The sequence below is a fragment of the Corvus cornix genome, chromosome 4A, assembly GCF_000738735.6.
Source record: "Corvus cornix cornix isolate S_Up_H32 chromosome 4A, ASM73873v5, whole genome shotgun sequence".
In the NCBI taxonomy this organism is placed as follows: Eukaryota; Metazoa; Chordata; class Aves; order Passeriformes; family Corvidae; genus Corvus; species Corvus cornix.
The window spans coordinates 1644608-1713504 of NC_047058.1; the positions used below are offsets into that span (position 1 = coordinate 1644608).

Sequence of the window (68897 nt, forward strand, 5' to 3'; positions counted from 1 at the left end):
TTTTCAGTGAAATTGGGAGATTTTGCCAGTCTGTGAGGATTAGTCAGCTGCAAAGTTTGTTTGGCTTTTGTGTGTGTGCTAAATCAGTCGGTGTTTGTGAATTCCCTCACTGGTGTTTGCAAACTGGGGCATCCTGTGTGGGGAAATGCACAAAACCGTCTGTGCCAGGAACCCTTCTGGGGACAGGGAGTGCAGGGGGCTTACCGCAGCCCTGGCTGAGGCCATGAGCCCTTGGGTTGTCTCTGGGAGTCCAGTGCACATCTGGGCTAAGCAAAAGTGTCACTGGTGTTGGAGGGTGAAGCTTCAGCAAGACACAAGGGCCACCAGTGCTGGGAGAGGGGACGTGCTGAAGGGTATGCCATGGGACTGGCCTGTGGGATGGGGGATTGATGCCTTTGGCCCCAGAAGGCTCTCTGGGGTACTGCTCTGCTCACCCGAGCACTTCCTTCTGCCACAGGAGCTGCTCATGGGGATTAAGTAATTGCCTAATTGTCCATCCCAGAGAGAAGCTTTGCTTCAGTGCTGGGGCTCCGGTGCAGCCTGTGGCTTGCGTGGCATCCTGACAGCCCCATGTGTCCTCCACCCTTGCAGGCAGCCTCCATGCCCAGCACATCCCACCTGTGAGCCATTGGAGACTGGAGCACATCGGGATTATTTTAAATGAGGAGCTTTTTAATGGAGAAGCAGTGGTGGCAAGTGGGCAGGGGGCTCACTGGTGGCATGGGGCAGCTGTGGGGCTGCGGGGAGCTGGGGAATGTCTTCTGCTGCCCTTGGACATTCACATCTCTCAGCTGGTTTCTTGTGGTCTGGCCGTGGTGGTGCTTCTTTGGTGGCAGCAGAGACATTCGGCCTCTTGGGCTGGAGCTGAGCCCCTAGGTCTGAGCAGGGGTGGCCCCGCAGTGGAGCCCCAGTCCTGGGGAGCTGTGGGGTTCCATGGGTTCTGTGTGCTGGCCCTTCCTGGGCACATCCTCGCAGCCCCTCGCTCGGGGGCACACGGGGGGGTTCAGCCCTGTCCTTGCCGTCTCTACCTCCCCACTGCTGCTCCCGGGGACTGCAGGTTCCGCGTGTTCTGCCCCCCCGTCCCTCTCTCACCGCCCTCGCGGTGTCACAGCCCCAGCACCGCCAGCACCCGCCCCGTGTCCGGCGTCGGGAGAAGAAAAGGGTCCCTGTTCCCGCTATGCTAATGGGGAAACGCCAGCTCGGCAGGAGCTGCGCCCTTCCCAGCCTCGGGAAATGCCTGTGCAAAGCAGCAAGTGGAAAATCCCCGTGTGCCGCCGGCTCGGGGCTCTGCTGGCCGAGGGGAGCCCCCCGCTCACACCCCTGCGCGCACCCCGCGGCTCCGGGCCAGGAGCGCGGCCAGAGGGGGCTGCTGCGGCTGCGGGGACACAGCCTGGCCGCCACCAGCCTGAGCTGGCACTGATCCTGTGCAACAGCCGCCACAGCAATAGCTCATCAGTGCACAGAAATAGCTCCGGCCGTGGGGACATGGGATCCTCCAAGGAATGATCTGTAGTGGGAAGAGGCTGTACCTGTCCCCCAAAATACCGGCCCTGTCTCATGAGTTTCGGAGAACATGGGATGTGTGTGGCAGTGCTGGGGCTGGTTGGTGACATCCTGGTGTCCATGTCAGCTCCAGGCACTGTGGGCAGCAGTGGGAAGCTCTTAGTGAATGTATACAGGGTGAAGTTTTCCTTAGAATCAGCCTCTTAAAATTAACTCAAGTTTAAAATGGGTTTTCACATGGGTCTGAGGAGAATAGTGATACACACACACACACGTATTTATATATAGAATGAATGGACATTGCTTTTGCTTTTCCTGTAGCTTGTTTGTGGAATGGGTACATTAGGATTTTTGGGAAGAGCCAAATGCAGCAGTGGGGTCTGTGTCCCTGAGCCACTCAGCAGAAATACCCATTTGGTGTGCACGGCTCCTGCCGCTTCCCCACGGATCCAGTCCCCAGGAGCTATTCCTGCCGAGGATAGTGTCCTGGCACGCTGAGGAAGGATCCAAGATGCAGCATTACTGGAATGCTTTTGGGATGACCGGCTAGGAAGAAGCTACACAAGTATGCAGAAACCGCTGTGGTTTGTCTCCCAGGCCTGGGAAGGAGACATCCTGCTTCTATTTGTGCTAGCTTGGCTCTTTTGGCTTTTGGAGAAAGTGGGAGAAGGACCTGATGCCACTGGAGCAAGCAGGGGCAATTCTCTGGGTCCTGGCAGGGTTATGGCCTATCTGCAAGGGCTTGCCTGGTTTGGGGCAGGACAGAGCCACCTCCCCCAGCCTGTCCTGAGGGCCTGGTGTATGGATGGCCAGACGGACGGATGGACAGACGGACTCACAGATGGACGGTTGGTCGGTCGGATGTCTTTCTGCCCTCCAGTGTGCTGCCTGTGCCAGCTGAAGCAGGCAGGTGCCTGTCCTGCTTCAGAACAACACATGGTGCTGAAGAGTGAGCCCCTGATGGGAAGAGGAGTCCAGTGCCACCAAACCTGGCAGTGCCACCCCCTCTGAAGGGACAGTCCCTCCCGTGAGAGCTGCCTTCAGCCCCAGCCCAGGCCCAGATGCCCCAGAGCCTGTAGAAGCATTGAAGAGTCTCCTTGCACTGCCCAGAATGACAATGGCAGAGCCTTTTGCAGGACCCTGCGCTGGCAGTGCCCTTCTGTGTCCTGGCCACGGTGTTGGTCCCCTGGCAGCCTCAGCCCTATGACGGCAGTGGCCAGTGAGCTGAATGGGGGATGTCTGGCAGTGGGCAGTACCCCAGATGCCATTAACCCTGCAGGGGACTATTTGCAAGTCCTTGGGGTAAAAAGTGTAGCCCTTGAGGCAACAGTGGGTGAGTTACAGAGGGTGGGTGGCTGTCGGGCAGCAGCATTGGGCTTTAAATCCTTCAGGGAAAATCCTTGCTCGGAGAGGTGACCCTGGTGTGCCCATAGAGGTGAGACTGTCTTCCCAGCCCCGGGTTTTTAAAGGAGGAGAAAAGGGATGTACAAAGCTTGTGCTGTGCCTTGGTGTCCCCAGCCCTGCTGCACTGGCAGGGGACAGGGTGAGGAGCTGCAGCTGGTGCCAAGGCTGGGAGCGGTGCCAAAGCCCGCTGAGGAATGAGCGAGGGGGAGATGGAAGGAGGCAGCTGGAGCCGGCGCCGGGACTGATGCTGCCTGTGAGCTGCTGCTGGGGCCACGGCGGGGCTGTGCTGGGCCATGGCGGGGCTGTGCTGGTGCCACCAGGGCAGTGCTGCCAGTCCAGGGCTCTGGGTGCTGGTCAGGTCTGCTGGATGCTGCAGTGTTGGCAGTGCCTCATGCCATCCTCTCCAGGCAGGTGCATCTGCTCCAGCTCCACTGTGCCATGGCCTTCCGTGGTTTTGTCCTTGCCTTATCCCCCTTATCCTTATGCTTTGGGGCCCCAGCATCCCGTCCAGGCCCACCCTGCCTGACATGTGGCACTGGACACAGCTGCCACAGGCACCAGCTGCTGGGGGTTGGGTACAGACGTGTCACATCCCAAACAGAACCATTGTGCTCTGGCTCATGTTCCCGCAAGCAGGTCCTGTCAGAGTGGAGCTGACACCAGCCCGAGATGGGCGGTGCACAGGAGTGATGCCACTGGAGAGTCTGATGCCAGTCCAGGGTGGGTGACAGCCACTGAAGATCCTGTGGGAGCAGGGCTGAGCCCAGGCATCGCTGTGGATCTGCTTGCCCTTGCTCCTTCCGAACTGCTGACACAAATCACCAGTTTGTGGGGTGTCCTTATGTGCCTGCAAGAAGAATCCTGGCCCAGGGGGCTGTGAGTGGGGGGCTGGCACAAATGTTCGTGAAGTGACCTTTTATTGTGGCGCTTGTGAACGAATGACGTTTGCAGAAGGCAGATAAGGAGCTGTGAACAGCTGGAGTGAATGGCTCAGCCGTGTTTGATGGCTGGGGGGATTCCCCTGTGTTGTTCTCCCCGATGGGGTCCCACCAGCAGGCTGGCCCTGGTTGCCCCTGCTCTGTGATGAGGGTGCTTGTGGTGAGCCTGGGTGCCCATGGTAAGCCTGGGTGCCCCTGTGTCCGTGGTGAGGCCAGCAGCACCTGAGCACCCAGGGATGGCATCGTGGCTGGGTACACCTTGTGCCTCTCAGAGGAGAGCACCGGGAGCTGCCAGTCAGCTTGTGCAGAACCGGAGTGAGAATCTGAACCGTCCAGGGTTTGGGTTTCTAACGCCCTATGTGTGCCTTTGACAGCCAAACTCCCCCTTCTCCCGCTCTGGAGTGTCGGCCGCCCCTCGCCCCTTCCCACTGCCTGGGAATGGGAGCAGCTCGGTGCGTTCCAGGCAGGAAGGAAAGCCTGGAGCTGTTTAAAACTCGCAATCTTCAGGGAATTTCAATCGCGTCCAAGCCCGTTCCCAACCAACTGAATAGCGGTGCAGGGTTTGAATGCTGGCCCGCCTCCGCGGCTGCCTGCTGCTCCTCCCTCCGCCCTCCGCTCTCCGCTCTGCCGGCACCGGGGCTCTGCCGGCACCGGGCTCTGCCGGCACCGAGGCTCTGCCGGCACTGGGCTCTGCCGGCACCGGGGCTCTGCCGGCACTGGGCTCTGCCGGCACCCGGCTCTGCCCGGCTCCGCTGCCGCAGCGCTGCCATGGGGGTGCCGGGGGGGGCTCTCCCCACGGCCGGAGGCAGCGCCGCGCTCTAGGGGGGTCTGCCGGGCCCCGCCGCACATCATGCCATTGCTGGATTTCTTCTGGGCTTGCTTCAAGAGAGCCAAGGTAAGGGAGCGCTGTGCCACGGTGTCCGTCCCTGACACCCTCCGGTTTCAGGAGAAGCCTCTGGAAGGGGCGCTGGGGAAGCGTCCCCGGCGGGGCTCGGCTTGCTCACGGTGTCGACGTCTGCTCTGGGGGTGTCGTGCCCGTGCCCGATGGGCATGTGAGAGCTTTTAATTTTGGCTGGGCCATGTGTGGGTGCGCTGGTCCCTGTACCCTAATCTCGCCCGCTGCCCTTTGCTGGGTCACCGTGTCCCGGCACGGGCAGCCCTGGGCGGGCAGGCTGCTGTGCCCGGCGAGCGCGGCGCTGGGCTCTGTGTGTGTGTGCACCCTCAGCCCACCGAGGTGGTCAGCACATGCCAAAAGGGTCCTGCCGTGCCTGCTTGCGTGGTGTGGCCAGGCTGGGACAGCCTTCCAAAACCAGAGGCTCAGGTCACCCCTGAGGTGGCTGTGGGACCACAGCCGACCTGGAGGGTCAGGGCAGCTGTGAGCAGGATGACAAAGGAGCAGCAAGGCCAAGGGCCCCCAGTTTTTCATTTCCTGCAGTAGCAGTTCTCATGGCATGGCATCTGAGATTTTTCATTAGGGTTTAATTCTTCATCTGTCACCTTAATAAGCAGTGACTCTCCCTGCCTGCTCCTGATCAGTGTTGGTTTATTGTGTCCCAGCCTATGCAGTGTGGTGGGAGGTGAGCTGGGGAGATTGTGAGGGTATGGTTAGTGTGGATTTTGGGAGTTTCAGATTGGGAAAAGTGGTAAAATCCCTTTACAGGCAGTGCTGTACACCGGGCTGTGCTGGGTGAGTGGATCTGCTGCAGTGAAATAGATGTGGAATGCACGCTGTCCCCCGGGCTTTCAGTGCAATGCTTAAAATAGTTGAGTCTAAAAATGACATTTGTGAAATTCATTGGTAATATTAGTGGCTGTCTTGTCCCTGCTGTCTCGTCCCCGCTGTCTCTGGAGAGCTTAGCTGTCCTCATTAACCCTGCTCGTCCCTGCGTGCTGCATGTTGGCATCGCCATCGTACTGGTGGTGGCACGGAGATGGACACTGGGTCCTGCATTGCCATTGCATTGCAGAGCTGCAGCTTGGGATGGCTCCAGCCTGGCCAGCATGGGGCTCTGGTGCCCCCGGGTTTCAGCCTCCTTGGAAGCACCTGGCAGACCACTGGTTTCAGCTCATCTCTTTGGCCCAAAATGGGGTCCGGTGGCCCAGCTGGCCAGGGCACCACCCTCCTGGTTGCCTTCAGTGGACACCAGTGGCCTCCTGTGCAGCTGATTCTTCTGCTTCAGCCTGGCCTCGCTCTCCTCCCCATGCCAGTGTTGCTCAGCTGCTCACCACGAACAGGCGAGGAATTCTCACCTTCCTCGCTGAGGAATTTCTTGAAGAGGGAGAAACATGCTGGGCTCTGTCTATGGGATTAAAGCTTTCCAGATTAAATGAGGTGCATCTGTGGCTGGTGGAAGATTTTGTGGGAAAAGGAAGGTGTGGGAACAGATTGGGCAATGCCAGAGGATCCAGAGGAGCCGGGTGACCTCCCCTGTGGACATGGGCATGCTCTGAGGTGGCAGTGATGACTGCAGCCCTGGTGATGGCACCCCTCGAGCAGGCGGTGCTGCAGGAAGCACAGCAGCAGGGACATGGTTAAGCCTGTCTTCCCTGGGTCAGCCTCAGCCCTGCTGCCCCGGCAGGAAGAGGGGTCCCGGGGGTCCGTGGGAAAGTCCGGCTCAGCAGCGCGGCGCATTCCTGCAGTGATCCTGCCGGCACCCCTGGCCCCTTTGTGGGGCCGCGGCACTGGAGGGGCTCATCAGCACCCAGAGAGAGACTGGGGAGCATCCTGGGCTCTGTGCTCGCCTCAGGACCAGCAATGGGGACCTTCTGCTGCTCCTCCACCTCTGCAAATTGCTGCTGTGTCCCAAGTGCTGCCGAGGCTCTGCTGCTGTGAATCCCATTTCTCGTGGCTTCCCTTGGCAGCCGGGGTGGAGGGTGCGTGCTGAGCACACTATGTTTGCCCAGTGCTCAGGGCCCTTGGGACTGGTGATGGTGTTTTCAAACCAGTGGGGCTGATGCCCCTGGGAGAAGCCTTTGCCAGGGCCCTGCTTGTCCTGTGGCTGGAGCAGCATTGCTGGTCTCAGGTCACCTCTGGACAGAGAGGAGGCTGCAGCGGGGACCAAGCCCAGATGTGAGGGATAGCATTCCACAAATGTGAGAATCAAAATGATTTAAAAAATTATTTCTTTTCTTTTTTCTTTGTTTCTTTTCACAGAAATTCACGTTGCTAGAAGATAAAAAAGATGCAGGTAAGCTGCAGCAATAATTTTTTGGGCCAAAGTGCCCTTGCTGTGGGGTGGGCAGGGGTAATGGGAAGAGGAATGTCCCCTTGCTGGTTTCTTCTGCCAGCAGTGTGATCTTCCCCCAGAACTGTTATTTTCAAGGGGATATATTTGCAAAGGGGCCTTGGTTCATTTGCAGTTTGTATTGTCTTTGTGGTGAACAGCTTTGTGCTCAGCAGATAATCTCATGGGGAGCTCGAGAGCCTTGGCACTGCAGTGCCATGGGCAGGAAGGTCACCCCTGGCTCGGAGCCCCTCGGCTTTGTGTGACTGGAGTGTCTCACCTGTGACTGTGGGAGGGAGGGACTCACAGTGCAGCTCCAGGCTGATCCATGGGGATTGTGCACTGCTGCTGCTGCCCTGATCAAACCTCTGCCAAGGTGGGGGCAGAGGCTGGGGGTTGGGGCTGCTCTGCTGTGAGGGCTTCATGGGTGCTGGGGAGGCTGGTGGTGGTCTGTGGGAGCAGGAGGAGGAGGGGGAGGGTGTGTGTGCCAGCAGGGCCAGGAACCAGGGATGGGGACAGGGCTGTTGCAGGGGGGTAGAGGTCCCACCTTCATCATCCTACTGGTCAGTGCCCTGGGGGTCTTTGTGCACGACACCCCCAGAGTCAAACCTGTCCTGTCCTACACAGGATGGCCCATGGCCATTGGCTCTGGTGGCCCTGGAAGTAGAGGGACCTGGGGCCGGGGTGGCTCCACTGCTTTGGGCACAGGGCTTAGGACAGGCCCCATGGGTGGTGGCTCCAGTGTCGGAGGTGGGGGGAGTGGGGCTGTTCGCACTGCTGGCTGGAGCCCTGGCGCCATGAAAAGGGAAACCCTCTGTGCAGGGAGCCCATGGGATGTGCCTGGGCATCTCCAGGCAGTTCCCTGCCCGAAGGGTGATGCACTGAGGGCCTCTTGTTTTCCTGCACATAAGGGTGAGGTGAGCTCTGAGTCTGGCCGGCGAGAGCCCAGAGCACAGGAGAGCTCTGAGTAACAAAAGGTGCTTTGTGAGAGAGCCCCAGAGGTATCTTGGGTGGTCTCTGGCCCTTGAACAGGACAGATTAAGAACATAAATGTCAAGAGCTTGTTAAAAAGAGTTAAAGAGCCCTGTGGAAGGGAAGGGGCATGGAAGACTCCTATGGATCACACTGTGACTGGGATTTTGGGGCAAAGAATGTTTATAGGTGCTCTCCCCTTGGTCATAACTGCCTATAGAATCCAGGTCTCTCCTGATGAGAGCTCAATGACACTCACATGACCCCAGCTGACACATGTCCCTGGCCCAGCTCTGGCCGCTGGAGGGATGCTGGGTGTCCAGGGGCTCTGGGGGCAGGAGGAGCAGGAGCCTCATGTCCTGAGAAGCTGCACAGTTTCTCACTGTGGGATTTGTCACCTGTGACTCGATGTGATGATGGGGCCGTAGTGGCTCCTGGTGTCACTGTGACCTGCAGCAGCGTGGTGCCTGGGGTACGGTGGAGTTCTGCCTTTCCTGTGGATTACACTGGACAGGGAGCAAGCCTGCAGGGGGGTTGTGCCTTCCACTGGGAAGGGGCCAGGGCAGGTGCCTGCTGTCCTCTTCACTCATTGTCCCCAGACGGTGCTCAGACAGTGGGAGCATTCAGGCCATGGGCTTGGGGGACACCATTCCCTTCCCTTATGATGATTTTCAGTCTCTTTGGATGGGTGGCATGAGGACCTTGGCTCCTGACACAGTGGCATGAGGCAGGGTGGAGTTGGTTCTGGTTTATCCCAGTAGCTCTTGGCAAAGTGTCTCTTCCACCAATTCCCAGAGCTTGCCTCTGATTTTCCCCCTCCAGCACTGCTGCTCTCCCAGCACACCTGGCAAACTCCCTGAGCTGCTTTCCAGGCATGGGCAGACCCATTCCCAGCCCCCTGTTTGGAACCATGGTTGTGCTGCCACATTCCCTTCCCCGAACACAGGCTGGATGAGGTCACTGTGGCTTCCCGCTGGCATTAAAGTACCTGGGTATGCCATGGCAGCTCCTGCAGCAGTGATGGTGGAAAACAACTTGGATTTCATCTGCCTTCTTGGAGGTGATGTTTCAGCTGTGGGAGCACCTGTTTCCCCACTCTCATTCCCGCTGCCCTGCAGCAAGACCTGCCCTGGCCCACCCTGAAGTACCCTCGGGCAGCACCTTTGTCTGGGTGAGACACAGAGCCCCTGCACAGCCCCAAACCTAACCACTGGGACAGTCCCAGCTGGGTCAGGTTTGCATGGATTTCCTAACCCTCTGCTTCCTCTCCAGCATTCACTTCCCGTGTATTGTTCTGGACTGAGCAGAAAGGAAAAGCTTGAAGAAAGGAAAGGCTCACAGCCTGGCCATGCACCTGAAAACTGCATCCTCAGAATAAATTCCTACCAACAGCAGCACCAGGCCCCTCCAGAAGGGATTGGGAGGTGCTCTGCTCATGTCATGGAGCAATGGGTCCTCTTGCTGCTAAAGGACAGGGACAGACTTGGTGGCTCCTGCCAGCACAGCCACACAGTGGTGACATTGCAGCGTTTCAGGGTGGGCTGCTGCGGCTGGATGTGGTGAACTAAAAGGGCAAAGCAGCACAAGGGACTCGGCTGAACTTTTGCCCCTGCATGAAATAATAAGGTTGTATTTACCCAGCATCTGGATTACTGAAAATAACCTGCTAAATTTAGCTGTTGTTGATGTGTTGTCACAGCTGAGCTGTTCTTCTCTCCTCGCACAAAAATCTCCTGCATTGACTTGGTGGATTTGTGGCCTGAGCATGAGGACCCCGTTCCTCACCTGACCTGAGCCCATGCGTGTGGCTCCCTGGGTTTTGGGGAGAAACAGAGGCTGGGATCTGGTTTTGTCATTGTCTGAATACGTTGGAAGGGAGAGGGGCCAGGGGCTGGTAGGGGCTGTACTGGGATCTGTGGGTGTGCAGGGACCAGTGCTGCTGCCCTCGGCACCAGGGCCCTGCTCTGGCATCAGAGCCAGGGAGATCAGAGGGGACCCATGGAGTTAGTGGGATGCCAGATGTGGCAGCAGGGACCCATTCTGGGCACTTCTGGAACTTGTTGAGGAACTGCTGCTCTTACATGGTGGAAAAGGCAGTCATGGGGTTGGGTGTGGGTCGGAGAGGTGGGAAGCAGAAAAGCTGAACCGAATGTGATTATTTGTGCTTTTGGTGGGACATGTGATGAGGGGATTCTGTGCTGCTCCTTCCTCTTCCTCTTCCCTGCCCTCGCGGGTTCAAGCTTGGCTGGTGAATCACCAGTTTTCGTCCTTGTGCCCCTCTGCCTGTAAAATTTGTGTAGCTCTGACCCCCTGATGACTGCTGCAATGACAGAGCCCCCTCCCCCAGCTCAGCTCCTTCCTTCTGGGCTTTAATTCCAGGGCTGGAAGTCTTCCCATTTCCTGTAGCTAACAAAATACAGATTCCCCCCTCTGGACAGCAGGATCTGCTCCCAGGTTGGGGGATTTTCTTTGAAGGCCAGAAAGGAAGAGCCTGGGTTAGAGAGAAGGTTTTCCTGTGTTGGTGAGCTGCAGAGCACGTGGGAAGTGCAGGGAATGAGCTGGGAAAAGGCCCCTTTAGCCACCTCGTCCCCTGAGTGTCGCCAAGTTTTTCCCATGGCAGCAAGGAGCAATTGAGACTGACTGGAAAGTAACTGCAGGCAGGAAAGTACATTTCTATCTGCATCCTCGGGTGGTTTGCATGAGACTGAAAGGATCAAGAGAGAAGTTCCGAGTGTGGTCATTTCCCTGAAATAATGATGAGAAAATACACTTAAAACTGGCAGAAAGGTTTGGCTGGGCAATGTTTTCCTTTGGTCAGAACTCTGACATGCAAATTGCCTTAACATGCACAGGAAGGTAATGTTTTCTGTGCCTGAAATAGCCCTTCTGTTCTTCTGGGCAGAAACTGGTGCAAAGGGAGCAGGCATGGGGCTGTGGGAGCCTCCTGGGGCTGTGTGATGCTCACAGGAGTTTGTTTTCAAAGCCTGAGAGGTCAGATGGGGAAAAAGCAGTGTGAGGTGTTGGCAGGCCAGTCTGATCACGTTAATTCCTTCTCCTCTTAATGAAGAGCCCCTGCGTCGTGCCCGGCGCGTCCGCAGGGCTTTGAACACCCGCCCGCCCCCGGGAGCGGAGGCGGGTGCGAGCGCGCCCAGGCGCGGGGTAGCACCGGAGCGGGGGTGACTCAGTTTTGGGAGGATGCAGGTGGAACACGTGGCTCAGCATCACCTTCACCTGGGCCCCCGGTGATGCCCGACCCCGGGGGAAGGGGCTGAGCGGGGGTCCCAGGCAGCGCGTCCCGGGGATGCTGCGGGACCCGGCGGGGGGAGCGGAGCCGTCGGGAAGGAGCGTGCCCCAGGGCGAGCGGCTTCCTCGGTCGGAGGCGCGGCCGGGGAGGATCCGCGGGGGGTGCGGGCAACGGGCGGAAGGGGAGCGGGAGCGGCCCCGGTCCCGTGCCGGCATCCCGGCGTGGGAGGAGCCGCCGCTCTCGCCCGTCCCGCCGGAGCGCAGCGATGGGTCGCCGGGCCGGGGTCGCGGCTCCGCGCCGGGGCCCCGGGCGCTCCCTGGGGCTGAGGCTCCGCCGCGCCGCGGCCGCGGCTCCGTGCGGGGCGGGACGGCGCGGGCGGGCAGGTGAGTGCGGGGCCCGGGGCTGCGGGGGCGAGCCCGGTGCGGGGGCTGCGAGCAGCCCGGTGCGGGGCAGCGCCGAGAGCGGGGACGTCGCGTTTGCTGCACAGCGAGGCGAGGGACAGAGGGCTGGCGCAGGGTGGGCTCCGTGCGTGTCAGTGCGGTGGATGCAAAGGGCAGAGCGCGGGCAAGGGAACGCGGCTGAGGGGCTCAGGCTCTGCATTCCTTCCAAATCGGAGCGATTTTGGTGGTGTTCTTGGCCGTGCCCGGCTGTCTGTCCTGTCTGAGTGATCCCGATCCCAAAGCCAAAGGGGGGACTGTCCTGAGCCGACTGGTAAAGCAGATCACCCGCCCGAGGGACCATCAGGTGAAAAGAACTTCCACTTTTCATCCAAAAAAGAGCATTATTTTGTATTTGATAGTGTTTTAATGATGCTTGTATCAGTCATCTTGTCAAGGCTGTGAAAATGCTTAAGGAGCTTTTGTTCGTTTGGAGCTCCAGTGCTAAACCTGGTTTGATGTGGCTTGTAAAGATGCCTGTGATAACAGGGTGTGGGTAATGATCTTGAAAGCCATTTATTTTGGGTTGTGTGAAGGAGGAACTGCTGCTGCCTGGTTTCTCCGTCGGCTGTGATGCTTAGCGAACAATTCTGCCTCATACCTGCCCCAAGACCCATGTTGGAGACTCATTCCTTCTGCTGATAAATGATCCCTTCAGGAATGGCCCAAAACATGCTGGGTGGACAGGGGTTATTCCTCAGGGATGAGAAGATAAGCTTAGTTTGTTGTAGGTGAGAGGGAAGTGGAGTTCTCTGAAGATCTCCTGCTGCCGGACCCCATGCCAGTGACGTTGCCCGGCTCAGTGCTGGCACATGGAGCAAGTTGTAGCCAGGGGCTGTTGGCCCCACGGATCAGGGGACAGAGTCCCTGCAGGAGACAGGAGGTTGTTTTGGGATCATCCACACGAGAGCAGGGAGCACACAGATCCTCTCTGGGGACTCCTGGAGGGTCTGTGGTTGCTCCCAGGAGCCAGCCCTGTCAGGAAGATTTTCAAGAGATTGCTCAGCATCCTGTGTCTTTTCACACGTGCTGGTAACCCCATGCTTCCAAGGATGGACCAGAATGGAAACCCACGTTCTTAGAGTTGCAAAGTGCTGCCCTTATCTTTGGGACCACAGACTGCTTGGTTTGCCATGTGCCCCATGAGCAGCCCTGCAGCACCGAGTCCCTCGTGGCCCCAGTCACAGGCCTGAAGCCACTGCCTCTGCCTGCTGCAGCCAGGTCCACGTCTGGGCTGGGGACTGGGGTCCTCACCCTCCCCTTGGTGGGACTGGCTGGAGGCAGGACCAGCAGTAATAATTCCCCCACCCCCAATGGGCGAGAGGAGGCTCTGACTCGAGTGGGTGAGGCAGGAACAGTTGGATAATGGAGCTGGTTGCTCATCACTTGCCAGCGTTTTGCCTTCCAGGAGCTGGGGGCTTTCTGCTCTGCTGTAGCAGTGGCCACATAATCAGGATTCCTCGGGTAAATTCCTGCTGTTTCTCCTAGATCTGTGGCTGCTGTTTTAATTGCCTGGAGCTCTGAGCCAGACACAGGACCCTTGTTGCACAAACCCAGCTCTCATGAATGATGCTGTTGTGTGTGTGTCTCTGAGCTTCTCTTTTCCTCCCTCTCGCCCTCCTCCTTTGGAAGCCAGGGAATTCGGTGCTGGTGAGATCCCGCCTGCTGTATTCGTGCAGCTGGCAACACGGCTCCAGCTGCCATTTTGGGTGTGCCAGGCGACCTCTTCCCCCGATTCTCCTCTCATGAAGGATATTGAAGCCATCCTCGTCCTCTTGGCTGGAGCTGGTTTGCTCACTTCTCTCTGGTGTGAGGCTCAGTGCTGAGGCCAGCACTGAAACATCCGTGTGATCCTGGAAGCTCCAGGTGGATGGGGCAGAGGTGGTTTCTGGGCTCTCTGTGCTGCAGATTCACCATTTTCAGGGGTGTTGGGGATGACCTGTGGGCCTGGGGCTCCTTGTGGGATTTGCTGTGTACCCAGTGATTGGAAGGGCTGCAGTGGGGCAGTGGCAGCACCTGGGTGCTGCTTTTAGGGCTGGGGATTGGGAAAAGCCAACAAGTGTTCTGCACTAGGGTGGCTGGACAGGGAGATAAATGGGGCATCCCAAGGTGGGCAAGGGTGCTAGTACAGGCTGGGCCAGCTCTGCCGGGGGGTGACACCCTTCGTGTGAAAATAACACAAGTTTCTCCTGTTCTCCATCCCCAGCAGTGGATGAATAGGAGCCAGGGATAATGCATTAGCGGAGCAGGAGGCCCTTGGCAGCTGGGTGTGACACACGTGCCCCAGACCCCATCGCCCATGGGTGCCTTTCTGGGCTCTGTTTGTATTTATACACCTGAAAGAAAGCGGTAACCTTTTTCTCCCCGGTTTATTTTGGTTGTTGGAAAAGAGCAGCGGTGGAATGGCCATGGCGCGGTGGTGCAGGATGTGTCCGCCGGGGCTGCGTGGGTCCCCTTCTGCGGAGCGTTCTCAGCTGGAGCAAAGGTGCTTTTCCCGTGGACTCAGAGTAGTTTTTTGTCCCCCTTTTACGCCGTTTCCTGGCTGTGACTCTTCCGGGAGGGTTCATCTGTCGGGGTGCTGCTGCCGGGGGCAGCAGAGGGCGCCGTGTCCCCCGGGGCCGGGGGGGTCACGCGTGGGGAGCCCCGGCCCGCGTGGGAGCGGCCGCGCCGCGCTGCCCCCGCCGCCGCCTCCTTCCAGCTCAGCGTCTCCGCTACATTTCCTGCTCTCTGCCTCCACACCCTCCCTGTTCCTGCTTCACGCAAGGAACGAGCGGAAAAATGCCTGAAATCTCTGAGCCCGGCGCTTTTCCAGTGGCCGTCACCGTGCTGGGAGCACCCGGGTGAAACAACCATCCCGGCTGTGCCCTGGGCTGCTGGCCGGGGGCTCGGACAGCACGCCAAGGCTCTGCACCCATCGTGTTTCCAGAGGCTTTACTCGCCCTCTGTCCCTTTTTTGTCCCCTCCCCACGAGCCGGGGAGCTGCACTCTGGGGGCGTTGGGACTTGTCGGGGTCAAGGCTCGGCTGGGTCCTGACACCCGGCTCCCCCTGACCCCTCCTCTGCCCGCGGGTGCTCGCAGCCCTTCACTCCTCGCTTAAATGACCTTGCAGTGATCCCCCCAGATCAACAGCTGCTCCCTTCGCTGGGGCTGACCCCGGGGGGCCGCCGGCTGCCTGCTGTCACCCCCTGCCACCCCCTGCCCACCCCTGGGCTCCAGCTGGTGAGGGGCTCTCACGCACAGAGCTGCGGGAGGACTTTGTAGCCAACAAGGGCTGCATTGAGCAGCCTATGCTGGAGTCCCTTCCCTCCGTGGTGAGGGCCAGGGCAGGGGGGACTGCGGAGGGGCAGAGGCAGGAGGGAAGTTGGTGGGAAGAGAGTCAGGAGCTTGGGAAGGAAGGAAGGAGATGTGCCTCTCAGACTATGAAAACAATGGGGAAAAAATCCTGTTTTTTAACTTGGTTCTCCCATGTTGGGAGCTTGGGCATCCCTCCAAGCAGTGATTTCCAGAGGAAAGCTGGTTTCTGGCATCCCTGCAATGTACCTGGTCTCTCTCCTGCTTTTCTGGTCTTCCCACCCCAGATTGCTGCCTGCCTCCATCTCACCCTCTGCCTCCTCTGCCTCTCCCTCCATGCTTGGGCTGGTGCTTCCTGACCTCCAGCCCTTTCACCTATCATTGCTCACAAAAAAAATCCTCCTTCAAGTCCATTTTAAACACTGTTTTTCCCTCTTAGCCCTCTATTCTGAACACCGTCCCCCCTCTTCTCCCTCATCTTCTTGCAAATCACCTCTGGCTGTGCCCCTCTGGTGTGACAGGAGTCTGTGGTCCAGAGCCAGGTTGTGAGGTGTGTATGCCATGAAGAAGGTCCTCCTCACGCTGTGCTGTTGGAATACTAAGTACAGAGCAGTGCAAGGGGATTTCTGGGGACATGAGTCCCTGAGAGCAGGCCTACTGCTCCTCTCAATGCCTTGCTGTGGCTTCCACCCCAGCTGTCCATCTGCTGGGTCTGACAGACAGGGAGAGCTGGAGACAGCCAGGTGTCTGTCCAGAAATTGTCCTGGGGTGCCTCTTTGTGGGGGGAACACCCTGTGGGTGCTCAGCCCTGCAGGGAGGTGGCAGTTGTTGGTGTCCCCATCCTGCAGTCGCTGCCCCAGCCCACGGGCCAGGCCAGGCCCTGCAGTTGCTGCTGCCGGTCTGGGAGTGGAGGGAGGGGGGTGACTGAGCTGGAGGGGCACCGGGGCCTGGGGCAGTGCAGGATGTGAATGGAGTTTGGGGTTCTGCTGGGTTTGACATGTGGCACAGAATCACAGAATGGTTTGGATGGGAAGGGACTTTAAAGTTCATCTCACTCCAACCTCTGCCATGAAGGGACACCTTCCCCTATCCCAGGTTGCTCCAAGCCCCATCCAACCTGGCCTTGGACGCTTCCAGGGAGGGGGTAGCCACAGCTTCACCGGGCACCCTGTGCCAGAGCATCACCACCCTCACAGGGAAGAATTTCACCCCAGTATCCCACCTAACCCTTCTCTTTTCAAGTGAGAAGCAATTCCCCCTTGTCCTGTCCCTCCATCCCTTGTCCCAAGTCCCTCTCCAGCTCTCCTGGAGCCCCTTTAGGCACTGGAAGGGGCTCTGAGGTCTCCCTGGAGCCTTCTCCTCTCCAGGTGAACACCCCCAGCTCTCCCAGCCCGTCTCCATGGCAGAGGTGTTCCAGCCCTCGGAGCATCTCCATATCCCTCCTCTGTCGCGGCAGCCGCTTCCCCGGCAGCGGCCGATGCGGTACCGGGGAGCCCCCGCACCTCCAGCGCAGGCCCGGGGACTGCGGCGCGGGGCGGTCCCGGGGCGGAGGGCGGATCGCGGATCCCGGGGCGGGCGGTGCCGGGGATAGGGAGGAGGATCCTGGGGCTGGGGCGGATCCCGGGCGGCCCCTGCCGCACAGCCCCGCACCTGCCGCGGCCGCGCTCACACCGACAACAGCCGGAGCGTCGGCTGGCACTGCCCGAGCCCGCCCGCTGCCCGCGGCGGCCCGGGCACCCGGGGTCCCCCTCTGCACCCTCCGTCCTCCTCCAGACCCCTCTCCTCCCCCTCCCTCGACAGGTCCCCCGAGAGCGCGGCTGGACGGGGCATAGCCTGAAGGTAAATCGGGAGCCTGCGGTTAGGTGCGGGGAGTGAGGGGACAGGAGGAGGTGGGTTCCGGGAGAGAGCATCCAGCTATCTGCTAAACCTCGTGGCTTTGCTCCTTGGCTCAGGCTGGGCTGCGCCGTGCTCTGAATGCTGCACATGCATGGCAGAACCCCTTCCTGAAATCACTTACAGCTCTGTGTGTAATGGAGTAAATAGACAGGAGGTGATGGAGAGATACAGTGGCCTCAAGTTTTGTCGGGGGGGGGGGGGAGGGGGGCGTTAATTGGATATTAGGAACAATTTCTTTCCTGAAAGGACTGTCCTGCCCTGGCACAGGGTGCCCAAGGTAGTGCTGGAGTCACTGTCCCTGGAGGGATTTAACAGCTGTGTAGATGTGGCACTTGGGGATGTGGGTTAGTGGTGGCCTTGGCAATGCTGGGGGAACAGTTGGGCTCGGTGGTCTCAGGGGGCTTTTCTAACCTCAATGATTCTGTGATTCACCTGTGGCTCCAGAGAACGCTGCTCAGCCCCGCTGGCTCCAGCAGCACCAGAATGCCACCAGGTGGGATGTGTGTGCTCTGGTACCGGTGTCCGTGTCAGGACGGACACGGTGCCTGTGTGAGGTGGCTGTTGCTGCAGCCGGGGAGGAGGAGAAGCTTGGAGCTGGTACACAGCTCCTGACAGCCTCGTGCAGTAACTGGATCCCCCTCTGTCATTCCCAGGCTGAGTCATGGCAGTGTGTGGGGCGAGAATCCGCTGCTGCCATTGGAGTGGCCGGGTTCAGGTTTGGCACGTTCAGCTCCTGGCTTGGCCCCACTGACCTGCGTGCTGCCAGCAGGATTCAGGAGGGCTGTGATGGGATGTGGGCTTTGGGCCACCTGGGCTTTCCCAGGGCACCTCCTCACCTCCTCTTACCTGGGATTAGTGACAGCTAACCTGGTGGCGGGGAAAACACAGATTTGCCATCTGATTCAGAGTCAGTGAGTTCTTGGAGAAACCGCACTGTTGTCAGGAGACTCCAGATCAGGCCCTCTCACTGCAGTGGGGGAGGCTGGGCTCTGTGTCCTGCCTTTCAGTGCCATAGACGCGTTTCCAGTGGATTGGCTCCTTTGGAGCCCTTTGTTGTTGGTAGGGACGGATGGGTTTGCTGTGCATGTGTCATTTGTCACATTGTGAACCAGCACTGCTCTGGAGAAGGGTGCTGGCAAGGTGAGAGGCTCCTTCCTCAGGGGCTGTTTGATCGTGCCGAGCTCAAACACCAGCTCTTTGTGCGTTTAAATTGCGGTTTGTGTTCTGAAACGCTCCGTGTGCTGAGGGCAGCAGAGCCTCTTCTACTTAAAGACCTTTGTACAGTCCCTGGGTGTTGGAGTACATATCGTGAGTTTTTGGCAGAAATCCACACTCTTTTCCACTTGCATACGTGAGCTCTTATCAATGGCTGTGCCTTTTTCTGTTTGTATTCTCACCAGAGCCCAGCTTGGGAGGTGGCTGAGCAGCCGCCCCTTGCCACTCTCGGCACGTGTGTGCCACCAGGAGCAGGGGGCACGGATCAGCTCGGATCCCATCAGACCCCTCGATTCTTGCATGGGAAAAATCAGCTCCCACCCTTAATCCTGAAAGCTTGTCAGTATTTTCCGTGTGTGGCAAAATATGAAGTCCCAGCACAGAGCAGGTATCAAAGCTGCTTCTGAGGAGCAGGTCACGCTCATGCCATGTGCTCGCACTTCCTCCAAGAAATCCTTTTCTGATAAAAGACTGACTGCATAAATCCAGCCGTGCTTCCGTTGAGCATTCCTTGTCTGCATCGCCTCCAATGCCCAAACCCCAGTGTGTGTTCACAGGACAGGCTGCCAGAGCTTCAGTTTCGTAAGAGAACAAAATGTGGTTGTGCCCAAGGGCACGTCAGTACTTCCCTTCAGTTTTGTACTAATTTCAAAAAGATTTGAAGGTTCTCAAAGTCAATTGAAGTGAGTGGAGGAACGAAAGGTCGCCCTTTCCCTGAGGGCATGCTGACGTTGCTGTGTGACTTTGGGCAGAAGGACCAAGCTGGGAAGTTGGCTGGCACTGAGGGGAGCGGGTGGTGCCGAGGGTAAATCACTGCCAGTGGAGAGAAGAACCAAGTCTCCTTCCTTCAAGTGATCACCCCATGAAAAGCCTGAGACAGTTTGCCTGTTGCAGGGGTTTGGGATTCGCCTTTGCCCTCGGTGTGGCTTTGGAAGGGCTTTTGCATTTGGTGTCCATGGGAGTTTAATCCCCAAATTCAGCCAGCACGCTGGCAGCAGGGCTGCGGGGAAGGGAATGCTTTGGAGAGGTCGCTTTGGCCCTGATGTATGGGGAGCTGGCGGGTCCTGTGTGGGGTGGGACTCCTGCCCTGTGCCAGGGCTCGTCTCCCTGGCCCAGCAGAGCATCCCCTAACATGGGGGTCTCCTTCCCTCCCCCCAGCCCCATAGCAGAGGTGTTGCTCCATCCCTCCGCCCATTGGGTTTGGTGACAAGGATTGCCAGAGCCCAGGGATGAAAGCTGAGCTGGTTTTGTGCATGTAAAAAGCTTTAGAAGTGGTGTGAGGGCTGTAAAAGCTGGGATGCTGTTGCTCCTGCCAGTCTTCCCATCCCACGCCGTGCCCATGCTGGTCCTGCTGCAGCAGCAAGGGTACTCCAAGGCAAGAGGAGCCACGGGGAGTAACAGCTCCCCAAACTATGTCCCGGGTGAACTGAGCATGGGAATGTCTCCTTGGAAGTTGGGGTTTCTTGTTTCTCAACTCCCCTTCTTGCACATGCTGTTCCAGGCCTGCTGGGATGTGTGACAGAGGTGTTTGGTGGGATTTAGCACTGGAGGAAAGCTGTGCTGGCAAGTGGCCGGAGCCTCCAGGGGCTGGTGGCCAGGGCAGAGGAGCGCCTGTGAACCTTTGAGCAGAGCTCCGGAGGGGACCGGCAGCGGCGGCACATTCCAGCGAGGCCGGGGGTCTCCGCACGGTTAATGATTGAGCTGCAGCGGCCCTTTGGTTCCTGCTGTTTGGAGAGGCACCTCGGGAACACGTGAACCTTTCCAGGCTGCGGGGCTGGGCGTGGGGATTTAAAGAGACCGGGTCTGTCCCTACATTTCCAGTAAGAGGATAGTTTCCTGGTGCCAGAAGGTGATGGCTTCTGGATCTTCATTGTCTGTTTGCTTTCTGATTCATTGGGCGCCTTACCTGCATGTTCTGCATGGGGATCGTTGTCAGTGTGGAGCTGTGCTGGCCTCACTCTGCCCCATTCCATGCTCATCACCCTCTGCCCGATGCTCCCCCCGAGGTGCTGACCCTGATCCCATGGGATGTGGCTCCTAGTGGGTCCCCATGTGTCCCCCGTTTCTGGATGCTGTGACACCCATGGGTGGCCGCGTCCCCAGGCTGCTGCTGTTCCCTGCGGCTGCTGGGTTAATCATTGCCAGGTCCCCGTGCCCACGCGTGGGCGCTGGCCCGGCTGTTTGCAGAGCCCTTATCAGCACAGGGCACTTGTCACCGCGTGCCAGTTACAGGCAGAGTAAACGGTGCTGGGAACAACTTTAACAGTTATGGGGACCTTCCCCAGGGGCTCAGCCAGTCCTCATCCCATTGCACCAGAGGCACATGGAATTTCAGCAGAGGTGCAGTGTCACAGGCCGGGGGACTACAGGGCAGGCAAGGCTGGTGGGGTGGTCAGGATAAGTCCTGGGACACCTGGCTTCTGGTGTGGTCCTGTGAGAACATCTGGATTTTCATGGGTGCTGCAGCCAAGGCTTGGTCCCATTGCTTAAGTGGGAACAGGAGTTGGTGGATTCTCCCAGGGCATCCTAGTGCTGAACCCGAGGGGTCCTGTGTCCCCCAGCCTGGGTGAGCTGGGGGATTTCCTGCCCTGCAGGTGGAGAGGACAAGAAAGCTGGCATTTAAAGGAAAAAGGAAGAAAAAAGGAAAAGGAGTGAAGAGGACGAGGCTTTGCTGCCAGTGCTGAAGGCTGGGCTGGGGCAGGGGGCCAGGCTGGGGGCGGGGGTGGTTCTGAGGCTGCAGGTGGGGGTTTGCTCTGTGGGGTTTCAGAGGGTTGGCTGGCAGACGGTTCTCTCTGCTGCTCCTGCTGAAACTGGAACTGACCCTGGGCAGGGGCGGGCAGAGGTGTCACAAGGCTGTGGGACGGTGCCCACAGCGGTGACGCAGAGTCCACTTGACCTCGTTTCATCAGTGTCTTTAGGCAAGAGCAGGACATCTGGGCAGCCAGGGCTGGTGTTGCAGCTCTATTTTTCCAGGAGGAGGGTTGCCCCATGGCCTCTGGACACCTTCCTGAGCAAATCCCAGGATGGCTGTTGCATGGCAAGAGCCACTGGCATGAACCCCCTGGGCACAGACATGCTGGGGGTCCTGCACGGACTGTGGCTGTGTGATTTCTCCAGCTGTGGTGCTGCTTTCTTGGGAGCAGCAAGGACGTAGGAAGCAGTGGTTCTCCTCCAGCTAAAAGTAATGGGCATACACAAAGTGAAAAATGAGGGACAAGGCAGAAATTGCCTCTCTTCTCCCGGCAGGTGATCTCCTGCTGAACCCTGAGCCCTGGCTGCTGCTCTGGATGGACATTTGCTTCCCAGCCAAGTGGCAGCTGACCCCACGCTTCCCTTTCCCATGCCTGGCCTCACACCTCCACACAGTTCTTCCAGCGCTGCTGCTGCGCCGAGAAATTCCAAACCACGGCAGGCACCGGAGGCGTTTTGCAGCAGCAGCTGAATTGGATCAAACCACGGCGTGCCTCTGAGGCTGAAGGCCCCAAGTACCCCGTTATTAAGGGGACGTTTAGGGAGGTGCTGGGGGCTGGTGACACAGGGAGTGCTTTGGCTGTGCCCTTGGCCTTGCTCCTGCCTCAGTGTCCTCCTCTGTAGAGGGAGAATGGAATCACCCTCTCTGTGGCTGTGACCTGTGAGTGCATGGGAACACTGCCAGATCTTGGCACTGAGCTTATTTATTTATTGTCCTGTCCCATGGCAGAGGGACCGGGGAGAGTGAGTTCTCTCCTCTCCACACTGGACTGTTGGCTTTGGCCTGTCCTTGACTGACTGTTTGAGGCTGCTGCTTCTCCACGTCCTGGATTTCCTGTATTTCTTCTCTTTTTGCTTTCTTGTGCCTGGTATCAGGACGTTGGTGTGAAGGCAGCGTTTGTGCTTCCTAAGCCTCCGTGTGTGTCCCTGCTGGGCTGGGGCAGCTGCAGTGCTGGGCTGGCACAGGAGCTGCTGGGGCTGGGGGGGAGTGCAGGGGGCTGCATCGCCGGGGTGCCCCATCCCTGCCCTCCGCAGGAAGCTGGGGAGCTGCAGTTCCATCTGCCAGAGATCCCAGCACACCCTGAGGGACTCTCGGAGAGGGGGCAACTGGCACACCCCACTCAGGGCCCTTGAAGGAAGGGTCTGGGTGGGGAGGGGGGCACAGGTGCAGCCCCCTGGGCCCCCTGGCTGCAATGCAGGACCTCCAGCAATGCCAACAGCTGTGCAAGTTCCTGCTCTGCCCAATGGCTCTGGGAATGGAGCCAGCGCCTTTGTGAAATCAAGAGTGGGTCCCCAGCTATGAGCCCCTTTAGAGGGTCCTGTGCTTTCCTTGTCAGACAGAAATTTTATGTTTGGATTCTGGATTTTTGGCATTTTTTTCAGGATCTGGCGATGCCACAGGTGGCCTCTGGCAAGAGGCTCCTCTCGCGTCACCAATCCAGAGTCCAGACATGTTGAGATTCCCTGAGGCCAGAGGCACATGGGGGCTGCATTTGCAGCAGGGACTGAAGGGGTTAAAGCTACTTTGCAATGTGATTTAAAGAAAAAAAAGCCATTTCCTTCATGTCCAGAGACAGTTTATTTTCTGGGCATTCTTCGGGACGCAGGGAGGTGCCTTTTCTTTAAGGCATTTCCTGTAAGCAAGGTTATATTTGGCCTGAGGAGGGTGGGGAGAGGAGGTGGGTGCTGGGGAGGGTCCACTGCCGAGCCGGGTGACCTCAGCTTTTGTCTCTCTGTCCCGAATTGTGGTGGTGGCAGGGCCGGGAGGCGCGGGCCGGGCCGGCTGTCACAGCAGGGCGAGGAGCAGGGTCCTGCGGCATCCCACGTGTGCCCCAGCAGCGCTGCTGCCGCTTGTGGTGAGGCTGAGCTGGCATCCATGGGGTGTTCGGGGTGCTTTCAGGCCACCCCTTCCTTTCTCTTTAGGATGATGAAGATAAGAGCTGCTGGACCCCATATCCTGTGCTTGGTGTAGCTGTCTTCCCTCCCCCAGGATGGCTTTGATTTCCGTTGAAAAGACAAACAAGCCAGCGTGGTAATGCACCAGATCATCAACATTCACTGTGCCCCTGGGGTCGCTAGTGCAGATTTAACTCTTTCCCTGAGGATATTTGATCAGACCTTGATCCTGGGGCAGGGGCTGCAGCCAGACCCTGACGCCACAGGCTGGGCTTCCCCACGCAGTGCCGGGGCTCGAGCTGTTCCCCGATGTTCCCCATGCCAAATTTCTTCTCCCCCATTTTGTTTTCTTTTTATTACCGTGATTTCCTAAGATCGGAAGAGGCGAGTTATGAAACTGGAGTTATCCAAACACGTCTTGTTTGAAGATAGCGTTTCATCCAGCAGATGCAGCTTCCTGCCCTGTAAATGGTTCCCATTGTTTTGCCTTGGCTCCTGGCCCCGGCAGTGCTGGGGTGTCGCTCCGCTCCGGCAGCTGGAGGAGCGGTGGTCCCAGACATGGAATGGCTGGACTGGGAGCACTGGTGCTCTGTAGGCAGCCTCTGAAAGCACCTGGGGGGCTTCCTGGGGCTGCCTCAGATCAAAGGCAGCGAGCTGGCAGGGTGCTGGCTCGGCTGGCTGCAAACATCACCTGCAAACTGTGCTGGGCCAGGCACAGAGGTAGTGCTGGTCTGACGGATGGTGTCTGCATGGCAGGAAGCAGGGAAGAGCGGGTAAATAAAATGAGGTGGTGCTGGTTGATGTGGTGAGGACAGTTCCCAGCACAAAAGAAGCAGCACACATTTTTAATTTAAAATTTTTGGGTTTTTTTAGTGTTTAAATGCAAAGAGAGGGTTCAGAGGTGACCCTCAGGTGCTGCTGAGGCACTGTGAATAACTTTTTTCCTGTGAGGGTGGTGAGGCCCTGGCACAAGTTGCCCAGAGAAGCTGTGGCTGCCCCATCCCTGGAAGTGTTCAAGGCCAGATTGGATGAGGCTTGGAGTAACCCAGTCTGGTGGGAGGTGTCCCTGCATATGGCACGGGGTGGAACTGGATGAGCTGAAAGGTCCCTTCCAACCTAAACCATCCTGTAGTTCCAAGATTTCTCTCATTCTGTGATCCCTGTGGTGGTGGCAGGAATATGGTGTGGGATTGAAGAAGTGTTAACAGTCAGAGTTTGTTGGTGAGCTGCAGCTTCGTGCCTCATGTTCCCCTGCTCCTGCCTGGCCTTGGTGAGTGTCTGGCGGCTGCAGCTCCAGCTGGCTCTGGATGGCTGCAGGATCCTGGGCACAGGGAGGGAGGTGCAGCAGGAGCAGGCTGGGACCTGGCGAGATTTGGGTGGATCACTCTTCCCCACCAGCAGAGCCTGCTTTGAGAGGAGCTGGGTGTGTCCAAATTTCTTCCTCCGACTGAGGAAGCCGTGGCGGGGGTCACACTGTCCCTGGAGCTTGGGCACGGCCGTCCCTCTGCAGCCGCACTGTGAGGGTGCCTTTCTTCTCCTGCTCTCCATGGCCTTCCCACCTGCTTGAGCAGCAGGGATTGTTTTGTAGTAAATTTTTTGTTTCTGTGAGCACTGTTAGAGGCCGGGGAGCTGCAGCTGTTGGCTCATTAATGAGGTTCTGCAGAACTGTGGCCGGAAGTGGTGCCAGGCCCTTGGCTGAGCTCGATGGTTTGACGCTTTTCCTTCCTGCCCTCCTTGGCAAAGCAAACTCGCTTTGCTGTGCCGTGGCCACCCCCACCTCAGCCCCAGCTCCCTTCCTGCTTTGGGTGTCGATTTTTGCTTTGAGGGTTGGGCTGGGGTCCCTCAGGCAGGGTCCTGAGGAAGAAGCCTGAGTCTCGTGTCTCAGTTTCTTTGGCCACAGTGGTTGGAGAAGGCAGAGATAGCAAGGTCAGGAGTCTCAATGATTGCTGTTTGATAAGGTTCACTGATATTTTATTGGTGGTCTCCAAGGACAGAAGGAAACTTTGTGAGTTAAGAATGTAAGTTTGGAGTTAAGGGTGTGCCTTGGCAGGGCCACGTCCCCCCTGAGTGCTCAGTGCTGGCTCGGGATGGAACCCAAATCCTCGGAGATCCCAGTTTCTCCTTACTGCCAGCGCCCACAGAGATCTTGGCTGTCCTTGAGCTGCTCTCTGGCTGTGTTGGCAGAGCCAGTCACCTGGCCAGCTGCTTCACCTGGGATTTACCTGCTCTCAGGTGGTTCGTGCTGCTCCTTGAGCAGGGACTGAGCCGTGAAGGGCTCCTGGCAGCATGGAGGATGTTGTGTAAGACTGGGTTCCATGGATTATTGAGCACTTGTGTTTCTTGGCCAGGCTCCTCAGCCCATTGTGGCATGGAGTGATGCACTAGTGGCTTTGTCAGTGCTTTCCCTGTTTTTCCAGCACTGCTCCCCTTCAGCTCATCTCCAGCTCTGCCGAGGTCCTGGGTGGGGATGGGTACAGGGGTGTTTTGCAGTGGAAGTGGGAGAAGATGCCGTATCCCACCTCTCTTTCTGGGAATGCTCTGGAGACCAGAGAGAGCAAAGATCAGCTCCTGCAGCCCTGCTTGGCGCTCTCAGCCTGAAGGGGCCTTGTGGCGCTCCACAGTCCCTGGGCAGGTGGGAATGAAACACTCGGTGAGCAGCCGGCTGGAAGAGCAGCGAGTCCTTGTGTGTGGGCGGTCACGGGTCAGTGTCACCTGTCACGTGCCCGTCAGGGCAGTGGAGCATGGCCAGCCGTGTGTGCATGGCTGTGGCTCAGTGAGGTGGTGTTGGGCGAGCAGCCGTGTGTCCAGGCACTGGGACTGGGGCTTTTGGGAAGATCAAGGTCGGGCTGTCTTGGATGGGGCTGGGGTGGCCGTGGGGGCTGGGGGCACATGCTGCTCATCCCCAGCGATGCTGAGGTTGCTGAGGTGCGCTGGGGCTTTGGGTCCCTTCTGAAAACTCGCATGTGAGTCAAAAATTAGTGGTCATAAAAATAGATGGGCGAAGTTGTAGAAGGGTGTGAGCTGATTGATTGACCACAAACACGTCAGCCAGCAGCACTGAGGGAGAGCTTTGCTGAGGCAAAGGCTTCCTCAGAAACACCAGTGGGGCAACTGCTGCACACTGCTGGGACTGGAAAGGAGTGTTTACTTGGGAAAAGATGAGCATTTTAGAGTGTTCTTCTGAACTGACTGGCTGAGGGATGGCTGGGGATGGCTGACTGCTGGGGATGGCTCCCCTTCTGTGCACAGCTACTGTGGTGGGGTTTGGCTGGGAGGTTCCTCCCTGTGTGATAGCAGTGGGTATTGCAGAATGACTCTCTTTAGGGCAAAGTGTTCTTGGTATCGCCCCTGGGAAGCACTGAGCACCGGCTGGAGCCTTTGCCAGCCCTGGCATCAGCCCGCCATCAGGAGGGGATCTGCCACCCATGAGCAGCCCCATCCTCACCATGTCTGGCTGTGAGCACCAGCGAGGCTGTTGTGCAGCTGGGGCCAGATGAGAAAACCCCAAGCAGGTCTTGCTGTGACAAATCCTTTCCTTACAGAGGGGCTTTCTCATGGAAGGGAAGCTGGAACAAACATGCCCGTTCCTGCCAAAGGTGCTGCTCTGCCAGTAACTGGCCTCTGTTTCCTACTGCAAGCGGTTGGTGTGTGGAGCTGGGGCTTCCTGCTGCCTGCTGACCCCTGGGCTTCTCCTTGGCCTGACCCCGGGAGCTGTTCCTCTGCTCCTGACCCTGCTGTTGGCAGCCACCGCTCCGGCTCCGGTGTGTTCGGCATCATAACTTCCCATGAGCCGGAATAGCTGTGCCAGGGTTGTGAGCTCCTGTGCCTGTAAATCCCTTGGAAGGCCGGGAAGTGCTTGCTTAATTAACCAGACTGAGGAAGAGTTGTTTGAACCATCTCTGGGAAGTGTTTCATCTGTCTTAGAGCAAAGGTCTTGGATTTGGGACTGTCTTTTGGCCACGGAGCAGCCCAGATCCCTTCATGCATTCTTGGATCCTTCCTGATCCGTGGCTGTCAGCTGTGTCCCACAAGGCTGTGCTTGCCTTGGCTCCTCAGAAATGCTGTTTTTTACGTAAAGGGCCCCATTTTGGTCTCCGCCCGGGTGCAGGGTGGGTTTGGCTGTGGGAAAGGACACAGGCAGACCTGGCTGTGCTGGATTCTCCAGTGGGAGGCAGACAGATGGGACCATGTAAGCTGGCTGCCATTCCCATGATTGGTCTTCCATTGGGATTCAGCATCTTGACTGTCAGGCCAGAGCAAGAGCATCTGATATTGCTTGAGGCCAGATTTGCATCCTGTTTTATAATATTCCCTGACATTCCCCACATTCCTGGCAAGGAGACTCCTGTATTTTTTTAAAATATTCCTTTGTCTCTGAAAAACTGTGACGTCCTTTAAGACTTCTTCAAAATGTCGATATCCTGCTGTCCTGGCATCTCCTGTTAGCTCCGTAAAGCACGGGCAGCCTTGAGCTTCAACTCCAGCCCCAACAATGTCTCCTTCCAGTTGGGAGAAAGGGCAAAAAAGAACGAGGTGGACCATGTGCTCCTGTTTGACTCAGTGACCTCCCTAAGCCTGATGTCCCTTCTGTGTTTCCCCCCGTCTGCAGGTTTCACTGCCCCCCATGTTTTTGGGGTGATAGTGGGCCTGAACTTCCATTGCTGCCACAGCCTTGTCAGGACAGCGAGGTCTGACGGGCTCGGGTCCCCCCTGGGGCCTGGGTCTGCAGGGTCTGACCTGCGAGGTGTGAGCTGAGGGCGGGCAGGATGTTTTCCAATGTCGTATCCCTGGATAGGGATGAGAGACTGGGAATCAGAAGCAAGGTGAGACAATGCTCAGCTGCAGGGATCTCACAGCTCATTCTGGGAATGATTTGTGCCAAAGCACCGGCTTGGGAAGGGCAGGCACAGGGAATGTGGTTTTCACTGTGGACACTAATCCTGTGTCAACCACAGCTTCTTGCTTAGACTGTGCTGACCCCTCTGCTTTGGGCTGAGATGTGAGCCGAGTCCTGCTGCTTGGGGAAGAAGCATTCCCAGGGCAGGTGGAGCACACTGGGCTCAGCACAAACCAGAAATTTGTAGGGAATTGGGTGATTTAGTCTGGATATCTCAGATTGCAGGCACTCCTCCTGTTCTTGTCCCTGAACCATCTCTTTGAGCTTTTATTCGTTTTTGGTATCTTGAGGGACTGGGAAATTTATGATGGCTCAGCCTTGGCTGTCAGTTTTCCCATCCCTTGCACACTGGCAACAGCTCCTGCTGTTTGCCAACAGCGGCCCGAGAGGAGCCTCAGCTGGGGCTCACAGCCAGTGGTTTGAGTGGTTGGCGTCTGATGATGAGAGGGGGTTTTGGGGTGACCATCCCTCTCCTCCCTCCCGCTGTACTGCCGGACAGTGTCAAACTCCCCACCGGCCCCGCTCCCTGGAGCCGACACGGTGCCGCCCTGCGGGACACTTGGCTGTCAGCCCTCATTTCTGCGGTGGAATGGGAAGCCGCAGCTCTCCTGGCTGGGCCGGGGTCCCGCGCTGGGCAGGACAGCCCCGGCTGCCCGTGCTGTAGCGGGGCTGGGAGCGGTACCGGATGGAGCCCTCCCCGCTGCTCCCACCCCCGCCGCGGCGCTCAGCCCTGCGGGGCCGGGATGTCCTGTTTGCCCGGGACACGTCGGCTCGGCTCGGCTCGGCACAGCCCTGCGGGGGGAAATTGCAGCTCTGCCATGGAGTGCCTGTGGGAAGGTCTCTTGCCGCCAGTGGACAGTGCCGGGTGGCCGAGGACGGCATGAAGGAGGCTGGAGGTCATGCTGATACTTTTTTCTGCATTTAATCCACGGTTTCCAATGAACAAAGCCGGGATTAACAGCTCCTGCCATGGTGAGTCTGCTCGTGTCCCAGCTTTGTGTTTGGATTGGGATGCTCCAGTCAGCAAACGCTCTCGGGGGAGGTGGGAAAAGCTGTAAAATTACCTTTTTTCTTGTTAGAAATTTCTTGTAAGCAGCGTTTCCTGTGCAGCAGGGCTTTTACACGGGGGCGAGTGCAGGGTTCAGAGGTGTCGCTTGAGTTCTTGTTAAGTGGTTGGGGTTTTTTTTAATCTTTTCTTGAAAACCAGAATTTCCTTCACCTTTTTTCCCCTGGAGTGCTCTGCAGCTACCGCCCTGCGGGAGCGTGTGCCTGGAGCGGGGCGGCAGCGGGGTGTGCAGGGAGCCCTGTGCCCCGGCGGGACACGGCGCTGGCACCGGGGATGCGGCTGAGCGGGGCAGGGATGAGAGGGGCGATGGCAGTGGCAGAGCACGGGCTGGCCTCCGTCACTGCGCCTGGGGCTTCTCCTTCCCCGCTCTGCTCCCCGCTGAAGAGACCTGCAGCCCTGGCAATATTTGGGTTTATTTCTGCCAGAGCCAGCCAGGCCGGTGGGAGCGCGGGGAGCGCCGCGTGCCAGCTCCTCCTGATCTCCGATTGTTTCCTGAACCCGAGCCAAAATCCCGCTCCTGCCAGGCAGTGAGGGCGGCAGCCGGCATGGCCACGGGTGCGATGGTGCTGGTGCCAGCCGTGCTCTGGGATGTGGCAGCACCTGCTGACAGCAATTCACTGATATAAGGGCAGTTTTCAGAAGGAGGAGAGGAGGAAAGAGAAGGGAGTGGGATTTGGAGCTGTGGGGTGGGGATGGAAATGCCCCCGGAGCTGCGGTGAGCGATGCCCGAGTGGGGCCGGTGGGTGTGGGGTGCTGCAGAAGGGGGTCCCGATGGGAGAGACCTGTGAGCTGGTGACAGCCCTGCCGCGGTGCACACAGACCTGCGTCCCCCCGAGAAATGTCCCTTGGCTGCGTTTTGAAACTCGGAGTCTGGGTTATGCCTCCATCTGTGGCTGTGCCCGGAGGGGTCCCTGCACGGACGGGGGTTCTGTGCCTGCACCTCCCACGGGCTGAGGGGGGGCCTTGTGCTCGGCTGCACATCCAGGACTCCTTGGGGTTAAACTCCTGAATTTGGCAGATCTTTCTGATGTGGGATGGGATTTCGCGAATTTAGCAAGGAGCACATGCAGGCACCTGTACTTCCCCTGGGCAGCAGGGACCGATCAATAAACCAAAGCTGAGGCTGGTGGGGAAGGAGGCAGGATTTTGTGCAGAGCTGGGAAATCCTTGATTTGGGGTTATTTTTGTATTGCAGCCTTTAAGAAGGGAAGAAGAGAGCCCTAAAGTAACCCTTTGTGCCTCTGCTGCGAGTTCAGTGCCTGTTCCCTCCTGTGAGGGCTTGTGCCCATGCCAGGGCTGTGGCAGTGGCCACCGGCTGGGTGTGACAGCCATGGTTTGGGCTCCCTCTCCGTGGGGGCGTGTAGGGCTCCCACCAAAGCTGCTGGAGCCTGAGCATTCTTCAGCCAGGAATGGGGTGGGTTTGTGAATCTGTACAACATGGAAAAAGCTGCAGCAAGACCACAAGGGAATTCTGCTCCAGGGGTTCCTCTGGTAACACACGTGTTTATGCTAAATAAATGCAAAAAAGTAGGAGGGAATTCCCTCGTGTTTTAAGGGACTGTTTTTTAGAGCCTGGATTTAGCAGTGGGAGCTGGGGGTCGTTCCTCGGCGTGGGAAGCAGGAGCGCAGCTGCAGCAGGTCACATCCATGGGAGATGCAAATGCTCCAACGGGTGATTGGAGCTGAGAGCTCCCTGCAGAACCCGAGCTGCTGCTGGTTCTGTTTTTTTAGCAGAGCTGTTGGTGTTTCCCTTTGACTTGGCCTTCCTTGGCCTTTAGTAGTGGCTGGTGTTGGGTCTCGTGCAGCCTGGGGCGAGAGTGCTGTGCCGCGAGCAGCACCAGCGTGCAGTACTCCGGACGCTGACCTCAGTCCATGCTGGCTTTAATGCTCTTCCAGGTGGTGAAAACTGGACTTTTGCTGTTGTCCGTGTAAAGAAACATGAAATGTGATCACTCTTCATGGGGAGGTGCAGCCTGGCTGGCACCTGTGGTGGATGATGGATGCTGTGCCTGGTGCTGCTGAAGCTCTGGCACCGCTGCCTGCCCTTGGAGCGACGGCGTCCACTTGTCCAAACAAAGTGCGTGTGAGATCCATGGGATGGTCAGCAGGAAAACAGTGCAATTTTTAGAAAGGGTGGACTGCAGGATGGGCAAGATGGATTAACTTTCTTCAGTATCCGAGTAGCTGTTTTCATCTTGCTCCTTGTGGATGTCTCATGCCTGGAAGTGTCCAAGGCCAGGTTGGATGGGGCTTGGAGCAACCTGGGCTAGTGGAAGGTGTCTGGCAGAGGGCCAGAATGAGATGATCTCTAAGGTCCCTTCCAACCCAAACTATTCTGGGATTCTCTTCTGGATTTCTCTTTCTGGGTTCAGCAAACACCAAAGAGAAGGCAGGAACTTCACCCCAAACCTAGATCTGACAGAGGTAGCTGTGCTGGCACTGACAGATCTTCTTGGGATGGTGCACAGGGTGGGCTGGAGCCAGAGACTCTCTCTGCTCTGAGCTTGCTTTACCGTTGCCTTTTCAGAGATGGAACCCCAGGTTCCTGCTGGACTTCCGCTCAGGCATGGGGGTCTGCTGCTGTGTGCTCCTGGCACAGTGGGACGGTCCTGCCCTCTCTGTTGCTCCTCCAGGGTCAGAGCAGCTGCAGAAACGCAGGTGGGGGAGTCAAGGATGGATCAGGGTCCTTACCTTCCTGGCCCTTTGTTTCTGTTCCTCTCTCTTTCCATCCCTTGTTCCCCCCAGACATCTGCTCTGCAGCTGCAGCCCGAGCAGTGGGATGTGTAACCCCTGAGCTGCTGCAGTGCTCCTGCTCCCATGTGCTCTGGAGCTGCTGGGAGGAGGTGTCCTATAGGCCAAAGGGGCTCCAGGACTCTGAGGGGCTGCCTGGGGGAGCAGGAACCTGTAATAAATATGCTGTAGGACACTCCTGTAGCCATCACAGTAGTGCCAGGGGACGCTGACTTGGGGTCTGCCACCCCACTGTGTCCTGCTGCCAATGTCCATCGGACAGCATGTCCCAGACCCTCTGGATCCTTCCCTCCTGGTGCATCCCATGCCCCTGAGTGTGGCTGTCCCCTGTTCAACCCTGCCCTGTGGGGTCTGTGAAGATGTGTTGGTGTGAAGAAAGGACTTGGGTTAGTGGTGGCCTTGGCAGTGCTGGACTCGATCTGAGATGGCTTTCCCAGCTTAAACCATTCCATGATTCCAATGAGGATCCTAAGCCTCATTTGTTTGTGGCTAACCTGTCTGCTTCAGTGCTTCCTTCTCATCTTTATTAAAGACAGCACCGGCTGCAAACCTGAATTTAAGTTGTTCTGAGGGATGCTTGTAGAAGCAGAGGTGTTCCCTGTGCAGATTGGGCCCAGCCTCCTCTCCCAGGTGCCAGCCTGCGAGGGCAGGAGCTGCTTTTGGCTGGGCAGCATCACCTGGGTTTCCTGGTGGCCGCGTTCCTGCATTGTGCAGCACAAAGCTCTGCACACTGTGCGTGCAGAGGGCTGGCTGAGCTTTTAGAACAGAATAAACCAGACCTGAGGCTGCTGTTGGGCTCGTTTGAGGGGAGGAAACAAGAGCTGCCACATCCAGCTGATAAGGGCGGTCACACACAGCCCTGGAGCCCAGCTGAGGGATGAGCGGGGCAGAGATAAGGCGGGGGAGTGCTCTGGGGGGCTATGACAGTGCTGTTGGGGGTCTCTGTGCCCACCCGGCATGGATTATGATCCAGATCTGATCCAGACATCCAACAGCTACAGTCTCCCTGCCCCGTGGGGGCCAGAGGGGTTCCTGTCTGGGAGAACAGACATCACCCAGCAATTCCCATGCAACCTCCAGGATCATATTTACCCCTGGATGTCCCTTGTGTTGTGCACCACACAGCAGCTGTCTGGGACAGGAGTGGGGTGGCAGAGGTGCCATCCCTCTGCCAGGTGCCATCCCCAGGGAGCGATGCCCTCAGACATTTCAGGGCTGGAGGTGAAGGAGGCATTTGAGCAATTCCTGGTAGGTGACATAGCAAGGAGCAGTTCCCAAAGCTTATGAGACCTGTTTACTGTGTGAAGGTTAATTATGGAAACACACCATGTCTGGGACAACATCCAACAGCATTCCTCATTCCTGTCCGTGTGCCCTGTCCATGTCTGTGCTGGCAGCTCCAGAACCTCTGCACTTTGCTGAGTGGAGCTGGGAGCTGGAAGCAGGAGGTGCCCGTGGCTGGGAGATGCCCCTGGCTGTGTGGGGCTCCACGTGCCTCCTGCCCCAAGAGCCCAGCTGGGTGGGCAGTGAGTCCCAGCTGTGCCCAGTGCCAGGAGGGCAGCGTGGAGGCTTCCTCCAAAGCCCACTGGGAGGGTCTGGGATTGGCCCTTGGCTGCTGTGGGAGTGATGTCCTGTTCAGGGAGGCAGCTCTGATTTCTTCAGGCAGAGTCAATCCCCTCTGTCCCTGGCCATGCCGGGGCCGGTACCTTCGGCATCAGTAGGATACACCTTTCCCATGGCACACCTGCCTCAGCTCCTGTTCTCAAGCAGTGAAGGCACATCCCCCTGGCTCAGGAGAGGTGTTGGGACTTTCTGTCGTTCCTGTAAAAAGCCAGCAAGGAAGTTCTGCTTACAGCCAGGAAGTAAAGTCCCTGTTGTAGGCAGTTTTATTTTCAGGCAGGATGGAAAGAAATCACACCAAAATGAAAGAAAAAAAAGCAATTTTCTCCCCCTGGTGCTGGGGTTGAAGCTTCCCCTGCAGTGCCAGGCAGCTGCTTCCAGCTTTCCATGAGGTAACGTGCAAGCAATTTTGTGGCGGGGTTTTCTCCTCGCACACTAATTGGCTGTGTGGGATGTTTTATGGGGATTTGGAACCTTGCTGTGGGAAGCTGGGAGCCTGGCCTGGGACTTCTCCTTCTTAGTTTTGATTGTTGAAGTGAAAGTGCAGAGCTGGGGTTCTGGGAAGTGACTTTCCTGCCTGGAATTCTGCTGGCCTCTGGTGTTCCAGGTTGCTAATTTTAGAGCTTTTATGGAATGTCCCAGGCTTTTCCTTGTCCATGCCTGTTCCAGGCCAGGGTGGGGTGGATGGAGCCCCAAAATCACTGGAGAGAGAGGCTGTCAGGCTCCAGACACCCCACAGCCACGAGCCATTCCTGCTGGAGCTGCCAGTGGGCTGCACCAGGGAGATGCCACAGCGCAGTGACTGCAGGAAGGGGATTGGGGAATTTTGTCCTTTTTTTTCCACTTCAGTGTTAGTTTTCATCCTTTTTTTCTGGCACAATGGGAGCCTCTTCTCTTCCTTCGTTTTTGATTTCCACCCCGTGCTGGGGGCGTTGGGGGGGTCAGGGTTCCCTGGCTGGGGGCGCCCAGGCTTGGGGCGTGTCTGATGGACCATGGTGGCACTTGGGTTACAGTCCCTGCCCCTTGCTGGGTGCAGGGGATGGGAGAGCAGCTGTGGATGCCTTTCCTTGGGAAATACCATCCAGCCTCAACAGCTGCTAGACAAGGGCAGAGGCTTTGCTGGGGGGGTTCTCTGGTGGGTTGTGCACCATTGGGAGCTTTTTCCACTGAGGGTGTTGGTGCTGGTTTCCCCTGCGGGGATGTCCAGGTGTTTGCTGAGGACTCATCTCCCACGGAGAGCTTCCTCTGGAATATGAAACATAATGGGGCTGCTGGTGTGCCTTCCCTGCCTGCAGTCAGGAAGCTGGTGGGATTTATCCCCTTGTTTCTCAGGGATGCATGGACTCTGCCGGTCCCCTGTACCTGCACCTCCCGCTATGCAGCTGAATGGGATGGTTTCTGCACCATTTAAACTGCAGATCTCAAAGATACTGAGTTGCTATATGCTCCTGGAAGTTATCTTCTGACCAGTGGAGGCAAGGAGATGCTCTTTGTGCCCTGCTGAGGGTGGGTGTAGTGTTTGGTGAGTCTGTATTAGACATCAGAGAATCCTGGAGATGTTGGAAACCCATCTCTGTTGCTGCTGCCTGGGGCTCGGGCTGAGCTGGGTGGGAGGTGAAGGGTCTCTGGGCAGCAATCCCTGGGGTCAGGCTGGATTCCCAGTGGAGGCTGCAGCCAGGGATGTGTGCTGGCCTCAGGTCCCATCCCCCTGCCCTGCCTGTGAGGTTCCTGCGAGGTGACAGGGAGGGCTGGGAACACGGCTGGCATGGGTGACCCTGTGCCCAGCGTCCAGCCGTGCCCCATGGCAGGAGTGTTTGCCTGCCCGGCCTTTCCTGCACTTCCCTGGGAAAGCATGTCCATGGGAAGGGCAGGAAGAGGAGGAAGCTGGCTGCTGACTCCCTCTGGGACAGGACACTTGGAAACCTTTTCTGTGACAGCACTTCTATGTGAGAAGGGGTCAGCTTGGGCTGTCAAAGCCCCCCCTGCTCTAGGGGCCTTCTCCCTGTTTGAGGGGCTCTGGGGGGATGCAGGACTTGCCACAGCGGGAACCTGGCTCCCAAAGAGCTGAGGAGAGGCAGAGGCTCGGGGCCCTGGCCCCCAGCCAGCCCCTGCGTGGGGGAGGCGGCAGAGGGAAGGAAATGTCGTGCTCTGACTCCGCGTTTCCACCAGGATGAGCGGTGGCCGAGCCCAGTCCCGCGCAGAGCATCCTGCTGCAGCCCTGCCCTGGCTGCTCCCGGCCTGACGGGGCGGCTGTGGCCACGCTGGGTGTCACCGGGCTCCGGTGTGGCCCCAGTCGGTGCCCAGCCATGCTCTGGCACCAGCTGAGCCCTGCTGCGGGCAGGGGTAAGCGCTGCCACGGCCCTGCTCCTGCTGCCCTCTGCCAGACCCGTCCCTGGGGCAGGATCCATGGCACAGGTGGGAGGTTGGTGGTTTTGCTCATGGCTGGGGGCACACAGAGCTGCAGTCGCTGGCTGGGATTGGCCCCATGGAATTTCCATTGGGAGAGAAGGGGGAGCAGAGTTGAGCAGGAGCGGGAACTGGCAGGTCCGTTGGCAGGGGCTGTGGGAAATGCCTGTCCCTGGGTCCTGTCCACCCCAGGAGTGTGGGAGGGATCTGCTGCCAGAGCTGGCATGGCCAAAGAGCATTCCCAGGGACCACCAGTCTTGGTGCCCTCCTGCTGGACAGATGCAGCCATGGGGTGCCCTGCCCACGGGGTGTCGGGTTCTTTGGGAGGGATGTGGTGCTCCACGTGGACCAGCTGGCCCGGGATAGCTCCAGGGTTGAGTTCTCCACTGGGATTGCTGGGTCTGAGCCCTGTTGGGGGCAGAAGGGGTCAGCCCTGGGTTTTGGCAGGACTCATGGCATGGCTAATGACAGCTGTGAGGTTTGGACCCAGATCCAGATGCTCATTCCAAAACTTCTTCCCAAAACTTGCCAAGTATTTGGGTCCAGGGTTTTGGCTTGGTCCTGTCCTGAATTGAGCTGCTTATTTGGAGCTTTTTTTTTCACTGCTGTAAGCTTGGAATTGGGAATGCAAACTGTAGCCAGAGCTCTGGGCCGAGGCAGTGGGCAGATGGGGATGGAATCGGGGTATTCCAGTGCTGGGTGGGTCTGGCCTCAGCCCACTCTGTGCTGGGTGGTGCCTCCAGGAGAGACAGGCCAGACCCTGAGGCTGCCAAGGGATTTTCTGCCCTTGAGGTCAAATGTTGTCACCCTCAGCAGTAGAAACGTCATGGGGCCAATGGGTGCTGACACTTGGCAATGACTTGCTGTGGCTGTGGGAGCTCTGGGCTGCTTTCCCTCAAGTTCTCTAAATTGGAGGAATTTCCCGGGAAATACTGCTGGCTGCTGAATGGGCTCATTTGGGTGAGGCTGATCCCTGAGTGAGGGGTGGGAACCATCTGGGTGAGGGGTGAGGAACCCCACCAGGGGCTTGGTGCCCACTGGGATGAACACCAGCTTGAAGAAGAGGTGGGAAGGGCTGGGTGGTGGGAAGGAGGTGGGGAGGAAGGGCTCCTTTGGCACACTTTTCTAGGGGATGTTTGCAGAAGTGATCAGCCCCGAGCTTTGATGAGCTCTGAACTCATGATTACAAAGAAAGATCTTCTTCTCCTGCCTGGCCAAGAACTGTGTTTGGTTTGGTGGGTTCAGAAACAAAATGTTTCATCAGAAGGTTAAAACTGTGTCTTGTGGCCCTGTCATTCAGGTGGCATCACTGTCACCTCCTGCTCTTTGCCCGGTCCTGGCAGAGAGCTGCAGCTGAGCTGTGTCTGCCCAGGACCCTGCTGCTGGTGGGACCCCCAGCTCTGCAGCCATGCATCTCCTCTGCTCTGTGCACATGGAACGTGGGCTCGGTGTCAGGGCTCTGGGGGGAGTGGGCTGCGTTCTGGAGGTGTTGCTGCTGCTAGTGGGATGCTCAGGCTGGTTCTTTGCTTTCTTCCAGAAATTGAAGCCAAGAAAGCGTGTGACTGGCTACGGGCAGCGGGATTCCCCCAGTATGCCCAGCTGTACGAAGGTGAGAGCTGCCTCCTGCCTCTGACCCTGCTCTGTACCTGCTCAGAGCCTGTATCTCATCCAGATTCCAAGCGGGGCTGCAGGGACAGCGCCCACAGCTCCAGGGAGAGGAGGGAACAGAGGGGATTGTTCACTTGATTATATGAGTGTGTGTAACACTTTGAGCCCTTGGCCATGGCCTGGAGAACCAGCCAGTTAACTTCCCTGCATTCCTGAACTTTTCCCCTTCAGGCAGGGCTCTGAGGAATCCTGGGGCGGCTGCTTCGGCCAAGGGCAGCCAGGCTTTGGAGAGCCATCAGCTCTGAAGAGGTTGAGGGAGTGTTTCCCGTGGGTGGGAGCGTAGGGGCAGCCAGTGTAGGTAATGTGGAGAGCAAGCGTGTTCTCTCTCCTTCCATCCCTCCCCATTCCCACAACCCCTGCCCTGCTCCAGCCTGCCCTTCCTGAGCACTCAGCGAGCCCTGCCTGGAGCAGACCATGTCCCTGCGCCTCCCCGGTCACGGGGCACGGGCATTACCCAGCCGGCGTTCCTACTCCCAGCTCCTGTGCCAGGCGCCCAGGGCAGTGGCAAGGTGGCTGTGGCGGTGGCTCTTGCCTGAGGCTCAGCTGTGTTTACTTGGAAGCCGTGCTGGGATCCTGATCCCGGCCGGGGCCGGTGTGAGGAGCGGTGGCTGCAGCCGGCCCCGTCTGGCTGGACAATAGCGGGAAGCGGGGCTCCGGCGGCCGCAGCCACGGCCATTGTTCGGCTGGGCACTTCCCCCGCCCCCCGCAGCACCAGCCCCCTGGTGATGCCTTTATGAGCAGCATGTTTGCTGCCAGTGCCTATTTTGGGAGGCAGGCCCCACGTGCAAGGACAGGCTGGGTTCCTGCCGGGATACCCAGCCCCAGGTGCTGGCCCCAGACAGTGCTCACAGCTGGGCAGCGAGGAGCGGTGCTGGTGCTGGAGACCAGGAATGAACCAACCCTTCTCCAGCCTCTCTCTACAGAACTTCCCACATCCTCCAAGTGTTTCCCTCTGTTTCCCTTCCTGTGGTGATAACACTCCATGGCTTCATGAACAGATGGATTGAGACCCTTGGGGTGGAGGGTCCAGGTCCCACATGCACGATCCCAGCAGAGCTGTCCCTGAGTGCACAGGCATGAGCAGGGAACTGAATGGAGGCCCTCAGGCACCATATCATACCTAGAAATAGCTGTGCCCAGGGACCCTGGGCATGCACCACCTCCAGGTCTTCTCCAGCCACTTGGGTTTCTCCTCCTCTTCCCATGCCCGCTGCTGCCCTTTGTCTCTGATGGAGCAGCTGGCTCGGGATCTGCCACTGATGTCACTTTCCTTCCCAGAGTCATCATTCCCTCTTGACATCAGTGCTGTGAAGAAGGACCACAGCTTCCTGGACCAGGATTCCCTCAAATCCCTGTGCAGGTAACACTCCCTTGCCCCCTTGCACATGGAATCAGCACGGGGATGTGCCACAGACAAGGGCAGCTGTCCAGGCTGATGGGGCAGTGGGTACTGCGGGGTGCCTGATGGGGCAGTGGGCACTGCAGAGTGGGTGCCTGATGGAGTGGTGGGCTCAGTGGGGTGCCTGCCTTGCACCCTGGCTGGGCTCAGAGCCCGTTCCAGCGCTTTGGCTCCCTCTGCAGTGAGAACTCCGTCGTTCAGATCAGGGAGCGTTGCTGGTGTTGGGTGGTTCCAGGGAAACAACAGGTTTTTATGCTCCGTGTGACGCTGGTCATCCCGGTACCGGGCAACGCAGCCCGGCCGGACGTTTCCACCTGGGCACGGCGCTGCTGCAGCTGCAGTCTGGGAGCAGCCGCAGGAGCTGCCTGGAGTGGTGTGCAGGGAGCAGCGTGTGGGGGACTCGGGCAGCCAGAGCTGGCACCCAAAGCAGGCCGCTGACCGGATGGTCTGTCTGGACGGGCCGTATGTCACTCAGTGCTGCTGAGGGTGACTCAGCCCTGCCTTAGCTCTCGGGACACGTCATCACAGCCGTGTCCCTGCGCTTCAGCGCTGTCCCTCCCACTAGAACAGAGAAGAGGTGGGAACAAGGTCTGTTTCTTATTTCCCGGCAGAGAGGCTGCTGTGCTGGGCAGGAGGGGATCCCCGCGCCGTTTCCTGGGTGCAGTGAGGCAGGAGGTGATGGGAAATCTCCGCCTGTCCCTCCCTCTCTGAACTTTCAGGTCCTTTAGTCATTCCCTGTCTGGGGCGCAGGAGTTTCTGAGGTGATTTTGCTTTAATAATCTGGAGCAGGTCACCCCTGCCCACTTGCAGAACCAGTGGCCCCAGCAGCTGGCATGGGCATGGCCTGGCTTGGGATACCATCTGCTGGCATTGTCCCCTTGTTGGTCGGGTGTCCCTCTGACCCGTGGAGCGAGTGACAGGTGACAGGCACAGCCAAGGCTCTGAGGCAGGAAAATTAAAAGAAGCCAAAGCCATCCCTGTGTCCGCAGCAGGGCTGGGACAGGGGCTGGGACCAGGGTAAAGCCGCTCTGTTTCTTGCAGGAGGCTGATGACCCTGAACACTTGTGCCTCCATGAAGCTGGATGTTCACTTTCAGCGTAAACAGGTAAGTCCCGGATGCTTGAGGCAGGTGAGGGGCTGAGGGGTGCAGGGGATCATGTGCTCGATGGCAGGGCAGTGTCCTGGTGAGCTGCGGGACTGCCCTGGGCACAGAGTGGCTCCTGGAGGCCTCTGCTGCCAAAGGGGTCCCGAGCTGGTTAAAGGGAGTGAACACGCTGCTCTCCTCCCCACCTGGCGCCGTGCTGGTGGCTGTGCCCCTCTGAGGTGTGGGGATGTGCTGGCCCTCCTTGGCTCCAGCCAACTGATCATCCCCTATTCTCAACTGCCCACAGAATGAAGACTCTGAGGAGGAAGACCAGTGTGCCATCAGCAACCGGTGGGCATTCCAGAGGGACAGCAAAAGATGGTCCCGGGTGGGGTCCGCTGATGTCCTGTCCCAGGGCTCAGAGGCCCTGAGCTGCACCATGCACCCGGTGTCCAGCCGTGAGAGTGTCCTCACGGACCTCAGCACCAACCCCGAGGCCACGTCCCTGCACAGCACGGGCAGCGTGGGCAGCGTGGGTGGCACGGGCGGCACACTGGGCACTGCGGCCACGCCGTCCGAGCCCCCGTCCCCCCTCTGTGCCACTGTCAACGCCTCCAGCTGCAGCCGGAGCGAGGGTTCTGCGAAGGAGCAGCCCTCGGGGCAGGGAGGGGGCTCTAAGGAGAAGCTGAAGAAGCGACGGTCTCGCAGCTTCCTGAAGCGGATTGAGTCCCTGCGGAGGAAGGACAAGCAGAGACCCAGCCCAGACAGGAGGGTGGCTCCACACAGCAGCGCCACTCTCCCACCGGGATGGGGCTCCCTGCAGAGTAATGGGGACCTTGCAGCCACCAGGACCAACTCCTCTAAAAGAGGGATACCTGCCTCTTTCCACAGCAAAAAACACTTCTTCTCAGTATCGTACAGGACTAACCGCCTGCTCGGCCCCGCGGGCACCAAGGGGAGCTCTGACCCCAAACGCAGCGGAGTCTACCTGGAGGACTACGACACGGCCACTGCTGCCGAGTGCCAGCGCCGGGCTCGCCATGGCGATTGCCTGGTCTATATCCCCTGTGACCACAAGCCCGGCACCTTCCCCAAATCCCTCTCCATCGAGAGCTTGTGTCCCCTGGGCGGCAGCTCCCTGGCCCACTGGAACGCAGGGAGCGCGGCTGTGGGGCTGGGCGAGGGCGGCAGCAGCAGCAGCGTGGAGGGCTCGTCCTCCCCGAGGGGCTTTGCCTGCCGGCGCCGCGGCTCCTGCAGCTCCCTGGGCAGCCGCGTCAGCGTCTACGACAACGTGCCGGAGTTCGGCAGCAGCGAGGATTTCTGCAAGGACGGGGAGGTCACCTTCGAGAACCTCGACGACATCCTGCAGCACATGTGGGGGCTGCAGCAGAAGGTGGAACTCTGGTGTAAAGCCATCTCCTCTGGCCTGGATGGGGAGGAGGGGGGCGAAGAAGAGGAGGATGAGGAGGAGTCGGACTCGGGAGGGGAACCCTCCAACCTGCATTTCGAAGAACAGTCCATGTCGGATGTTGGCACCTCTGCCAGTGACTTTGATAGCACCGGGAACTCCCTCAACGAGGCTGAAGAGATTGAGACACGGGAGCGCCGAGATTCGGGGGTGGGAGCATCACTCACAAGACCCTGCAGGTATCAGAGAATCCCAAGATGGTTTGGGTGGGAAAGGAACATCGAGACCATCTCATTCCACGCCCCCTGCTGTGGACAGGGACACTTGCCACTAGACCAGATTGCTCCAAGCCCCGTCCAGCCTGGCCGTGAACACTCCCAGGGACGGGGCTGCTGCAGCAGGGAGGGGTGCACAGCCCATGGGTGTGGGGAGCAGCGCCGGATCCCGTCCTCGGGGGCCTGGACGATCGTCCCTTCCCGGGAGGCAGAAGTGGGCGGAGCGGGGGAATGCTGCTGGAGCCGCACGGTGCGGGCAGGGGAGCGCAGCGCGGGGCGCTGGTGCGCTCTGGTGGCCGCAGGACACCACTGCCACCGCTGCCAGCACTTCCAGCAGGGACACCGCTGCCGGTCCTGTCTGCCTGCACAGACCCGTGATTCAAAGGTTTTTCATTAACTAATAACAAGCGTAAACGCAGGAGGCACGTGCCTACCCCTGTACCAGTGTTCCCTGGGGCTTTACCCAGGAGAGCTACGGCTGCTGCCGAGTTCTGTGGCTTTCCTCACCCAGTTTGGCTGGTGCTGGAGGGTGACGTGGCAGTAACCATGAAGGAATAGAGAGCAGTGGGGGTTTCCTTAGCTGGGAATGTCCTGTGTGTCCCCAGAAAGCTGCGTTGGCACAGCTTCCAGAACTCACACCGGCCCAGCCTGAACTCGGCCTCGCTGGAAATCAACCGCCAGTCATCGGCCCAGCTCAACCTGCTCCAGAAGTGCTCCCTGCTCCGGCTCACTGCCATTATGGAGAAGTACTCCGTGCCCCACAAGCAGGCCTGGACGTGGTGAGCTGGGGCGAGGGGGACCAGGACGGGGCCCACAGGCTGCAGCTCGTGCTGTGCCCCTTGCCTGGGGCAGCTTCGGGGTGTGGAGGGGAAAAGCCAAACCAAGGGCTTTCTGCTCTGGCAAGTGTGAGCCAGGGCTGAGCCCCAGGCTCCTGGCATCATCTGGGCATCCAGGGGGGCTCCTGGCATCATCTGCCACTGGGGGGGCTGCAGGTGTCCGTGGGGCATTAAAAGTGCTGCAGCAACATAAGAGAGTGGGACAGTGGTTTATTTTCATAGCCAAGCATCAAAGCATTTTGGCTTAATAAAAAGTGCTGCCATTCCTGCTGGGAAGCTGCCTTGCTTGTATTGCAAACACTGCAGAAATGTGTGTGTGTTCCCAGTGTCCTGCTCCCCCTGTGAGGGGGTACTGAGGGCACCAATTGTTGCATGGATGTTTCTTTGTCCCACTCGGCAGGACTGTCCCCAAGTTCATGAAGCGGAGTAAAGTCCCTGACTACCGGGACAAGATGGTTTTTGGGGTGCCGCCCATTGTCAACGTGCAGCGGACAGGGCAGCCCCTGCCCCAGAGCATCCAGCAGGCCATGCGCTACTTGCGCAGCCAGTGCCTGGACCAGGTGAGGCCGTGGCTGCCGGGCAGCAGCACTGGGATTTGGGGGGAAAAAAATAGCCTTCGGGGTCCTTTTGTTCACCTCTTGTGGTGTGTGCTGAAGTGGGAGGGTGGGATTGTCTGTGGGAACCCAGCAGTGTCCCCTTGGCCATCCCTCACTCAGTGTCTCCTCTGGGTTCAGGGATGAGCACTTTGGGGAGGGAGCATCATTGCCTGTCCCACGGGTGCCCACCCAGGCCTGTGCCTGCTCACCCCCTGCTCTGCCCCGGCAGGTTGGCATTTTCCGCAAGTCCGGGGTGAAGTCCCGGATCCAGGCACTCCGGCACATGAATGAGACCAGCCCCGACAACGTCAACTACTCGGGGCAGTCAGCGTACGACGTGGCCGACCTGCTGAAGCAGTACTTCCGCGACCTGCCCGAGCCCATCTTCACCAGCAAGCTGACTGACACCTTCCTGCAGATCTACCAGTGTAAGGGCCGGGCTGGGGGCAGCTCGAGGTCTTCGGGGAGGAGGGGTCCCTCCGTTCTGTGGACAGAGGTGGCGGGAGCGGGTGGGTGGTGGCCGTGGGGAGGCCCAGCTGACGCTGCCCCGTGCTCGCAGTCGTGTCCAAGGAGCAGCGGCTGCAGGCAGTGCAGGCCGCCATCATCCTCATGCCAGACGAGAACCGGGAGGTGCTGCAGACCCTGCTCTATTTCCTGAGCGACATCGCCTCAGCCGAGGAGAACCAGATGACGGCTGGGAACCTGGCTGTGTGCCTGGCCCCCTCCATCTTCCACCTCAATGTGTCCAAGAAGGAAAGCACATCGCCCAGGTAAGGGCTGGCTGAGCTCCAGTGCCCCTTCCCTGCCCGCTGTGGGAGGGGGCCAGCAGGGAATGCTGAGACACGGGGTGCTCTTGGCTCTGCTCTGTGACACCAGTGAGAGTCATGGGGGTCTAGAGGTGCCCACTGGTGCCAGCACTACCTGGCATATGTATCTATAGGGCCATACACAAGAGGGGAACCATGGGGAAACCGGACCAGAAGGACCTCAATGAGAACATGGCTGCGACGCAGGGGCTCTCCCATATGATCACTGACTGCAAGAAGCTCTTCCAGGTGGGTGGCAATGGTGTCCCAGCCCAGCGCTGCCTGTGGGAGGTGTGACCTTCCTGGAGTCCTGAGGTGAGGACAGCTGCTACCAGCCAATCAGCCTGGGGCCAAGCCCAGCTGCATCTCCTGGGGCAGGAGATGGTTCAGGCTGTATGTCCATCCTCCCCACTCCCTGGGGAATGAGTTATGGTTCTCTGTCTGTCCAGGACCACTCACAGAGTCCCCACAGGATCCCTCTGCCTTGCTGAACATCTGTGTGCTTTTGGCTTGCAGGTCTCCCATGACATCTTGCTGCAGCTGAGCAGCTCCTATATGGCTGCAGACGCTTATCCCCATCCCCTGGCTGACTTGGTGTGCCAGGGGGAGAGCAAGGATTTACACTCCTACTTTGAGCAGAGTGTCCAGAATCTGCTCAAAGAGTCGTCAGAGAAATTCAAGGGGTGGCTGAGCACAGCAGGGCCCCTGAACACAGAGCTGTCCTGCAAAAAGGTAAATGCCACTGTGTGGAAGGGCTTGAGAACATGCAGGGAAATGTGTATGGGGTGACCTCTCCAGTAGCCAGAGCAGGTCCCACCCCATCCCTCACTAGCCAGCAGATGGGACTGCGCTGCTCTGTGGCAGTGGGAGCCATCAGTGAAGCTGCTCAGGGGTTAGCACTGGGGGTCCTGCGGGACAGACAGTCTGTGTGACCCCCACCTCACCCACTCAGGTCGGGGATGGGCACCCTCTGCGCCTGTGGAAGGTCTCCACAGATGTCGAGGCCCCTCCCGCCACGGTGCTGCACCGGGTGCTGCGGGAGCGTCACCTGTGGGACGAGGACCTGCTGCAGAGCAGGGTGGTGGAGGCGCTGGACAAGGACATGGAGGTGTACCACTACGTGACGGACAGCATGGCCCCGCACCCGCGCAGGGACTGCATGGTGCTCCGGTGAGGGCGGCCGGGACCCGCGGGGGGGTCTGGGCTCGGTTTGGTGCATCCCCTCTGCTCCAGCCCCATCTCCTCCAGCCCGGGCTGTGTGGGCTCCCCCGGTGTCTGATCCTGCTGTGGACCCCATGGTGGGCACATGGTGACTCCCGCTCTGTTGCAGGCGCTGGCGCACGGACCTGCCGCGGGGAGCCTGCCTGCTCAGCTCCCTCTCGGTGGAGCACGACAAGGTGCCGGTGGAGGGAGGGGTCAAGGCCATCGTGCTGACGTCCCAGTACCTCATCGAGCCCAGCGCCATGGGCCGCTCCCGGGTGACCCACATCTGCAGGGCTGACCTCAGGTAACGGGGCCCTCTGGGGAGGGGATGGAGCAGCAGGATGTGCTGCTCCATGATGTTGCCAGGGTCTCTCCTGCCCACTCAGCCCCTCCTGCCTCTTCCCTTCTCCAGGGGCCGGTCTCCCGAGTGGTACAACAGGGTCTTTGGCCACCTCTGTGCCATGGAGCTGGTGAGGATACGAGACTCTTTCCCAGCCCTGAGTCCCAACGGCCCTGAGACAAAGATCTGAGGCACCAGGAAGATGCTCTGTCCTGTCAGACATGGACTTGCCAGTGGATCCAGACTGGGGCTCTCAGCAGGAAGCATGGCATGGGTAGTGCCCGTGGAGGAGGAGACAGAGGCACATATTTATAAACATCCTTTCACCCTGGGCTGGGCAGTTCTGTCCCATGGCCCGGGGGCTGTGGGGCCGCAGAAGGGAAGCTGTGGTGTCCCTCAGGAGGAGCGGGGGAGCAGAGGGAAAGAGTGGCCATGGGGTGACCCCTGGATGCACCTGTGGCAGGAGCTGGGCCCCCCCACACAAGCCAGGAGCAACGGCAGGGACAAAGGAGCGTGGAGTGAGGTGGCAGGAGCGAGCGGGGAAAATGGGGCCGTGTCTGCAGGTCGCAGAGTGGGGTCGGGAAGTGGAGGGTGGGCAGCGAGGAGGGGATTGTGTGTGGTGTCACCCGGTGGGGACAGCCAGGGAGTCACTGTGTGGTAGTGGAAGGGGCTGCTGTTCTGGGAGGAGGGGGCTGCCTATGGATACATAGGTACAGCTCAAGTGCCAGCCCCTGTTGAGGGGCAGATGGAACCTGTTGCAGCATTGGTGCTGAATTCATGGAAGAAGCAGCCCTGTACTCCTGTGCCTTGCTCTTCCTTGGCTAAAAGCCCTCTCTCTGCACTGGGTGTCACTGGGAGGAGGGGTGGATGGACCACGTTTCAAGCCCAGGCCATCGCTCAACCAGCCGACCTGTTACTTGCATGGGGCAGGACGTTGCTGGAGCCCCAGAGCAGCCACGCCTCAGTGGGAAGGGGCAATGCCTGGGAAGAGGCATCGAGGTGGGGAGAGACTCCCCAGACCAGCTCCTCCTTTGTGCTGCCCTCAGTGTTGAGGGCCATACCCGGAGAGGGAGGAGGGATGGCAGGAGGGGCAGTTGTTTGGGATTTGCCCCTCTTTGGGCAGCTACACATGGCCCATGCCCACCTACTCCCTGCAGAGACATCCATTCTGCTTTCCACCCCTTCTTCCTTCCCTTCATGAAGGAACTGTTCACCAGAGCTGTGAGCACCCAGGAGATGACCTGGTTTCTCCATTCAGGCAGGAACCCAAATTCCCAGACATCGTTCCAACTGGGAGGCAACACGACCCATGAGCTGGGGACCCCCAGTGTGAGTTGGGCCGTAACTGTCTGTCTTTTGGTAAAAAAAAAAAAAAGCACAAATCAGCCTCTAGTCTGTGTTTTTATATATATGTATTTTATATATATATATATATAAAAAAATATAACTAACATGTGGGGGAGTGAAATTTCTCCTGATATTTTTTTAAAGTGTTTCTTTTTTTCTATCTATAAATACTTGTACAGGTGGAATATTAATATATAACTCTGGTGGCAGAGCTCAGCACCAGGTGATGCTCACTCAGAGCTGGGTATTTTGTATTTAAGGGACTTTTGTTTTGTATCATATGAAACTGCAGCAGTTGTTTGACTTGGATCGGGGCTGCTCTTCCCATCCATGCAATTAATAAACTACTAACAAGATCTGCTGGCTGATGAGGAAACCTCTGTGCTCAGGGCTTCTCCAGCATTGGAGCAGCCCAGGGCTGAGCAATGTGCGGCCTTGGGGCTGCCCCTGCGTGGGTGAAGAGACTCAAACCCAGCATTTCCCATATCCAGCTGTGCTTCAGGGCCTTGCCAGGGTTTGGGGTTCTCCTGGCATTGCCACCGGCAGCAGGGAGAGCAGCTTGAGGAGGAAGATCAGCATCCAGCATCAGTGATGCCGGTGAAGAAGAACCACCAGAACTGTGCTGGTGAATTCCCTGGAGCAGACGCCTCTCTCCACTGTTTTGGAAGCAGTGGTGGGAATAGAGTAGAATGTGCTGGAGTAGGTGAAGATGATGGTGCTGAAGGCTGCAAGATTGAAGCCTGGAGAGGAAGAAATCCCTCTCTGAGCTTGGCTAAAGTGTGGGATTGGCAGCAGCGAGACTGCTCTTGCTTTTAGCACTAATGGGGGCAGAGACAATGGGGCAGCCCTGGCTTGTCCCAAATCCACCCATGGCCAAGGCTCCAGCACTGGGTTGGAGAGGGTACCCTTCCCATCCTGGGGTGGAGGGCAAGCTGGCATTTCACCTTCCAGGGCCCCAGCAGGGTGGCAGCACTCTGTGGACCCACACAGGCATCCCACTGATGGAAGGGTGTGAGCTCTCAGGGACACCCCCTCCCACAGGGAACCCTGTCCTGCCTCACAATGTCCCCATGCCTGGGTCCGAAGTCCCCAGTGGATTGAATGAAGAGGTTTCTCACCCCTCTGCATGATGCTGTGCTGGGTGCAGACACTAAATAACACCCTAAAACCTCTGCAAAGCTGGCTGGAGCCACCCCAGGGCTTTTGGGCTCACCCCAGCCACGCTCCCAAATGCACCTCCACTCAGCACCACCAGCTGATCAATCCAAAAGTGTTTTCCTCCAACTTCTGTTTGCAGAGACTAACATTTAAAATCAATTTCTTATTGAAATCCTCCAAGTTTCATTAACAGAGATTTATGTTTTTTCCCTGCACGTTATTACAGATTACCTTTTCAAACCTTATAAAAACCAATCCCTATGACTTAGCAAACCTCTGCATCTGGGAAATTACTGCAGAGCAGCAATGCCAGGCTCAGTTTGGCTTAATTAGAGATAAAAAGAGAGAAAATCATTCCTTATTAGCCAGTCAGGTAGAAGCTGTACTGTATTGAGAGTGCAAACAGCCCCATTATGGGGAGGAACATGCACAGTTGTCTTTCATTACAGGTACTTGAAAATGGGCATCTGGGGAAATTAATGGTCATTCTCTCCTTCCAAAGAGAAGCTGCAGCCATTCCAGCTGGCTCTGTGGGCCATCCCCAGCACAGGAGTGATGCTTGTCCAGCCTGACCATTTGCCCATCCCTGGGATCCTTAGGCCATTATCTCAGCCCTGGCAGAAGGATCTGTAAAGGGATTGCTCCACCACAGCTCTCAGTGCACAGGTAGCACCTGGCTGGTGGAGTCTACCTGGCTCCCACCACCTACACAACACCTATCTGGCTGCCCCCCCCCACCCAGCGTGCACCTTCACAAATACACATCACTCTGTATCACACCTGGGCCAGGACAGGGCCCCTGCAGCTCTGCAACTTCTCTGTCTTCACAGGCAGAATGTTCCCCGTGCCCTAAATCAGCCCCAGCCAGGAGAGACCCTCTTGTCCCAGGGGATTAAAGCAGTATCTTCATGCTGGGGGGGCTTCCTGTGGGCTGGAATAACTTTCTCAGGGGATAGGAGTGAACTGGTTTCTCTTCCTGCACTCACATTGGGGGTTTTAAGCCCAGCCAGCAGCTCAGCACCACAGCCACTCACTCCCACCACCCCCATGTGGGGATGAGAATGGGAAAGAAAAGGGAAACTCTGTGGGTTGAGATAAGAACAGCTTAGCAATCAATACAAAATATGATTATAATGCTAATGAAGAGAGAGAAATAAAACCCAGGAGAAACAAGTGGTGCCCAGTACAATCACCCACTCCCTGCTGTCACAGCATCTTTACACTCTGGTTGTATTTCTCAACATGAGCTTTGTTAGTGGTCCAAGAATTTCCCACCCTTTGGCAGCAGTCCTTGTCCAGCTCCTGGGATTGCGTCTCCTCCCAAGCCCGGGATGATGTAGGGCTCTTGGACACCTCCCCGCACGGGTTCAGCCTCTGGGCTGTGCAGCCCAGCAAATGTTACAATACAGACCCCGAGGGGCTCGGAGAAGGCTTGTGCAACCTCATGGCATAGATTTATATCCCGGGATTTCAAAGGTGTGACCTCCATGGCAGAGCTCCACAGTCATGTCCCGGGCATCCCCCGCTCCAGCACAGCCACGCAGGCGCCTTCCCACCGGGATAACATTATCTTTGAGCAAACCAAGCCAGCTTTTCCTTTTGCTGTGTTTGCCACTGGGATGATCCCTCAGTTCTCACCCAGGCCTGGCTTCCCTGGCGCTTTTTTCCCCTCTCTAAATAAAGACCACGCCACCTGCCCGGCCTGGCAGTCGCACAAACAGGCACTCTGATTTCAGCATCCCTGCGGAACAGGCATTGTCTGGTTGTGGACAAGATGGGAATCCAGGCATCCTCACTGCCTGACCCCGCTGACAGAGATTTGGGGCAAACCCATTCATTTTTACATGGAAAGAAAGGGCTGTGAACCCATGCAGTGCTCCCGGCCCTGCCAGCACTGCATTGGCACCCTGACGGACACGGCTCCTCCTGGGATCACACACCTGGCTTGGAGAAGGGCCTGCCATGTGTCCTGGGGGATGATGAGTGGTCCCAGCAGGAATCATCTGCAGCTCCCAGCCTGAGGCACCTCATTGGGCTCGGCCTTCCTTTTCTGTCCTCAGATGTAGGAGAAGGTCCTTCAGGCAGAAAAGAGATGGAAGTGGGCAAATGGGAGATAACACTGCTTTAATTGGGGCTTTGAAAGTTAAAAAAGGAACACAGGCAGAGTCACAGAGATGGCACAAATCTGACCAGATCCTGTAGGTAAGTGAAGTCAGACAGTCCTCATGGCAAGGGGAGGAGCCAGGTGCTGAAAGAAGCAGGAGACCAAGTCTTCCTTAGGAGCAGGGATGGTTTAGTGGCACAGCTACAGAACAGGATGGAAGGATATTTTGGCAAGGTGCTCAGGGGATGCTCCATCTCTCCTTTCAGTGACAGCCAATGTGTCAGTCCCATGATTTTTAACTGGAATGATGACACCCCTCGCTGCATAATCCCTCTGACCCCTGCAGATCACTCGCTGTGGTTGCAGAGGTCAGGAGGGGATCCCATCTTCCGCTGTCTGGTCCATCCTCAGTGCACGTGGCTGCTGCAGCCAGTGCTGGGGTGGCATCGAGGCACTCCCAGGGCACATCCACGGTAATGACAGATGTGATCCTGCTCCCAAGTGCAATTCATTTTTATGACATCCTGTTTCTGCTGGGAGCTGTGAGAGGCTTTGTAGGGCAGGAACTTGTCACATCACCTGCTGAAGGTGTGTGTGCTGTGGGACAGCTGGCAGGTGAGTAGATCCTGCTGCCCTGGCCCTGCCCTGCTCTTACTGTTCCCTCAGTGCCTCTAGAAAAGGCAGTTCCACCGTGGGTGCTCTCCCAAAGGTGCTGCTGCCTCTGCAGCCCAGCCAGGAGCTGGTGGTGTTTCATGTTTCTTCCCAAACTATTCAGGGTTTTTACCATCTATCATCAAACCTGTGTTTGTCACCCAGTGTGAGTTTATAACATTTTTTATTTTATCAGCATAACAAACCCCAACCAAACAAAATCCACCCCAAGAGTGTCACAGTCTCCGGTTCTGACTGATATATCTCCATAAAGCACAGCCCCTCCCTGCAAAACCTGCTTTTCCCAGAACCTTCCCCAGCATCCCAGCTCCAACTCCAGATGTAGAAGCAGCACCTGCAATAATAATCAAACCTTTAGCAAACATCATTAGAAACAACTTGCCAATGAGCAGAAATAATTACCAGGTAATTGCTCTATGGACAGCTGAGCAGGGAACACAAGAACACCATTTTCTCCATGTTAAACAGGGAAACACAAGTAGGGAAAGAGAAGCACCAAAGGGCAGAAGTTGCTGTTTAAGGCCACAAAATGATGAGAGACCCACTCTGACCCCACACCACCTGCTGCTTGGCCGGCCTCATGCAGGGGCCTGAACTCACAGCTCCAGGAGCTTTGGCATTCCCGAGGCCGGGATCTGGAGGCACAGCTGGCTGCATTTGCCTTGTCACCCTGTCCTTGGTCCTGGTGTCCTGCCCCCAGCAGGACATGGCACCCCGGTGCTCCCCTGTCCCTTGGCTGGGACTTGGGCATCCACACCAGGCTGGTCTGGAACACCTCGGGAGAGCTTTGGAGCTCTCATTCCCAGCAGAGGAGCAGCCCAGGTGCTGATGTTTTACCAACCTAGCCCGGGTGTTGGTACTTCACCCCCAGCCCCCCAAATTGCTAAAGAAAGCCAGGCGTCTTTCCCTTTCCCCACTGAACTCTCCCGTCCCTGCACATCCCTGTCCTCCCTCGGCTGGCAGGTTCTGCGGGTGGGCAGCGTCCTCTTGGGGAGAAAACCAGTCACAATAATCCGGTGGCAGTTTAGGGCGCCGCGGGGAGCGGATTATGCAAATGAGGACATCCGCTTTAATGGCATTCCAAGATTTTAGTCAAATTTAATTACCTTCCTTCTTCCCCCTCCCTGTGCCTGTCCCTGATCAAATTAAAACAAACAACCCCCAGCAGAGTGTTTATGACAGGAATCGTGTTGGAGACTAATTAAAACCTGACGATTGTCACCGCGATGAGCCTGGCAGCCGCCCGTGCCAGGCGGCGGGGGGACAGGGCAGGCGACACGGGGACAGGGACAGGGCAGGTGGCACGGCACGCTCGGCTCTGGATGCTCCCCACGGCAGCTCATTATCCGCACGCTCCCCATCCCGTGTCACGGCTCCTGCCCGTGCCACGGCTGGCGGGGAGGGACCTGCAGGGGCAACACGTGGGTCTGTTACTCCGGCAATAATTTAACGGACTAATTAATAAACCCATCCGGCAGCTTCTCCGGGGTGCTGCGGAGGCGGGCGGGGTGAGGTTCGTGTGGGAGCTGCCGGCTGCCATGGAGCTGGGGTGGGGGGACAGCTGGGCTGAGCGCCCTGTCACACGTCTGTCCCCTTTAGAGAGATGGCCCCGGGCACACGGAGGCTCAGGCTGGTCCTGGCAGCTCGCCCCAGCACAGCACAGCTCCCTCCACCCCAGCCCAGCGTGGGCTCCGTGTTCCCGCCCTGCTTCCCCTGCCCTGCAAAGCTCCAGGTTTGACATTGGTGTGGAGAAACCCCCGCCGTGCCCTCCTCAGGATTTTGCCTTTCCGCTTGTGGTTTCCAGCGCCCGTGTGCGCCCAATGCCATTGAGATCGAGTCGGCTGCTCTGCCTCCCCTGTGCCTCTGGCCACACGGGTCCAGCTGGCATGGGGAGGAGGACGGATGGATGTTTGCAGGCACTACTTGGCTGAGCAGTGGGGAGGAACAATCTCCCTGTGATGAACCAGCCGTGACCCAACCCCTTGCAGCCTCTTCCTTGTTATGGTATCGATGAAGTCACTAAATGATCCCTTGTTCATATTCCCGTAAATCAATAGGTCCTGGCGCTGTAATACACTGGCTGGTTCCAGTATTTTAGTTGGGATAGTCCTCAAGGGGAGCTGGGCTCGTTAATTAAATCCATCTAATCAATCTGGCCTGGAAGGGCACCGGTTATTTATTCATCAGAGGCTGCACCGTGCAGCCCAGGCGATCTGAAAGGCAGTAAATAAACATGGAAATGAAAAGCTGAGGCAGCGGAGTTTGCCTGGGCCTGGGAGACTTCAGAGCTGGGTCAGATAATATGGGATCACATGTTTAATTTAACAAAATCCAATAAAAAGTGCACCTGGATTGAACAAAATCCCTGGGATGGGGGAGCTGCCAGGGTTGACGGGGGATGAGCCCCCGGGGGTCGGGGTGTGCCCAGCCCCTGGGGGTCGGGGTGTGCCCAGCCCCCTGTCCTCTGCCGACGGCCCCTCCGTGTCCACACAGCCAGGGAGAGCTCGGGGCGAGGGCAGCACCAGGCTCAGGCGGGGCGTTCCCAAAGCAGCTTCCCATAGATTGTCCTGCTCAGCCGCCTGTGCTGCCAAGGAACTCACAGCACGGTGGGGCTCACATGTTCCTGGGAAGTGAATTACAGAGAGAGCCTACCAGGAACTAGGGACAGGAAAATTTCAGCTGATGGGTGGGAAAACAAAGGAAGGCGATGTGTCACATTTCAGCTCATGGTTTGCAGAATTCCCTGCTCTATTGAGAGATGCTGAGGGAGCCAAGCTGCTGGGAGCAGATGAGCTCCCTCCCGTCCCGCCTAAGCCTGGTTTTGCCCTTGTTGGAAACCAGAGTCATTCCAATATTGTTGTGAATGCAAAGACTTGCAAATCAGTGCTGAATAAAGTATCACTGCTCCAAGTGGGGCATGTCTGAACCCTTGGGCCGTTGGGTTTGCTGTCTCTTGCAGCTTGAAGAGCTGATAGATCCCTTCTTCCGGCTTGGTTTTCACGCCCAAGAACCTGGATTAACCTCCACAGTGTTGGGATTGCCAAGAGCGTTTCCAGAACAAAGGCAGAGGGCTCCTGAGGAGTGAGGGCAGGAACCCTCTGTCCAGCAGCCTCTGGGAGCTTTCACCAGCCCTGGCATGATGCTCCTGCTGCAGGCAGTGCCTGAGGGATTCGTGAACTGATGGCACAGCTAAATACCAGGGGGTGGGAGTGCGGGTCAGGGACCCGCAGGGAGGACAGGAGGAAGGTGAGGCATCACCGTGCCTGTGCAAAGAGACGTTCTTGCACCTCTGCAGGGGCTGAGGAAGAGACATCTGGAGTGGCTGGATGAGGAAGATGAGGAAAACCTGCCAGAACACAAGCATGGGAAGAAGGACTGGGGAAGAGTGGGGCAGAGACACAGCAGAGCAGGGACCAGCTCTGGCTGGGCCACGGTTGGGGTTTGAGGCTGAGCCCGCCACACACAGGAGTGTTTGGAGCTGGGGTTTGCTCCCAGCTGCTTTCCACACCCCTGGGTGACCCTCAGAGGGAGGTGGCTCCCCTGGGACATGGAGGTCAGGGGGTAGGAGGAGGCCTTGGCACTCCTGTGGGTGGTGTAAACCAGAGTCTGCATGGAAAAAGTTAATTCAAATATGGGTGAGTGCTGAGTCTGTCAGGGCGCAGGGAGGGGCACGGGATTAGCCTGTAAATCATAATAAATGACTATGCAAAGCTGGGAGAAGGATTTGTCCCACTGCAGCTCCCTCTCAGTGTGAGAACTCTGACTCGAATGTCACCCCACCACGGAGTCATTTTCCCAAAGCCCCAGACACCTGTAACCTGGAAAACTTCTGCAAAGGGATGCTCTGCTCTCATTTTGTGAGTGCACTGCCAGCGAGGAACAAGAACCATTTGGGAACAGCTGCTGTGGATGGAGACGACTTGGGGGAGCAGGAAGGTGCCCTCAGCCTCCTCCTCCTCCCACTCCCTGGGATGTGTTGGGCTGGCAGAGCTCGCAGCCCTCTCTCCCAGTTCATCCAGCACAGGAGCATCACCCACAGCCCTGGCCGCGGGCAGGGCGGGGACAGGTCCCTGCAGGGCCAGGGCAGGACACTGGGATCCCCGAGGGGGCCTTTGCCAGGGGAGCAGAGGCCAGACCTGCTGGACCCCCCCACCCCCTTTGCCAGCTCCTGCATCCCCCCAGGCTGGGCTGGCTCCTGTGGTACCTGCGGTTTCCCCCTCCTGCTTTCCTGAGAGCTTGCAATGGAGCTCTAATGACAGGAACACAAACTATTAAGCAGTTTCAGTCATGAAGAAAGAAGCAAGGTTTGCATCCAGGTTTTGTCTAATCCAGTGTTTTTCTGAGCTGGTTTCTCCCCCTACGTCCCAGACTCCTGGTGATTCACCACGACCTCATTACTTCTGAGTTAACACAACGCACTTGGCTGCTGGTAGATGGTTTATTAATTCTGGACTCGTTCCCCTGAAGATGTGTCCTATCCTAGAAACAAAATGCTTTTATCGTGTCCCAAGATTCTGGCCAACCCATTTGGTCTCCAAGCTTGCCTGGGGTGAGGACGAGAGCACGAGGAACAATAAATACAATCTTTCAGACAGTTTTTCCTCTGAGGATCAGAAAGCCCAGACACACCTGCCTGAAGGGTGCCCTGGGCAGGGGATGGGGAGGAGATGGTTCATCGGTGTCCGTGTAACACAGCAGAGCACAGGTGCTGTGTCCTCTTACAGGGATGAACAGAGCATGTTCCCCAATGCAGCGTGTTCCTGAAATCCCTGAATGGAAAATCCATAGGCCTGGAAATGAACGCATTTGTTCTCTCGCTGTCTCCATTGTTAGCTGGAGGAACAGCTAACAGAGTGCGTCTTCTCTGGGGGCTGCAGCGGGAAGACAGATGGTGAGAGTGACTCCAGCTGTCAGTCCCTGGAGATGTGTGGAGAAATCAGTGTTTGACATCTGATTTAGCTCTGCTCCCTCCTTGAGTCACCACCGTCCCTGGCTCTGAAAGACGTGTGTTCTTCTGAGACGGTTAAATTAAACCTCACCCAACCGAGGGGCATGTACTCAGCGCCTCAGAAATGTCAGCTGGCAGCTCGTCACCAGGAACCAATGGATCTGGGCTCACTCCCTGGAATCTGTGTGTCTGCCTCCTTCCCCCTGCAGTGCAGAGTTACACTGGCCTGGGGGAGGATTGGCAGCCAAACAGAGCAGGCAGAAACGGGCATGAACAGTTCCTGGGAAAGGGGGAGCCTTTGGGGAGCGTTCCCTTTCCAGGGCTGGCTCCAGAGCTGGGGACAAGCCAAAGGGAGCCCTGCTTAGGGGACAGCTGTGTTACCTGGGTAGGGGACACCTGAGAAGCAGAAACAGGGAAGAGGAGAAGGAGGAGGAGAAAGAGGCAGACATTCCACAAGAATCGCCATCTGTATGGAGAGGGAGTATGGTCCAGGGCTGTAACACGTCCCAGATGAGGTGGGAAGGGCTCAGCAGAGCATGAGTCACTGCAGGGGAGGGGAGAGGTGCTTTCTGATAAGAGGTGGAGCAACTTCCCGCGGCTGGTTAATCTTCATTCACAGGCTCTGCCAGTGGAGCCTTGCACAAGGGTCCTTCGGGGACCCCGGAATGCAACCCCCTCCCTTGGCTGCTCGACAGTCCTTGTGTCCCTCCTGGGCATGTGGCAGTGAGGTTCTGGTGCCCACAGAGAGCGTGGGGCAGGGAGACAGCTGCCTGTAGGGTCAGTCCAGATGAGGCTGCCTCTGGAGACTCCAGCAGGTTCCATTTCCAGTACAAATAGGACCCATCCCATCCCCATTGGCACGAGAAGCTGAAGTTAAGGGATACCTTCCACTGTCCCAGGTTGCTCCAAACCCTGTCCAACCTGGCCTTGGACATGTTCAGGGATGGGGTAGCCACAGCTTCCCTGGGCAACCTGTGGCAGGGCCTCCCCACCCTCTTAGTCCCAGTCTTCTCTCCCAAGAAAATCTCCCCCAGTGGTTCAGCATTTCCTTCCCATCTTTCCCATCGTCCTTCCCTCCCCATGACTCCCGTCTGTCTCAAACTGCTGCGGGTCTGTCCGTGTGTCTGGGCACGGCTCCCCGGTGGATGCGGGTCCCTCTATAGGTGTGGGTGCGGGTCCTCCGTGGGTCCGTCTGTGGGTGCGGATCTGTCCGTGGGTCCATCCCTGGGTGCGGGTCCGTCCGTGGGTGTGGGTCCGTCCGTGGGTGCGGGTCCGTCCGTGGGTCCGTCCGTGGGTGTGGGTCTGTCGTGGGTGCGGGTCCGTCCATGGGTCCGTCCGTGGGTGTGGGTCTGTCCATGGGTGCGGGTCCGTCCGTGGGTCCGTCCGTGGGTGCGGCTCCATCCGTGGGTCCGTCCATGGGTGCGGGTCCCTCCATGGGTCCGTCCGTGGGTGTGGGTCTGTCCGTGGGTGCGGGTCCGTCCGTGGGTCCGTCCGTGGGTGTGGGTCTGTCGTGGGTGCGGGTCCGTGCCCGGAGCCGCCGCGCGGGGGCAGGCGGAGACCGCGGGAGGAGCGTGGGGCCGGGCTACCGCTCCTATGGGAATGGCTCCGGGATGGAGGCGAAGCCTGGAGCAGGGGGAACCCCGCGGGCTGCGCTGTCCTCAGCGGGGTCCGCGAGCTCTTTTGGGAGCGGTGGGACAACGAGCTCTGAATCCGAACCGATACAGGGCTAAAGAGAACGAATCCACCGGGAATGGGCTCCCGACTGCGGGGGCGAAGGGGTGAACTTGGAGCGTGACAGGGCAGGGGAGGTGCAGGCAGAGGATGGGCCCCACGAGGTGTGAGGGCACCTGCACTGGGATCAAGGCACCAAACTGCTCCCAGACTCTCTGCTCTGAGCTGGGGGTTCTGTTTGTGTCCGTCCTGGAGCCGGAGCCAGGCCATGGGGGTAGGTGTCCACACCTGCAGATCCCACAGGCAAACACTTCCAGAGTCACTCCTGTGGGTCGCGCCTGGGGTCAGCTCCTGCCAAGAGCATCCTCTTCTGGAGCTGTTTCCTCCCATCTTGGGTTTGTTCCCAGCCCCCCTCCCTGCCTGGGGTGTGTCCCACTGGAGACACCGTGTGACAGCAGAATCCTCGTGCCGGGGTGTGGGGCTGGCACGGGCCCCACCTGCCAGCAGCATCCCCGCCTGGGCTGCCGTGGTTGCCGGGGCAATGGACGTGATGTGATAAACAGAGGGAAATGGGGATGACGCCAGCAGGGAAAGGGCAGAATGGATTTTATTTCACGTTTATTGAAGCACAAATTGCCATAAGAACCAACTTCCTCGGGAGCAAACAAGGGAAGCTGAGACCCTCTGGGCTGCACGGTCTCTCTCTGGGGTCTGAAAGAGCCTTTCAGCTAACACCACTGACCTGCTGCTTGAGCTGAGCTGTGGGTTTTCCATGGAATTATCCATTTACATTTGGATCTCGGAGTGTTTGGGAAGGCTCTGCCGGCAAGCGTGAGGCTGGGCTGGTCCCAGCAGGGTGCTCTGCAGGGAGCTGCTCCCTTCTGCGGGATGCACCACCACTGGAGCAGCGTGGGAGGTGGGGAAGGAGCCGGTTACCCCGAGGGGATAGGAGAGCTCTGCTGCCTCTGACCAAGCTGGGAGGAGGCCCCAGCAGAGGTTATGACTGGTCTAACAGCAGATAAGGAATGAAAAATCCCAGATTTTGCATTTACATTTGTGCAGGCTCTGGTGATTGATGTATTTCCATCTCTTTCTCCCACCTTCCTGAGCTGGAGAGACAAGGAAGACACTGAGGGGCTGGAGCGTGTCCAGGGAAGGGAACAGAGCCGGGGGAGAGTCTGGGGCACCAGGAGTGGCTGAGGGAGCTGGGGGGGCTCAGAGAAAAGGAGGCTCAGGGGGGACCTTGTGGCTTTGCACAACTCCCTGACAGGAGGGGGCAGCCAGGTGGGGGTCAGGCTCTGCTCTCAGGGAACAGGATGAGAGGGAACAGGCTGTGCCAGGGGAGGTTCCATTGGATATTAGGGATAATTTCTTCCCCAGAAGGGTGGTGAGGCACTGAGAGAGGCTCCCCAGGGCAGTGGTGGAGTCTCCATCCCTGGAGGGATTTAACAGATGTCATGTGGAAGAGTTATAGCAAGGGAGTTTAGGGAAGATCAAGTACCTCAGAGATGAATTTCCATCTGTAGGTAACAGTACCCCCATGGGCTGGCGCTCTCCGTGCATCCGTGTGTGTCCCAGCACAGCCCCCACCCCACAGATGGCTCCTGGCCGGAGCAGGGATGAGCCGGCAGTGGTAACATTATCCTTGCTGCAGATGGAATTGCATTTACTGATATTCAGACCCAGGAGGGCTCATGTACAACTCTCTGGTCTGATCTGCAGGGAGGGGAAGGCTGCTCCGAATGGGAAAGCCAGTGAAAAAATGAGCCAAGGAATGCTGATCTGTACAAAGCCGTCCCAGGTACCCCACTCCACGTGGCTCCTGCTGTCCTACTTCCAGGCCATCCCGCTGTGGGTGAAACAGAGAAGCCCTTGAGGAATTTTAAAGTGTCTACAGGAAATACCTGAAACTCTCTGCAGCAGGAAATGGAAGTGGAGGAGGTTGAGTGGCCGCGAGGGCCGGGACACTGGCCCGGAGCATCCTCAGTCTGCTGTGGCTGAGGATGTGGAGGGAAGGGGATTATCCACAGCTGGAGAAACAAAGGGAAAATATTTCCTTTAAGAGAAGGGAAAAGATCCTCTGCACTCACTCACAGAGTCCCTGGTTGGATAATCCCCTGAGGAGAGGGGAAATGTGCTGCTGGTGCCAATGGGGATCATTTATGGATGAAATGATTGGTGTTTTCTGTTTCCACTTGGTTGGATGACAGCAGAAATCCATGGAGAAATGGAGGCAGAGGCCAGGAGACTTTGCTGTGCACCTCCTCCCCATGCCCCACTTTGCAAGGCTCTATTCCCAACTCAGCTGCTCTCCCTGCTGCTTCCTGTTCCTGCCATCCCAATGGATGGATGAGCTTGGAAGTGGCTCCAGCCTGCCCAGGACATATCCCACAGGCACTCCCAGAATCCTGTCTCCAGAGTTGTCCAGCTCTTGGCCACAAGACCCGCCTGAGTCTCTCTGGGGAGAACAGACAGGGGTGTCCTGACAAGTGCCTTGGGAGGAGGAGGAGGAGGAAGAGGAGGAGGAGAAAGAGGAGGAGGAGGAGGGCAGCAGGGTGAGGACACACATCTGCTGTTGGGAGCCTGTTGGGAGCTGAGCACCCCCTCGCCCTCTGGTCTCCTCATCAGTGACGAACACGTGCACCAAGGGCCACCGCAATGAAATATATATTTATAACAATCATCATTATTATTCTTTCATCAATTTTCTCTCCCGTGGATGGAGCCTGGCAGAGACTTCAGAGCAGGCAGAACTGCTAAAGCAGAAAGTAATGGTGCCCCCAGGACGAATAAACGGAGCACTTCAAACCAGCAGATGCTGCGGAAAGCCCCAGTGCAGGAAATATCTGCGGAATGAATCGGGAGCTTTATGGAGCTGGGGCTGAAGGGCTGTAGGAAAGTTCACCAGCCTAGGAGAGGAAGGGAAATGGGGAGGACCAGGAGCTTGCACCTCCTAGTGTGGGGCTGGCACCTCAGGGTGTGGGTACCGGTGTAGGATGGAATTCCTTGATTATTTAGGGTCTTACATCAGCTGTGACAGGAAAGACAGACAGTTCCCTGCTCATGGGTGCCCCAAATTGCCTGTGCAGGAAGCAGCAGCTCTGTGAAACCCCAGGAAAAGCTGAGAGGCCCCAGATGGCACAGGCTCAACCCTAAGGAAGGAGAGAGAAAGGGCTCTGACAGGCACAGGAGCTGAGGAGCAATAACTGCAGCAGCATCCTCGGGACAATGGGAGGCCCCTGCCCCTCACACTTCGCAGCTCCGTTGGTACCCACACTCCCAGCTCTACATGTGCATGGTTTGGGGAGCCCTGGGCAGCGCCTCAGGAGATGGGACCCAAAGGACAGATGGCATCACTGACTGTGCACAGCCACTGCCACCACTGCTGCCCAGTGCCAGGAAAAAATCAATAAATCAAGGAAACAAGATTCCTGTCCCAAAAAGCCTTCAGACTCAGGCAATCCAGCAACAGCTGGGACAAAGGCATTCCTGCATGTGCTGCTGAGGTTTGGCACGTGTCTCCTAGTTCCAGGTTGTTTTTTTTTTTATAGTGCGCCATAAAATAATGTTCTATATTCTATATATTTTTATGGGCGGCAGGAGAGCAGTAGAGGGCAGGGACGGCAGAAGGCTGGCCAGGAGGAGGGAGGCTGGGGGAAAGGGTCTCCAGAGGAGCACCAAGGTGGGCAAGTACCCTGGAAGCAGGGCTTGGCCCAGGGCAGAGGTGAGGGAGCAGCACCTGGAGGAGGGATGGGTCAGGTTCAGCATGGCCAGAGCAGAGCAGGGGGAGGGAGGGGTGTCTGGAGAGGGGGCATGGCTCCAGTCAGCTTTGCCCAGGAGGATGTGAGAGGAAATCCTGCACTGTGGGCTGGGCTGAGGCTGACCCCTCCTGTGGCAAGAGTGAGGTCGTCCGAGGGCTTTCTCATCCACATGCTGGATGCTGCGTTGTTCACAGCCAGGAAAGCACAGAGGGATGGAAAGCTCTGACGAATTGCCCTCAGCCCAGCCCTCAGGGCCCTCCGAGCCGCCCAGAGAGGGGACTGCTGCTGCCTGGCTCCGGCAGTGAGGATGCACGGCATGGAGGAGGTGGCACCATGGCACAGAGGTGACACCATGGCATCAGGGTGATGGCACCACAGACGAGCCCTTAGCTTTAGCCTGAGGGCACAGGAGACTGACCTTTTCCAGAGAGCCACTCCTTGGTGGCTGAGGGAACATGAACCTGTGACAGCAAGACCTGAAAATGGGTTTTCAGGAAGTAAAACGTTTCTGGGAGTCAAAGAGAACAGGGCTTTGGTGAGACAATCCAAAGTCAGTTCATATCTTCCCCAGTTCCCGCCAATGTCCCCAGGCCACTTAACTGGTGGCCGTGTCCTGGGGCCTGCTGTGTCCCCACAGCCCCACACCCACGCTGTGTGCTGGGATCCATCTGCCAGGACGGGCAGGGCACGGTGCGGAGCCAGCGCCCAGCTGGCACCCAGCCCCTGGCTGCAGGATGGGCCTCATTAGATGCTTAATTTTTAAGATGTTCACTAACTTTATGAGCTCTTTCTGGCCAAGAGTGGAAACTCGCCTGTGGTCCCCGGAGGCGTCTGTGGGCCGTGCTGCCGGAGCGCGGCGTGCCGGGGCCTGCGCCGCCGTGGGTGGCGGGGCCGTGGCCCGGAGCCCACCCGCCCGTGCCAGGCGTGTTCCTGCAGCCCCTCCTGGGCCATCCCCATGGCAGCCCAGGTGATTCTTTCTCTCTGCTCCCTGCCCCTGGGGCTGCTCCGAGCCTTTGATTCCAGAGGCTTGTCAGGACACTTCGGCAGCTCCAGAAGGTGCATGTAAACACTGCGATTAAAAAAGGTGGTTCCAGGGGCTGTGCTGAGGCTAAAAATGGCACTGAGGTAGCCCAGAGAGAGAGGGGGGTGCCACAATAACTGAGCTACTTTTTCTAAGCCCCAAGGAGCTCACAGCAATGGGGACAGGGGCACAGCCAGGAATCTGGGAGGGGGTGAAGGCCAGGGGAGGACTCACCCCTAGAAGACAGCAGGGAGGAATGTGTTGCTGTAGGGTCCAGGGAAGATTCTCTGACTGTTCAGGGAGGAAAGAAGGAGCAATTTTTAGATAAAGTGACTGGACTGCCCTGACAGCCACATTGTTTATTAGTGGAAAGTTGGAGGATTTCAGAGGGAAAGTGTTATGAAGGTCATTTATTCTGTTCAGCTCCACAGAGCAGCCAGGGCCTCACCATTCCCGGCCAGGGGTGGAACAGCTTGTGGATGTTTTCCCAGTAAAATACAGCTGGGCAAGGAAGGTCACTTCTTTCCTCCTTCCTTTACTGTTTCCCACCTTTCTCTCACCACCTCAGAGGTGCCTTTTGCTGTGTCACATATTGACAGGTGCTAAAGTTGAGCCCCAAGCAGGGGAGCTTGGCAGGGAGGGGAAAGTGGTTTTGGTCGTGGAGCTGAGCAAGGTCCAGCGTGGAAACTGCACTGGCCCCTTCCCTTCTCTGCACAGCATCAGCTGCAGCTACTGCCACAGGGATGCTCTGGTGGTTGCTCCCTTGGTGCTCATGCAGCAGAGGGTCCCACTGACACTGCTCAGCAAAGTTCTCATTAGTGTACTCCTTGCTCTGGATTTGGGGCGATCAGATCATCAGAGCCTGCTCTGGCCCCTCCTCACCCTCAGTCCTCTCCTCCAGCCCTGTCTCCCTTCCTGGGGCTCTATTTGTCTTTGCACCTTTGAGGAAGAGCAGGAGTGGGAGCAGGAGTGGGAGCAGGAGTGGTGGATGGAGCAGGGACAGTGGCTGTAGCCGGAGTGGTGGCTGGAGCTGGAGTGGTGGCTGTAGCTGGAGTGGTGGCTGTAGCAGGAGTGGTGGCTGGAGCCGGAGTGGTGGCTGGAGCCGGAGTGGTGGCTGTAGCTGGAGTGGTGGCTGGAGCTGGAGTGGTGGCTGGAGCCGGAGTGGTGGCTGTAGCAGGAGTGGTGGCTGGAGCAGGAGTGGTGGCCGGAGCTGGAGTGGTGGCTGTAGCAGGAGTGGTGGCTCTTGCTGTGCCAGGCACATGAGCCCTCTCCAAGCCAGCTGGAAGAGAAAGAGCTCTTCCTCCGAGCACTCAGGGTATCCCTCTCCATTCCCCAAACAGGCAGGCTGTGGCCAGCAGTTAATATCCCTCTGGCGCAGTGCCCTGCCCAGGCAGGGTGGCAGTCTTTTCTTTTAATAACTTATTTATCTTTCTTTATTGCAGGAATGATGACAGTTTTCATTATTAAGCTGCTAGGTAATAGTGTAGCCTTTGGTGGGAGCTGACTCATCATCCCCTCTTTGCTGACAGTTGGATTCAGTTCCCCGGGAGAGCTGTGACAGGAGCAGGATGAGCAGTGCCCATCACTGCTGCAGCTCTGTGGACACAGTCACTGGGCACGTTCACTGGGCACACACATTCGGCACGTCCTGCGAGGCTCGGGCTCCCCAGCGATCCTCCCTGTCCCCAGTGCTGTCCCCCTGTCTGCTGTCCTGTTGTCCCTGTGTTCCAGACAGGCTCCTGCCCCAAGGAACCGACGCGTCCCTTGCCGTGGCGGTGCCGGAGCAGAGATGTTGGGGACATGGAGCACAGGGTGATGGGAAAGCACAGGTAGTGCCACGACCCCAGCTCAGTCCCAGCCCCAGCACCCATGCAGGGGTGGCAGGGACATGGAGAGAGCTCTCCAGCTCCTCCTTGCCCTGAAAGCAGCGTCCTCAGCCCCAGCCCGAGGATTTGGAAACCGCCAGCCCACAGTGGTTGTGTGTGGGCACCATGGAGCTGGAGGGAAGCCATGGAACAGCTGGAGGGGCTCTCCCTGCCCTGCCTGGCCTGATGCTCCTCTGGGCAGGGGGAGCTCCTGGGGATGGTGCCACTGGGGGCTGGTGACACTCATGGCAATGCCAATGGAACAAGGGCAGAGCAGAAGGGACAGCATGTGCCTGTGCCAGGCATGCAGCCCTGCCACCGGCACTGGACTGTGCTGGCGGCGGCAGCAGTGATATATGAAATCAATTAAACATGACCCATTTTTAATTAGATGTACAAACACGCCTAAAGTTAAATGAGGGCTCTTTATAAAGAAAGAATGCAGTGTGGAACCACGCTAAATGAGAAACTCATGTACTTCCCAAGTGGGAGCTTCCCAGATTTACACGTGGAGCTGCCTTTGCAAAGCAGCCCTTCTCCTGCTGCTTGGCAGGTTCCAGCAGTCCTGCCATCCAGTTCCAGGGATGTCTGGCTGTGGGGACCGGGACCCACAGTGCCATGGCCACTGGTGGGACTGGCAGCTGGGAGGGGGCCTTATCCTGCACCTCCAGAAGCCTTAAAGCCACTGGATGGTCCCCAGTGCATGCCCAGTTCCCGTGTGAGTTGTGCTGGCAGCTCCTGCTGCCTCCTCCTCGCCCCCCCAGCTGGACTCCCGTGCTGGGCATGTCCCTGTCTCCCAGATGCACACCTTGAATGCACACCTTGCTGCCCTTCCAGAGGAAGAAACCAGGAAAAAAGTGAACCAGTTTCTAATTATGCCTTGTTTGCTTTCATTTAGAGCTAATTCAGCCCACACAAAAGTTACTCACTCTATTAAAAGAAATACATATTAAACCCCCCCCCCCCCCCCCCCCCCCAGATCTTTGATTCATTTTAGACTGTAGAAATTAAGCTGTGGCTATTTCCACCTTTCTCCCTCTGATTACAAACTATTTGCATTTCAAAACAAACCATCTTTAATTTGGATCAAAAGTTACCAGGGCTCTTCTCTCCAGCCCGGGTAGTGAAACAAGTGGCACAGCCTTGAACACTTCCAGGGAACTTCCACCACTTCTCTGGGCACCCTGTGCCAGGGCCTCACCACACAGGGAAGAATTCCCACCTGACCCTTCTTGTTGTCAGTAGGAAGCCATTCCATGTCCTGTCCCTCCATCCCTTGTCCAAAGTCCCTCTCCAGCTCTCCTGGAGCCCCTTTAGGTGCTGGAAGGGGTTCTGAGGTCTCCCTGGAGCCTTCCCTTCTCCAGGTGAACACCCCCAGCTCTCCCAGCCTGAACTCTTTGCTGAAGCTCTGCCTGTGCTGCCGAGGGCCAGCACTGGGGACCCTGTGGATGCCCCCTTGCTGTGCTGCCAAAGAATCAGTGGGAGATGGACAGATGCAAGTTCTCTCTCCTCTACCCTGTGTTCTGGCATCCTGTGGGCATTTTGAGAGAATCATGGTGAATTAAAATGATTTGCCAAGACTTCTCCCTCATGCTCCCTGCTGTGCGTGTGGCTGGTGCAAGCCCTGGGCACCCAGCACCCTGAGGCACTGGGCACTGCCCTGCTCCCACCCCCAGCAGCTCCGGTGTCTGCTTCCTGGGGATATCAGCCAATGTTCCCCTCGAATAACATTCCAGAGATGTTTACAAGATATGTACAGAACACAAATACACAAAAAGAAAATTGATTAAAAATAGTAAAGCTGGGAAGCTGTGGAACTCCTCGCCTGCCCTGCTGTCATTGCACAGTGCCTGGGGGGCTGCCCAGGGACCGGGATGGGGCAGCCCTGCCGAGGTTTGAGAGACGAATGGGGCTGTTTGCTTTTCCCATCCTCATGCGTTACCTTTGGAGCAGGGCATGGAGCTGGGAGCAGCCCCTCTCCCCGGGGTCAGGCTGCTGCAGGTCCCGCCCTGCCCGGATCCCCCTCCCCACCTCCCTGTGCCCCCCAGGATGCTGCGCTCAGAGCGGAGCGTGAGGCAGCTCGGAAGTGCTGTGCCAGAGGAGGAAAAAGCAGCCTATTAATTAACAGCAAATGTACAGTTAATGGGGCTTTTTCCCTTCCTAAACAATTCATCAAAATGATTTCATCGAAATTTAGCTGATGGGGCGCGAAACGCAGCTGCTCTGTCCTGCTCTGCGCTTTTTCTGTCCTGGCAGGAGCAGAACGCTGAGAGTGCAGCCTCGGGTTTGGGATTCACGGCACTGCAGGATGGAGGCTCTGGGAGTGAGTCAGTGCCTCTGCCACTGCCAGAACTCAGAAGATAAAGGGGCTGTAAGTGAAGGAGTTCCACTGCACCAAGCTGACAGAGTGCTCACCCCTCTCTTTACGTATTTACTCCTTTACTGCCTCAAGTTCATTTCAACATGGAGCAGAAATTCCTGTTGGGCCAGTTTGGGGACTGCAATAGAGCCAGGCAAGGGAGAAAGGCCAGGCTGGCTCTTGGGGATGCTGTCCTGGATATGTCCTGCTGTTATCCAGTTTGCCTGGATGACAGACCGAGCCCGGAAATGGCCTAGCTTCACAAAATAGTTCAAAAACCAGTAAGGTTGTTAAATTTTTAGTGGTTTTTTAAAGATTGCTCTTATATAGGAAGAGGGAAACCAGCTGTTTACAGCTTTAAAAGCTTGGCTTTTCCATTAGAAGTCACAGTGCTTTTGGAATTTAAAGGTATAGAGAAAACCTAGAAAACTCTGCAATATTTCAAAGCGCTGCCTCCATCTGGACTGAGGGCAGGCGCTGTGCTCCGAACAGCACAGCACCCAGAGTGGAATGAGATGGGATGGGATGGAACAGAATGAGGTAGAATAGAGTAGAATAAAGTACAATAGCATAAGAATAAGAATTGGAATAGAATAAGAATAAAAATAAGAATAGAGCAAGACTAAGGCTAAGACTAAGAATAGAATAAGAATAAAATTGAATATTGTATTTTCAGCTGGAAGGGACCGACAAAATTCATCTGTTCTAACCACCTGGCCCTTTCAGGAATCACCAGAAGCTGAAGCACATTGAGGGCACTGTCTAAATGCCTCTGAAACCCTGACAGACTCGGGACATTGACCCCTTCTCTGTTCCGGAGAGGTGGAGGGGGGAGCTACAGAGATGGACAAACAGGATCCAGCTGCCAGAGGAGCAAATCCTGGAGCCTCACAACTTTTGCATCCAGCCATGAAACAATCTGCTGATTTTATTGAAACCAGATCGCTGCTCCATCCCGCAGCCACTGCTCCAGCAGGTTCGGCACGTCCAGCGGCCCCCGGGAGCTGCCCATGCTGCGAGGGGAGCAGCGAGGGGGACACAGGAGAGGCTGGCTGGCCACGTTCCCACCACAGCCTTGCCCACACTCACAACATGGACACATATTTTTAGAAGGGTGCATCAGGCACTGCCAGCATCTGGAGGGGCTCCTCACGGTTCCCATGCAGTCCTGGCCCATGTACCCTGTGGAAGCCCAAGTTCATCCCAAAGGTCACAACTGAAACTGTTCCACATGATCAAAAGCTTCCTAACCTGGGATCCCTTATCTTTGTGGTGCTGGCACAGGGAAATCGTGGCACTAGAGCATCCCTGGACTGAGAGAGCCCAGGGACAAGACTGGATTTCTCCTGGAAATGCTGCAAAGTCTGAAGATTCCTTACCAGTGGAAATCAGCCCTGGTGAGCCAAGGAGAGACAGGAGAGGTTCACACAGGGGCTCAATGATGTCACCACCTGGCAAGTGCTGCCACACGCTTGGTGCTGTGGCTGGAAATCTGAACAACAAACAGAGAATTTGTTCTTGGTTCACAAACCTGGATGTGGGACTGAACTTTGAGGAGCTCAGGAAGGGTTTTGGGTGTCCAGGGAGCTTTGATGGGGTCCCCAAGGGAAGTTGTTTTCTGCCAGGGATGGAGGGAGGTGGGCAACAGGATAAAACACTCCAGCCATGGCAGACTGCCCTTTAACATAGCAGGAGGAGATATGGATTGGGGGGATTGCAGTGGGACCCTCTCAGTGACTGCTGAGGCACGGCAGGGGTCCCACGCCATTCCTGAGGGTCCCAGTGTGGGTGCTATAGCGGGGCTGATGGAAGGGCTTCCTTTACATCTGCGGTTCCGGGAAGGGAAAGCATCAGCATTCGTGTTGCTAAGGAACTCCAGCGAGGCCCAACCTACCCAAAACCACCAGCACTTGGAAATCAGAGGCACCATCCCACCTGGCACTGTCCCTCTGCGCCTGATGGGACAGTGACCAGCTTGGGGGGTGTGGGAGGGTGGCTGGTTCAGGACCCCAGCCCACTCCCTGCCCTCCCTCCTGGGAGAGCATCCCTGCTCACTGGGCAGGGAGACAGCAGGTGCAGCTACCCAGATATGCTTAGAGACATCCCAAATATGCTTAGAGACACCCCTGATGTGCTTAGAGACACCCTAGATGTGCTTAGAGACACCCCTGATGTACTCACAGACCCCAGATCTGCTCACAGACCCCAGAGCTGCTCATGGACTCCCAGATTTTCTCACAAACCCCAGATTTGCTCACAAACCCCAGATTTGCTCACAACTCCCCAGGCTTTCTCCCTTGGGTTCATTTACCTCTCTCTAGCAGCATCAGGGCAGGGTGAGGGCCCCCGTCCCACGGGACACAGGGATCACCTTTGTCTGTGGAAGGAATTTGTCCGGGCGTGCTGCAATAACACTCCTCCCAGGATAAGGACTTAATCCTGGAGGCCTCTTTCCATCCAGGAAAATATCCCGAATGTTTTAACAAGGCAGTGTGTTATCCAGCTCCTCACCTCTGCTCTCAGCTCAGAGAAGCCATTCCCAAATTACCACAGGGATGTGAGCGAGGCAATAACCAGGGATGACAGGCTCCTCTCTAGGACTGCTTGGCTGCAGTCTGTTAAAGAGATATTTTGGGCACTTTTTGT

At 57.6% G+C, this 68897-nt stretch overlaps 1 protein-coding gene across 2 annotated transcripts; it reads left to right on the top strand.

The window, feature by feature from the left end:
* The first annotated feature begins 4463 nt into the window (after nt 1–4463).
* Nucleotides 4464–47048, top strand: STARD8 (StAR related lipid transfer domain containing 8). 2 transcript variants are annotated; one of them, XM_039572129.1, is made up of 15 exons: nt 4464–4740; nt 7000–7033; nt 37268–37339; nt 38677–38758; nt 39839–39902; nt 40189–41528; nt 42170–42343; nt 42801–42960; nt 43226–43424; nt 43556–43766; nt 43937–44051; nt 44319–44534; nt 44755–44972; nt 45133–45309; nt 45418–47048. In XM_039572129.1, the coding sequence occupies exons 1-15, from the start codon at nt 4696–4698 to the stop codon at nt 45533–45535; spliced, it is 3225 nt and encodes a 1074-aa protein (XP_039428063.1). In that variant the 5' UTR covers nt 4464–4695; the 3' UTR covers nt 45536–47048. The 2 variants fall into 2 exon arrangements, with proteins under 2 accessions (XP_039428063.1, XP_039428064.1); XM_039572130.1 differs by lacking the exons at nt 4464–4740; nt 7000–7033 and adding an exon at nt 28500–28859.
* The last annotated feature ends 21849 nt before the right edge of the window (nt 47049–68897 follow it).

Coding starts and splice junctions, on each gene's coding strand:
- STARD8 (XM_039572129.1), top strand. CDS start 4,696: ATGCCATTGCTGGATTTCTTCTGGGCTTGCTTCAAGAGAGCCAAG. Junction 42,344..42,800: donor CACAAGCAGGCCTGGACGTG/GTGAGCTGGGGC, acceptor CCCACTCGGCAG/GACTGTCCCCAAGTTCATGA. Junction 43,767..43,936: donor AAGGAAAGCACATCGCCCAG/GTAAGGGCTGGC, acceptor ATGTATCTATAG/GGCCATACACAAGAGGGGAA.